General features: G+C 45.7%; 5 protein-coding genes and 1 long non-coding RNA gene across 12 annotated transcripts; 3 read left to right on the top strand and 3 right to left on the bottom strand.

The window, feature by feature from the left end:
- Positions 1–10235: 10235 nt before the first annotated feature.
- LOC136477457 (uncharacterized) lies at positions 10236–12984 on the bottom strand. The gene is made up of 3 exons (XR_010764018.1): positions 12373–12984; positions 11806–12293; positions 10236–11098 (listed from the first exon to the last, which is right to left on the bottom strand). It is a non-coding gene; the product is annotated as an uncharacterized lncRNA (long non-coding RNA).
- Positions 12985–32864: 19880 nt separating this feature from the next.
- On the top strand, positions 32865–36127 carry LOC136477454 (probable serine/threonine-protein kinase At1g54610). The gene is made up of 6 exons (XM_066475624.1): positions 32865–34284; positions 34375–34602; positions 34718–34818; positions 34902–35010; positions 35118–35510; positions 35613–36127. Exons 1-6 carry the CDS (start codon positions 33166–33168, stop codon positions 35766–35768), a joined length of 2106 nt encoding a protein of 701 aa, XP_066331721.1. The 5' UTR covers positions 32865–33165; the 3' UTR covers positions 35769–36127.
- A 1719-nt stretch (positions 36128–37846) lies between these two features.
- Positions 37847–39020, top strand: LOC136473883 (calcium-transporting ATPase 7, plasma membrane-type-like). Its single transcript, XM_066471520.1, has 2 exons — positions 37847–38199; positions 38290–39020. Exon 2 carries the CDS (start codon positions 38395–38397, stop codon positions 38839–38841), a length of 447 nt encoding a protein of 148 aa, XP_066327617.1. The 5' UTR covers positions 37847–38199; positions 38290–38394; the 3' UTR covers positions 38842–39020.
- A 661-nt stretch (positions 39021–39681) lies between these two features.
- On the top strand, positions 39682–41821 carry LOC136473882 (remorin-like). 4 transcript variants are annotated; one of them, XM_066471519.1, is made up of 5 exons: positions 39683–39851; positions 40170–40225; positions 40312–41032; positions 41168–41249; positions 41414–41821. In XM_066471519.1, exons 2-5 carry the CDS (start codon positions 40216–40218, stop codon positions 41627–41629), a joined length of 1029 nt encoding a protein of 342 aa, XP_066327616.1. In that variant the 5' UTR covers positions 39683–39851; positions 40170–40215; the 3' UTR covers positions 41630–41821. The 4 variants fall into 4 exon arrangements, with proteins under 4 accessions (XP_066327613.1, XP_066327616.1, XP_066327615.1 ...); XM_066471518.1 differs by having other exon boundaries at positions 40167–40225; XM_066471517.1 differs by having other exon boundaries at positions 40147–40225.
- A 330-nt stretch (positions 41822–42151) lies between these two features.
- Positions 42152–47097, bottom strand: LOC136477451 (putative 12-oxophytodienoate reductase 8). Of its 4 annotated transcripts, XM_066475622.1 has the most exons (6): positions 46963–47097; positions 46752–46819; positions 44701–46024; positions 44077–44348; positions 43120–43293; positions 42152–42937 (listed from the first exon to the last, which is right to left on the bottom strand). In XM_066475622.1, the coding sequence occupies exons 3-6, from the start codon at positions 44763–44765 to the stop codon at positions 42348–42350; spliced, it is 1101 nt and encodes a 366-aa protein (XP_066331719.1). In that variant the 5' UTR covers positions 44766–46024; positions 46752–46819; positions 46963–47097; the 3' UTR covers positions 42152–42347. The 4 variants fall into 4 exon arrangements, with proteins under 4 accessions (XP_066331719.1, XP_066331717.1, XP_066331716.1 ...); XM_066475620.1 differs by lacking the exon at positions 46752–46819; XM_066475619.1 differs by lacking the exons at positions 46752–46819; positions 46963–47097 and having other exon boundaries at positions 44701–44887; positions 45805–45943.
- Positions 46072–48697, bottom strand: LOC136477453 (uncharacterized). The gene is made up of 4 exons (XM_066475623.1): positions 48404–48697; positions 47656–47728; positions 47444–47548; positions 46072–47329 (listed from the first exon to the last, which is right to left on the bottom strand). Exons 2-4 carry the CDS (start codon positions 47698–47700, stop codon positions 47231–47233), a joined length of 249 nt encoding a protein of 82 aa, XP_066331720.1. The 5' UTR covers positions 47701–47728; positions 48404–48697; the 3' UTR covers positions 46072–47230.
- Between the last annotated feature and the right edge of the window lie 21367 nt (positions 48698–70064).

The following is a 70064-nucleotide window of genomic DNA, read 5'->3' as shown; positions in this document are numbered from 1 at the left end:
TATTTTCCTGTGTGTTTTTCAAAAACCATCAAGGTAATGTTAATTACCTTGACGGTTTATGCAATAACAATCAAAACAAATACGAAACCGTTAGGGAATTAGGAATTTCCCTGGCGATTATGTGCACTCACAGGTTAATTCGGAATTTCCCTGATGATTAGTTAATTTTCCTTTGTGTTTTTCAGGAACCATCAAGTTAATATTATTTTCCCTTAGTGTTTTTCAGAAATCGTCAAAATAATGTATTTCCCCTGACGGTTTATGTAATAACCGTCAAAAAAATTCGAAACCGTTGGGGAATTTCAAGTTTCCAGTAGTGATCATAATTACAGCCATTATTAGATCTATTTCATTTTCCAAAAAGTTAACCACATCTATCATTATGAATAAAACATGAAGCATTACTACAAGAACAATTTTTTGGGGTGTCTCCTTTTTTCAACAAGGGCTCCATAAAAAAACCGTCACTACAAATGGTTCCAAAAAAGCCTTGAATTTGATTACTATGAGCTATTGGTGTTTTCGATCATCCCTAAAAATGCCCCCTATTTTTAGGAGGTGGTCGGTGTTACCAAACACCTCTAGAAATGTCACGATATTTTTAGAGATGGTTAAAAACACCACCACTTTTAGAGATTGTTTCATTGAGCTGATTGGTGTTTCTAATTGATACAAGAAATTGGTGTTCCAAAAGAAATATTTTTTAAAAAATAAAGTTGGATGAAGATGTGTTTTATATAAAAGTTGTAGAGATCGATGAGGTATAAAATTTTGTAGTTGATGATTTTTTTTGAGATCGTTTAGGGGCTCAAATATAAGTTTTGAGTTCTCATATTTTGAAATTTAGATTTTTGAACTTTTCAGTGACATTGGAGACACGCCTTATACAAAACTATAGTGCTTAACAAGATCTAAAACTTTATAATTTTTTTTTTATATTTGAGACTATTTAGAGGCTAAAATATTCAACAATATAGCATCGTGTACTTGGTCACACCGGTGGAGGTACGTTGGGGCCAAACTAGGCTTTGCCCCCCCCCCCCCCCCCCCCCCCCCCCCCCCCCCCCCCGCCGTGGCTTAATTTTCAAAGGACCTGCAAGCATGTATGGCATGCATGCAGAGTGCACCAACAATTTTGCATGGCCACATGCACTGTCTCACCTCACCGTCATAGCTTCATTGTCTTTCTGTACTACCAAGCTGCTATATTCTTCTGCCTTTCCTTTTGGTAGGCTTCTTCGAGGACAATGAAATGCATTATGCACACAACGCACAATAGTAATAGCTAGCTAGCTAGGGCTCATGCAACTTCGTTTCTTGACCTACTAGACCACTCTTTGTATTGCAGTAGACAGTAGTTGCAGACTCTGGTCTGGTTACGGTTTCTTGGATCAAATACTATGCAAATGCATGGCATTCAGTTTAGCCTGAAATTGCCCCCCCCCCCCCCCCCCCCCCCTGATTTGTCCTCACGCTCCGCCAGTGCTTGGTCATACTGATAGTATGGTGTGGGTGGGTGGGGAGGGGGAGGGATCTCGTGAGGCAAGAGGTCGTGAGTTTGAATTCTAAGAAATGTACGCGCAAAAAAAATCATATGGCTAGGGATGCATGACCGTGGTGCTTCACTAGTGGTCTTATGTCCTAAGTAACATGCATACATTAGGATACTACTTATTTTAATACTTTATGAAGCTTGGAAAAATGTCCCCTTAACATACCACAAATCAATGAAACTGACACTTTATTATTATATTAAGAGTTAAATGCATCATATGTCTATTAACTTATGCGGGTTCAATTAGGCCCATTAACTCTAAAAGTTGATTTCCACGTCATAAACATTTTAATTGGTTCACAACTAGTCCATACCCCTTCGTGTGTCCTTTAGATTGAACTTATGGGTCCACTTCTTAAATGGTTCACCGCAGGTTTATACCCATCGTTTGGCCCTTAGATCTAACATAACATGAGGAGTCAACAGCCATCATGTCATGAAGTTTGCCGAGCTTATGCTTATCCTCTGACGGCGCTACCCTCTTTTCCACTCCCTCAATCTTGTGGCATATGTTCCTCTACTCTATCTCTGCTCCCGTGCTGGCCACCATCATTACAGGTCACCGAGCTCCTACTATATCACCATTGTTCCTCTCCTTATGCTTCACCTCTGCCTAGAAATGATCTCTGTGTCTACCTCTGCCTCTCTACCCTTTGTGCTCGTTGGACACATAGAAACCGTGTCGATGCTCCAAACCCATCGTGCTGCAGCTGTTGTGTGGTCGAGCTTTAAGAAAGCTTGTGCCACCATTCCCATTAGTGTAGGCCATTTTTGCTTCAATGAGCACGCAATTGAGTCCACTACATGCAGGCCTCTCATCCTCGTCCTCGTCCCCGTGCACATGCATCGAGGCTAGTCTATGTCGAACCCACCATTTTCGCCGTCGTCTTCTACCTTCCGTCCGTCGTCGACTACTGGATGAGCACACTAGTGGCTGAGATTGAAGTCACCTCGGGTGTGTGGGTGAGTAATGAAGCCCGCAGTCCCATCCATTGTAGCCGGCAAGTGCTCCCTTGGCTGAATCGGCCTCCCCCCGCCATACATGTGCCTCTGTTGATTTGGGGAAAAAAAAAGAGGAAGGAGATGACTCGTGGGGCATGCACGCCACCATGCCTCCATAGTGCGCCCCTACAACCCTATATGTGCCTTGCGCCACCAAGCCTTTGTTGCGCGCCACCATCACTTGTGCTCGTGCCTCTCACCGGTGCTCTCTCGCCATCTTGCGCACTCAGGGAACGAAGCTAGAATGAGAAGGGTGGAAGGAGGGGTTAATTGCGAATTTCATGTCATGCAGGCTGTTGACTCCACATACCACATCAGATCTAAAGACCAAAAGAAGGGATATGGACTTATGGTGAACCACTTAAAAAGTTTGTCGACCCGAAAGTTTAATCTAAAAGGGCCAAACAAAGGGGTATATTTGGACCCGCGGTGAACCACTTAAAAAGTTTATGGACCTTTAAATCAACTTTTAGAGTTGATGGACCTAACTGAAACCCCACGTAAGTTAATGGACCTTTGGTGCATTTAACTCTTATATTAATGTTCGATTTTACAAGCTGTTACTTTAAATAACTTTATATATTTTGACTTCATACTAGTAATTTAGTTTTGAGTGCTCTATGTTTTTATAAAATAATATTACTATAAATATATTTTTTCGGAATAGGAAAATCACCTCCTAAGTTCCACAGTGTAGGCTAAAACGATTTTTTCTTACCATTTTAATAGCTAAGAAGTGTAGTCTATGTTACAGAAATTTATTAATAAAATACAAAAAAGAATGAATAAAATATACAATAAGCACTAGACTTTCAGCATGGGTAAATTTTTTTTTTTGCAAAAGCTAAAATGTAGAATCATGATGCTACAAAAACGGATGCAACAAGAGCTCATATAACTTAACCTTATAACTAAACATGTATCGAAGCTGCACAATGGACAATATATCTTAATATTACTAAATGGAGGCCCCAAAGGAGCATTCATGTTAATCCTCATGCATGGGATGGAATAGACAAAAATATAAATCATAGAAATTATCACAAATAGAATGTCATGAGCAGCAATTTAGTAGAGTTCAATAACCAATTGATAATAATGGATATTGAATCTATTTTGTTATTTTAAACAATTACCACCTTTGTCATTATAAAAAACAACATAAACATAAGAGTTTCAACTTAAGTTGAGCATAAAAAATAGCAACTAATAAGTTCAAAATTTAGATTCATGGCGTCATGAGACATGGACTCCAACAACATCTATCATAACTTAAGCGATGACTTCAACTCAATTCGGAGGTGTGTTTTTTAGGCAAAATTCGTAATAGGATTGTAGATGCTATGGGTTTAATTTGATTCTCAGTTCAGTTGCCTTCAATTCGGAGGTGACTTAGGGGGTGTTTGGTTCCTACAGGAAAATTTTAGTCCCTGTCCCATCGAATGTTTGGACACATGCATGAAGTATTAAATATAGACGAAAAAATAACTAATTGCACAGATTATGGCTAATTTACGAGACGAATTTTTTAAGCCTAATTAGTCCATGATTTGACAATGTTGTGCTACAGTAAATATGTGCTAATGGCGGATTAATTAGGCTTAATAAATTCGTCTCGTAAATTAGTCTTCATCTGTGTAATTAGTTTTATAATTAACTCATATTTAGTTCTCCTAAATAGCATCCGAACGTCCGATGTGATATGGACTAAAATTTAGTCCAGGAAACCAAACACCCCCTTAATTTGTACCTCACTAGCTGACCAGAGCACGAACAGCAAGTAGGATTGTAGCATTGTCCTTGTGAGACTTATGGTGCTGATCACCTGACAAGGAGATATCATGTCAAAAAGGATCCGAGGTGATCGATCGCCTATATATACAGTAAAACATTATCAGAGGCAATCTCAGCAACAGCAACGATCGAGCAGCAGCAGCAAAGTGGTCGATCGATCTAGCTGTACCCGACGACCGAGCATGGATCGATCCGTCTCCCCTGCGGCGGCGGCCGGAGGTCCACTGCAACTGCAAGTGCATGGATCCGGAGCAAGGCAAGGCAAGGGCGAGAAGTGAGATCGATCGAGGTCGATGCACAGACGCCCGTACGCGCCCTGCCTGCAAAGATCCGATTCTAATCATTGGGTCAGGATGGCCGATGGCGTCGATGTGACCGGCCAGTGAGGACGACGACGACGACGACTGTCGACTGAGATCGCGAGATCCCCACCCCAGTGCGGGCCAATCCAATCATTGATGCATGATATGCTAGTCGCCTAGTCGGCACGGACGTACTTGGTACTTGTGGGTCCAGGTGATGAGCTGCTAGATGCTGTAGCTCTGAGACTGAAATCGAGATCTCAGTTGCATGCACAATGACCGGCCGGCGGCCGTGTGCATGTATGAGCCCCGAACCCGGGCAATGGCAACGCAATCATGGGAGATCCGATCTCATGATCGATCGATAGATGGATAGGCCAGGTATAGCTGCCATTTCTGTTGCTTATCACAAAGTGTCATTCTGCGTGATGGCAAGAGGCAGGAGGAGGATCATGTATGTTGCCGACACCTGACCTGATCCAATCCAAGGGATCGCCACTCTATAGTACTAGGTAGTACATACATAAATCTTTCAAGGTAGCCAGCCAAACAACAAGTGTCTACTGCATGCCATAAAATTTCTCCAAATCAGCAATGAAAATCAAACTCTCCAAAACTTAGATTTGCATGGGCAACCTCGTTGAGACTTCTTCGGAACAAGGATGGAATGCTAATTATCTGAAACTTGTGCTGATTGCTGTCCTGTTGAAATGGGATCGTCGTCCCGATCTATCATTCCCTAGCTAGCTAGTTCCTTTCTTGAAACAGATATCATCCCATCTAACAAAAGGATACATAGAGGGAGGGGCGGAGGGCTAGCTAGAGCTAGCTAGCTGTCTTCCTTCTCTCACACTGTCACACACTCAACATCAGCTTAATTACTGTCGCGTTTAACTGTGCCTCCTTTGGCTCATCTTTTTGACAACCACCGATTCTGTTCGCTGTTTCAGCATGGACTCTCAGTCACCAACACGTGTGACAAGACAGTCGCCACCAACAACGACACGTCCTCTCGATCCACTGCCCAATTATAAGGACAGCATTGTGCCACGGACGAATTCAATCGGTAAACAATCCAGAAGTTTCACCATTCATGCACGTAGCCATATATGCGCTGCATTGTCCTGGCTTTGGGTGCCTCAGCTAGCTAGCCCCTCTATCTACCGAGATGCTAGCTGTAATAGGCGGTAGGCCGGGATTTAAATAATTTCAAATAAAAAAATTGTCAACTACAAAGTTGTAAATCTGTTCGAGTTATACAATTTTGTTGTAAAGTTTGTCTTTATTGGACCTCATTTTAAAAAGTTATGAATTTTACCATGTTGAACCTATTTTTTTTTAGAGAACTTTAGATCCAACCGCCTATAAAAATTGATTTCCAGAGACGGTTGTAAATCCAACTGCCTCTGGAAATATATTTCTAGAGGTGGCTCTAGATCCAATTACCACCAAAGATAGGAACATTTTTAGAGATGGTTGTAAATCTCAAACACCTCTAAAATTGATTTCTAGAGATAGGCTTGAGAAACGTCATATTTGGAGGAGGATTGTTATATTTTATTGTTAGAACCACCTCTAAAATCAGGATAGGGCCTATTGCTTTTATTGTTATCTTTTCAAGTATGATCTAATGGATGACAAATCTGGATATGATGTTTTTACAATATTGGGATTTAACAATTGGAAGAATGCATATATGGCGCTTCCAAAACATGATGGAAAATCCATAACTAGTGTAGGACAGCATATGAAGATTTCAACAATCAAAGAATAAGTGTGAAACATAAGGCTAAAAATATACAGAAGATGCACTAATCAAGTATGAAACTCGGTTAGATATGTCATTGGGTATTGTGAGTTTACCCACATTGCAAGGTGAACCATTCAGCAGACATGACAAATCTCTTGCTTCTATATGAATAGGAGAAATTTTCTAGAGTTTCTTGATTGGTATAAGAAATAAATGAATAAGTAAAGCTTGCATTCGATGAGAATGTCCCAAAAATGCCAAGATGACTTCCCCAACAATTAAAAAAGAACTTGCAGAATGTTATGCAATAGAGGTCACCAAAGCAATAAGCAAGAGATGGTGTGGGTTGTCTTTTCTCTATTCTTATAGATGAATCTCATGATAGAACAAATGGTCATGGTTGTGAGGTAAGTGATTGATTATATATGTTTAATGGGTTATCACATATCAATTTTTTGTTTGTTCAAATTAGCTAATCATATTATAATAACATCTATGTTGTAGGTTTGTGAACAAGAAAGGAAAAGTAATTGATAGATTTTTAGCTATTACAAGCATGTGAAGGAGACAACCTTAGAAGCATTGAAGACAACAATTGTTGAAGCACTCGGTGAGCATGGGCTACACATTGCAAATTTATGAGGGCAAGGTATGATGGTGCTTCTAATATGAGAGGAGAATTTATTGGCCTTCAGAAGCTAATTCGTGATGAAAACTTATATGCTTTCTATGCCCATTGCTTTGTTCATCCATTGCAATTGGTAGTTGTTTCCATCTCAAGATGTTGTTTATCTATTGAGGATTTCTTTGAATTTGTGGCCTTGATTGTGAACACCACTACTTCATCTTGCAAGAGGAAGGCTTTGTTGCTAGATAAACAACACAAGAATATAAGATTCTTTTGGGTAAGTTGAGCAGTGTAGAGATTTCCTCGGGCAAAGGAAACATTAAGCAACAGGCTTGGCTAGACCTGGAGATACAAGATGGGGTTCTCATTACGACACATTACTTTGTATTTAATTAATGTGCGATGCAGTAATTGAAGTTCTAGAAATTGTGCATCAAAATGTGTGTAATCCATGTAGGGCACGAGGTTTAGTGGAAATCATGAGTCATTTAGCTTTGTGTTCGTTACGAATATGATGCTGTAAATCCTATGCATCACAAATTAAATGTGTTTTGTGTTATCTTGCAAAGGAAGGATCAAAATGTTGTTCAAGCCATGTATTTGGTTATTGATGTGCAAACACATTTGATGAATTTGAGGGATGATGATTGGGAGCCACTATTACACAAAGACACAAAAATTTGCAGTGAAAAGCGATATTCCAATACCAAATATGAATGAAGTAGTATCAAGATTTAGCAGATCAAGAAAAGGGGTAGGGACAACATCGCTCAAGACTATTTTTCATGTCGATACCTTCTATACTACTAAGATGCTATTACCATATAGTTTGATCATCAGTTTAATGAGATATCTTCAAAAGTGTTTCTTTCCTTTTCTTGTCTTGACCCGAGAGATTCATTCTCTAAATGTGATGTGGACATGTTTTCTCGGCTTACTGAGATATATTCTGATGAATTATCCTATTCCGACAAGAGGGGTATAAAAGATCAACTTGAACTATTCATTATTCATGTGAAAAGACTTGAGGAGTTTAGAAACTATCAAGATCTTGCAGCCTAGTTTCACAAATGGTTGAACTTGGCAGACATGTTGGTTTTCTACTGGTTTATTGCCTAACTGAGTTGGCATTGATACTACTAGTCACGACGACATCAGTTGAAAGGGTCTTTTCAACTATGAAGATTATCAAAACAGAATTGTGCAACAAGATGTCCTAGCTTAATGACTTAATGATGTGCTACATTGAGCGAGAATTTGCCCATCCAGTTTTAAGTCTTTGACTTGACGTGAGTATTCACATTTTTCTTGATTTATTTCATGATTCAATAACACTATTCTTTTAGTAGTACAGTGGTAGGCAATATGCACGTCGTCAACTTAGGGTAGCTTGATCTTGAATAAATTAAACACAGGCTCTTGGTAAATTATTACCGAAAACCACTCATTTGCTTCCTGCCTAGTTCTTCCGCACCACCTCCTCCTCCTCGTCGCTTGTGACCTCCTTTTCGTCATAGGCAAAGCCAAAAGCACGGAGCGATGAGGGCTTGCTGATATGCGTGGTTCTTAGCATTGATGACCTTGGCAATGGCATAGCTTTGGCGGTATTCCTCAAGACACTCGGCCATCTCCTCATCAGAGAGTTCTCTCATCATGTCGGGATTTTCGATAATGTCATCGATGTAAGCATTGGGCATAATTATCCTGACCACCTTCTTTTTCTTCTTCTTGTCGACCGTGGGCACCTATGTGATCTTCCATAGAAGCGCCGGGACAAGCTTGTCCTCCCACAGAAGTGCCGCCTCCCGGTACTCCTCCCTTAGCTTCAGCATCTCACCCTCCTTGAACAAGCTATCACCCTCCTTCTTGAGGGCACCGTCACCCGACTCTAACGCGACAGCCTCCTTCATCTTCTTCTCCGCCGTGGCCTCCTTCCTCTTCTTCCCGGCCCCGGCCGGCCGGGCCATCGCGAACGAACAGACCTCCGAAGCGGACGCCTCCTTCCTGTTGAGATCTCGGTCGTAATCCTCAGTAAACACGATCATCGTGCCCTAACCTGTCCGCTCCCTCGTGGAACAAACGGGGTTCTAGATCTGGATTGCGAGGAAGCGGCGACTGTCGGCTTTGGAGTTTGGACACGGAAGGGGATCGAGAGACGCAGATATATTGCCCCGCAGCGGCGCGGGCAGCCGGGCAATCCTAGGCGCTATCGGATGCCACCCAATGGGCCAGGCCTAACCATCGGCCCAACTCATTTTCCGGGTTTGGCCTTTAACTCTGACGCGTGGGTCCAACTGGAATCAGCATCTATCAGGACATCATCAGCGCAAGCGGGAGGATTGCTTGCTAATCTCACACGTGACAGTTCGTTGGGCACTTGGGCCGGACCAGCGGCCTTCGCACTTTGAGCCAACACAAATGTTTGATGACTTTTACCCAAGTGTCTTGAAGAATTATAATAAACATGTTATATATGGTGGTTATCTTTACTAAATATCTGAATGAATATTTGTGACTGGTATTATTTGAATTTGGATTGTCCTATATTTGATACGTGTTTACTTGTATGTGTACTCGAGACAAATCCGCGTTCGTATTTGTATATGACACTATCTATATCCGGCTTTATCTGTATATGACACTATCTATATCCGGCTTCGATTTTAAAGAAAAATACAAAAAACAAAATTGATGTCAGCAATATTTATCCATATCCAATACGGTTACACCACCATTTGATGTATTCCTCACAATAGCACGAGAAAGCATTTAAAAAAAGAATACCACAAGTTTTTTTTTAAAAAAAATGAAGCTGAAGTCGGATGCCCAGAGACAACCGGATGCAAACGAAGGTTGAGGCAGAGAGATTTCAGAATTAAATCTGTACTAGCAGGAACCCCGCGCAGTTGCGCGGGCTAGGGAGCTATAACATATACTAGAAATTTTTGCGTGCCTTGCGCGCCCTATCAAGCAGTCGTGGAGCATTCTGTAAGCAATCGATATCACAGGTCGCTCTTCTCGTGGAGGAAAATTTTACTTACACCGCCACCAAGGGGCACAAAGATCATGGCATCCACAGGACTACAGGAATCATTGGACACAAATACAAAAAGCAACGCCTTAAAAAATCGAGGGTTATCAATTTTCAAATAGTTAATCTCAATAGAAGTTGACTAGAATGTAAACTATACAAACCACAGGAGATGCTCGAGGAACATAATTTTCCATTCAAAGCAAACACATTGTTCAGGATCAGAAATCTGACAGTACATATCCATGGACCAGGAATACCTACAGCTAGAGATTATAGGACTGATGTTTATAGAGAGAGAAAAAGATAAGAGGGCTGACCAGAAACAATTTCCAGTACACTGATAAGTTTCCGGACTTTCACTTAGTTAAGATGTAGACAGGAAACAGGTATCATTGCGGACAAGGCACGTTAGACAAGTCAAACAGATCACTTCTAGGGGTCCTTGGTATGGTTGACACCATCTTGGCAATGTAAGTCTCCAGCGGTGCTTCCTTTTGCTGTTCAGCACAGTTCCAAGATCCTTGTAATAAGCTTACCTTGCTTTGTTCTTGTCACGAGTCACGACACCCAGTTCTAACAGAAGTACTCCCTCCATTCAAAAATTGGGGGCGTATTTGGGTGTGCCGCGATGACCAAGGAAAGCTGGCGCATGCAGGATTGCTCCTTAAATAGCTGTTTCCATTTACTCCGCCCGCGTCTGTTGGATTACCGAGCAAACAGTCCGCTAACCCCGCCCAAAATGCCGTGACTCTTATACTCCAGCGCGGCCAGGATCGCTAACGGGAGGGAACGGAGAGAGGCACTTGAAGCGACGGGAGACGGCGCTGCATGAATGCCGCGAAAGTTACGAGGAGGCCAAGTCTCGTACGATGAGCGCCGGCGCATGGGGAAGAGGTCCATACATTATACGCCCCCAATTTTTGAAAAAAAAAATTTGGTAATACGCCCCCAATTTTTGAATGGAGGGAGTATTCTCTGCCTTGTTTTCACCAAATGGCGGCACACCGTGTGGTCCAAGATAGATGTTCTGTGTCTTTGGTGGGCCGTAACAAAAGAAACATCAATACAAAGTTAGAACGGTAAAGATAGATGCATGGATAATAATCATCAATCACATGAAACAACCCATCCAAGTTAGTTGTCCAGTGAAATGCAGATCTCCTCCCCTATTTCAGTGCAAGCATGTTTCATAGACACATAGTCACAGTGTGTCAGCATTTTACAGTTAGTTACCCAGATTCTTAAAAGTAGAGGAAAAACTCAAACCTTAAGTTGACAATACTTAGCTAGTAATGTCAGAATTCTGTTTCAGTACATGGACTGTTGAACATTTAAACAAAAATCTTAAACTATATGTACCATGCTACCTGCTTTGTTCTTTTTTCTTTCGACTGACAAACCAAGTGATTGCTTTCAGGAACTAATGGAAGGTCAGATTCGGCTCCGGGTACTATTTACAACAGTGCTAATGTCTTTTGCTTATATAGTATAAAGACAAAGGGTGGAATGTACATTTAGTGCAAATCAGTGAAGGATAAATCTCAAACTGCATCTAAGTTACATCATTTGATGGTACGCAGACAAGATGCAAGTCAGGACTTTCAGAACAAGTGGTTGGAATTCAGTTCATGTGTAGACTGGTAAAACAATGCAATTTCTAGCGCAAATCGCAGCAGTAAATTTTGGACATGTGTAAAATCTTCTAGCAGGCTGCTAGCCTGAGATAGTCACTACACATACCTTCCCCAAAAGCCGAACACCTTGCCGTATCAGTAAAACTTGGCCAAAGCCTGGACTGCGGGCAAAGGCACCCCTACAGCAGCACGAGCATGGACTCCACCATAGCTAGTTTCCTACAGACTTCTTGCTCCACATGACCAGCTCACCACCGCTCATTCCCCATGGTACCCTCTGCTCCAGATTGCCAATTCCAGTGGTGGTGAACTGAAGAGCCTTCTTGTAACAAATGTTTTGTTGTCGTAGGGGGCTCAGGAGCGGATTGTACAAGTTAAACGGACAACATACAATGGAAACAAGCCTTTAAGCAAACCCCTTAGATCCTAAGAGCAAACAATCGAATTGATTGAATTTTCATGTTAACGGTGTTGCTTACACTTTGATTTGCAGCGCTGGTCTGTCGTGATGATGTTGGGTCTTTGGATCTGACCTTGGTGACCAAGCTGCAGATGACAAAGGATGCACTCCAGATCCGCAAAAGCATAGCATAGCTGAATGCCCAAATCGCCAACCATGAGTGAGCAAATAAAACGTTTGAATTGGCAGAGAGAGGAAGAAAAGGGAAGGTGCCTGTGTAATGGACGCAAGACCGGGAGGTGAGGAGCAAGTCGGTGGCCATGTCGAGCCAGCGCCCCGCGAGGATGTGCTCTCGCGCTTCAAGGCAGAGGTCTGTGGTCTCGGGTTGGCGACCTCCGAGCACCGCGTACCTAGGCAGGTGATCCGCAGCACCGTGGCTCACGCTCTTGGATCAAGAGGCCGGATGGGGAGACGGAGAATCAACGAACACACTGGGCCTCACGCTCTCCACAGCCAGGTTGGACTTCGCCTGGGTCCCCCTCCGACCTCCGGGCAGTGCGAGGCGGAGCAAAAGTCCTTGAGGAACGGCGAGGCCCGATGTTGTCTTCAAAAACCACGAGGGGGAGAAGAGGGCCCGCGACGCAACGACCACGGATGGAGGCGGCGACTGCTCCATTTTAGGTCGTGGCTAGAGGCCTAGAGCTCGGGGACGAGGCCGGGGACGTCGGTGTAAATTGGGGGTGGAGGGTAGCAGATCTCACACTTGTGCCGGCGCAGGAGGCCAACAACGTCGGCATGCCGCATGGGCCGTTTGCGCTGAGATGCGGAGATCGGCGATAGCGGCGGCGGGGACAAGAGAGAGAAAGGAATGATGGGTCGAGGGGAGCTAGGGGGAGGGCTGGAAGGGGAGGAGGGGTTCTACGCAAAACTGCTTGGGGTTCTCTGCAAGAATGATGAGGGTATTGATTTTTCTCTAGTACGTTGAAATAAACATTACAACAAGGATCTTTACATGAAAACTTTGAACGCAGGTAATGTATACATAGGCCTTGTTTAGATTGTAAGTTTTTTCATCCTCTTCATCACATCAAATCTTTGGACACATGCATGGAGTATTAAATGTAGATAAAAAAATAACTAATTACACAGTTTGATTGTAAATTACGAGACGAATCTTTTGAGCCTAGTTAGGCGATGATTGGACAATAATTATCAAATACAAACGAAAATGCTACAGTGCCAAATACTGATTCTCAACCACAATCTAAACAAGGCCATAGGTTGGATTGGACCGCGGATTGATTACGGAAAATTATGAGGATGTTTTTGCAAAACAACCGCGACACCGAGCTCTAGGCCTCGTGCGACCAATCCCAAGCAGTCTTTAAGGAACCTGATAAGTGTGGTCATGGAAACAATAAAATGCAGTAGATATATTAAACTTCGTAAACCCTGGTACTTGGGGTTTAATCACGCTGTGCAATCTTTTAGAATGGATGCAAAGAGACACTTACTGAACAAAATTTCAGAGCAGTCCATTCCTGTTACCTGCATGAATAAGTGATTGAGAAGATATCGAAGCCTTTTTACCAATTAATTCAGCTATCTTCCTATGAAAATCTATTGTTATGCTACATGGATCAGGATATTTTCCTTGGAAATTTTGGAAGTGAGCTTGGAATCGTTGGATGCACAGTTTCAGATTATATAATGCACGTACACCAATTTGTGCAGCCTGTCATAGCCTAAATGATTTCTTATTTTTGTATGGACCAAAGCAAATGCGCTCCAGTTTCTGTGACACCCACTTGATGGTGTGCATTGCGAGACAATGCATCTTTCAATCCTTTGTAATTCAAGACACTGCCCTGCATAAGAACAGCACCAGTCATCTGCAATTATTTTTTAAAAAGTTAACCTGCAGCAGCTTACAGAGGACATGATCACTATCAGGCAATTTATTTCAGAGATATTAGTTGCACACTGACAGGAGTAACAGCAGATCAATACGTGGGCTGGTTTTGCCATACAGTGCTGATCACCGAGCTTCTGGTGTTAGTTGATCTCTACCAATAGGCCCAACGGCCTATTGGACTCTTATCTCTGCTCCCTGATCGGGGGAGCCCAACCCTAATCCGGTTGGTGGGCCCCTGTCGCACAGCACACATAAAAGGAAGGTGGGGGGTGAGAGCTCGGACTATGAGGTTCAACGGAGCCACCATCCACCTACAGACAAACCCTAAAATCGATCTAAAGTCGTGCTGGAAGCGACGGGATGTGCCCCACCATCGCCGTCGCCCCTGCAGGTCTACACCGGCCCCTCTGGACCACCACTGTACCTCGCCACCGAGCCGGAGCTGCCTCGACATCGGTGTCCGCGAGGTCACGAAGCTATTGTCCAGGCGGATCTACGGGTTAAACACAGATGTACCAATCCTACGATCCTAACAATGGTACCAGAGCTAGGTTCACTCTGTGTAACCCTAACCCTAGATCGGGTACGGGAAAAGTGGACACGGTTTCAACAAAGAACCCTAGCATAGGGTGTAGATCTAGGGTTTCAGATTGAAAAACAAAGAAAATGCCCGATCCAGATCGGATCGGGACGGAACTCGAACCCTAAATGGAGAAAGAGGACGGTCATGAGGCTACCTACCTGGAGCCTGGTCGTCCTGTCACTGCCGTCGACCAAATCCATGGCCGACGAGAGAGAGACAGAGCCGCCGGGCTGGGTAGCCTGGCGCGCGCGAACAACAGGGCACCGTCGCGTGACTACTCGACGGCGGCGTGCTCCGCAACTGGGCGAGCACGCACGTCGGCGAGGAGCTCCACGGCGGCGCCATCTCGTCTTCCTCCTTCGGTCACCGTAAGGTGGCCGCCGCTCGTTCGCCGCAGCGCATGAGAGTAGGAAGAGGAGAAAGAGAAAGAGAGAGGCCAGGGGAGCCGCGGGCTCGAACTCCGGTAGATCAGTCCAAATCGGAGAAAGAAAAGGAAAGAGATTCGGATGAACTCCGAAAAGGAAAAGAAATCAAAAGAGAAAAGAAACCCTAACCCTAACTATCCCCAATCGGTCGAATCGAAGAACAGGAAAAGGGAATCAAAACCGCAGGGGAAAGAAGGGGAAGGGGGTGGCTTACCTCGCCGCCGTGCAGCGTTGCTGTCACACCGGCGCGCGGGAGAAGAAAGGCCGAACCGGGGCAGCTGCTCGCTGGGCTCGAAAAAGGGGGCGCCGCGGCCAGGCCGCTCGACGGCGGCGTGCTCACCCGTTGGGGAGCACGCGCGCCGGCGAGGGGGCCGGCGACGGCGCCAAGGCTCGCTCCACCGCCTAGCTCGCCATGGTCGCTGCTCTCGCTCTCGCTCGGTTGTGCTCGGCTGCGAAGAGAGAGAGAGGACCGGAGCAAATGACCTAGGGTTTCCATCCGTCGCAGCCCGAGCGTGGTTTTGACCCCGCGAAGCCTGCGGGTGACCGTCGGATGCGATCCGACGGCGGTGCTTGATCGGGCCAACCCGCGGCCCAGGCGGGCGAGCGCACGGGCGCGGCTTTGCCGGCCCAGGCCCAGGTTACGGCCTGGGTGCGGCAGCGCGCGTGGAGAATAGATGGGCTGGGCCGATTTGCCGGCTGGACCGAAGGAATAGTAAAGAAATGAATCAGTTTTCATTTTTTCTTTTTTCAGTAAATTTTATTTCCTAAAAATTAGAAAAATGCAAATTGGATGAAAAGGAAAATAGAAAAATGTATTTTACCTGTGGGTAAAATTTAAGAAATTAAGTGAAAGTTTTTTCCGCTGCTAAAGAAAAGATATTCTCCAGTGATTTTGAACCGACATGATATTTAACCGGAGAAAAAGAAAGTTTTTCCAGTAAATATTTATTTCCTGGAAAATGATTAATGGATTAAAGAAAATAGAAAAGAGATTTGTCCTGTGGGCAAAATTCATTAAATTGAATTATTTTCCGCTGCTAAAGAGAAAATGTTTATTCTCCAGTTAATTTGTACCAACGTGGTATTTAATTGGAGAAAAAGAGAGTTTTTCCACAGCCAAAGAAAAGTTATTGATTCTCCAGTTATTTTGAACCAATGTGGTATTTAATTGGAGAAAAAGAGAGTTTTTTCGCTGCTAAAGAAATTTTTTGATTCTCCAGTTATTTTGAACCAAAGTGGTATTTAATTGGAGAAAAAGAGTTTTGATATGATTATGATGTTGTTATTTTCTGACCAACGTTGTTAATAACAATATCATAATTGTAATAATTTATGCATTATTTCTACTTCTGCCCAACGGTGATGTAGAATTAGTGCATGAGAACAGTTATAAAAGTTAATGATTTATGCATTAATTCTACTTCTGCCCAACGGTGATGTAGAATTAGTGTATAAGAAAAGTTGATAACAGTTAATGATTTATGCATTAATTCTATTTCTGCCCAACGGTGATGTAGAATTAGTGTGTAAAAACAATTGTCAAAGTTAAAGATTTATTCATTAATTCTATTTCTGCCCAACGGTGATGTAGAATTAGTGTATAAGAATAATTGTATGTTTTGATTTTGACCAACGTTGGAATCAATGCATGCAAATGATGTGTTATTTTATGTTAAGAAAAGTTTTAACCTGGTTTTTCATCTTGTTTGAGGTGGACTGGGTAGTCACCTCACCGTGTTCCACTGAGTTTGTGGCACCGGTGAGGGAGACAAAAGTGAATGATGCCATTTGGGCAACTAAAGAGAGGAATTTTGAATTCCAAAAGATAGTCCTATGGCTTTTGAGCATAGAAAGTGGGTCACTGCCAACAAGAAATGTTTGGCTGTGATAAAGAATATGATTGAACCTACAATTGTAGGCTAAATCCCAGAGTGTGACACGGTCACCGAATACCTTGATAGAATAAAGAGTCAGTTCATTGGCTCTTCAAAGACATATGCTACTCAGCTGAAGTGGTGGCATAAGAGAGCTCACGATGCGTTGTCGAAATTATGGCAATGTTGTTTAGGCCATATTTCGAGGGGGAGAATAGAAAGACAAGTTAAGAACGATATTCTTCCTCCATTAGAGCTCTCAGATTTAGAACAATGCAGAGAATGCATAAAAGAAAAGTACGTAAAGAAGCACAGGAATTTTATAGATTATTCACACCGACATCTGTGATCAGCTTTCCTGTAAAAAGTGTGGATGGTTATGATTCGTTCATAACATTCATAGATGATTGCTCCCATTATGGCTATATTTATCCAATCAAAGAAAGAAAAGATGTATTGGATAAATTTAAGATATTAAAGATTAAGATAGTCAGGTCTGACTATGGGAGAATACTACGGTCGGCATACCCTAAAAGAATAGCATAGTAGCCCAGTATTCTATACCGGGTGAACCTCAGCAGAATAGAATAGCTAAAAGAATCAATCGTACCTTGATGGATATGGTGGGCAGTATAATAATTTACTCCACCTTATAGTTGAGCCTGTGGATGGAGGCGTTAAAACCTCCATTCATATTCTCAATAGAGTATCAAGAAAGTCGGTGCTCAAAACACCGTATGAGTTGTGGACAGAAAGAACACCCTCACTTAACCACTTGCGTGTGTGGGGGAGCCCTGCTGAGGCTAAAGTGTTTAACCCAAATATTGAGAAGTTATATCCCAAAACAGTAAGTTGTCATTTATTTGGCTACACAGAAAAGTCAAAAGGTTTTCGTTTCTACTGTCCAGAGAGATATACAAAGTTTGTGGAAACGAGACATGCTGTCTTCCTAGAGGACGAATTGATGAGGGGGAGCATGGTAGCTCGAGAAATTGACCTTGAAGTGAAGCGGGTGTAAGCGCCCACTCCAATGATTCATGAGCCAATTTTCTCACTACCTGTTGTAGCTGCACCGACAGTGCTAAATACTGTGGTGCCAGCACCAGTTGTTATCCCACCTGTGGCAACAATGAATGAAAATGAGGAACCTGTTCTTCAAGATCCAATAGAACCAATTGCCACACATGAGGGGGAGCAACAACAGCCTCAAACAGAAGATGTGCCAAATGTGGAGGCCCCTAGAAGGTCTCAAAGAGTTAGAAAATCAGCTATTCCTGCTGATTATGAAGTGTACAACACTAAAGAATTTCAAATGGAGAATTATCAAAGCCTCGTTTGAAGAAGCCATGAGTAGTGATCAGTCATCAAAGTGGCTTGAGGCCATGGAAGATGAAATGAAATCATTGAATGATAATAAAGTTTGGGACTTAGAAATAATTCCTAAAAGAGTCAAAACAGTAGGCTATAAATGGGTCTACAAGACTAAACATGACTCTCAAGGGAATATAGAGACATATAAAGTGTGACTTGTGGCAAAAGGCTTTATGCAAAGAGAAGGGATTGATTACAATGAGACATTTTCTCCAGTCTCATGTAAAGTTTTCTTCAGAATCATAATGGCATTAGTGGCACATTACGATTAAGAATTATATCATATGGATGTAAAGACGGCATATCTCAACAGAGACTTGGAGGAAAATGTTTACATGGCACAACCGAAAGGTTTTGTCATGAAAGGAAAAGAACGAATGGGATACCACCTAAAGAAATCCATTTATGGATTAAAACAAGCTTCAAGACAGTGGTACTTGAAGTTTGATTAGACAATAAAGAATTTTGGGTTTTTAAAGAGAATGTAGAGGACAATTGTGTCAATACAAAGTTTAAGAATGGGAAGTTTAACTTCCTTGTCCTGTATGTAGATGATATCTTACTTGCTAGTAGTGATGTCAGTCTACTACTGGAGACAAAGAAATTTGATATGAAAAATCTTGGCGAAGTCTCGTTCGTTCTAGGGATCGAGATTCACCGAGATAGAAGAAAAAGGGTATAAGGACTGTCACAAAAGGCATACATGAAAAAGATCTTAAAGAAATTCAGTATGCACAAAAGTAGTCCCTCACCTGCTCCTATAGTCAAGGGCGACAGATATGGGGATTTTCAATGCCCCAGGAACCAATATGAGCTCAATCGACAAAGTGAGTGGTTCCATATGCTTCAGCTGTCGGAAGCTTACAACATGCTCAAGTATGTACGCGCCCTGACTTTGCATTTGTTACCGGGTTTTACTTGGCAGATTCCAGAGCAATTCTAGAATAGAACACTGAAATTAGTAAAGAAAGTCTTGCATTATTTGCAAGGAATAAAAGGCCTCATGATGACATATAGAAGATCTGATTCACTCCATATGGTGGGATATTCAGATTCTGATTATGCGAGAGTGAATGCATATCCAGACGTGGATTTTCTATCATCTCGCAAAGGGGAGTTATTTCATGGAAAAACTCAAAGCAAACCGTCACTACATCGTCCACAATGTATGACAGTTTGTAGCGTGATATGAGGCAACGGGCAGGTGAACTAACTAACGAAGTTCATACCCGGTTTAAAGGTGGTTGACGACATCTATAGACCACTTAAAGTAATGCTGCGATGATAATCTAGCAGTACAGTATGCTCACAACATAAGTCAAGTGGTGCTGCCAAACACATTGACATAGAGTATTATGTTGTGAAAGATAAAGTCCGGGATCAAGTCATAAGTCTTGAGCATATAAGAACAGAAAGGATGCTCGCGGATCCGCTTACAAAAGGCTTACCACCCAACATGTTCAGAGGACATGGTGTTCAAAGAACATGTAGCTAGCTTGGGTTTAAGGGAAAGCCTAAAATATTCCTGGACAAAAGAAGGCCCAAAGATAAGTATCTATTTCAGAACAGAGTAGTGAGTTGTAGCTGTTAAGTCTATCGGCAATGGACCGTGACGATGAGACATGCTCTATGAGCTAATCTGTAATGGAATGAACAAAAGTAAATGATATGAAAGTAAAAGATGGAATGAGATCAAGGGGGAGAATGTTAGTTGATCTCTACCAATAGGCCCAACGGCCTATTGGACTCTTATCTCTGCTCCCTGATCGGGGGAGCCCAACCCTAATCCGGTTGGTGGGCCCCTGTCGCACAGCACACATAAAAGGAAGGTGGGGGGTGAGAGCTCGGACTATGAGGTTCAACGGAGCCGCCATCCAACTACAGACAAACCCTAAAACCGATCTAAAGTCGTGCTGGAAGCGACGGGATGTGCCCCACCATCGCCGTCGCCCCTGCAGGTCTACACCGGCCCCTCTGGACCACCACTGTACCTCGCCACCGAGCCGGAGCTGCCTCGACATCGGTGTCCGCGAGGTCACGAAGCTATTGTCCAAGCGGATCTACGAGTTAAACACAGAGGTACCAATCCTACGATCCTAACATCTGGATCTCCAAATAACCCTCTCAGAGCTAGGCAGCGGACAACATGTAACTATTGGAGGTTAACACATTCATTAATCTTCCTTATAAGTAGTGTTAAAAGTCCCTCCTCACATGAGGAAAAAAAGACAGTAGCAGCAAAGCAGGTGACATGAAGAAAAAAGAGACCAGCAGCAAAGCAACGAGGGCAAAGAGCACGTCATTGCTATTTCAAAATTGTTTTCACTCTAATATTATATCATGTGCAAATAGCATCATCAGTGGCAATGAGACATCAGACATGAAAATCAGTTACTGTTGCTTTTAAAACTCCATGTATAAAGGAGAACCATAGGTGCGGAAATCATGTATACTAGATTAATTACATGGTAGGATCTTTGGTTTCAGTAACTGAATCTCAGTTCAGTTGTTGACACCACAGGTCGATCGGTACTGTACAGAGCATGGAGCTGAATTTACTTGGAAAACATGCCATCGTAGCACTGTGCAATAATTGTGCATCGGTATTTCGCAGTATATCATGCAGAGAGCCTGCACAATTCATGCCATTTTTTAATGTATGGACATTGACTTTTGTTGTAACTTGTAGCAGTAATCTCTAAGCTGAGAAGCCCTGGTCTTTGACTCTTTGGCACAACTCACCTCAAAACTCTGCTCTATGAACGGGGAAAAATTATATATTTCACAACATATCAGACTAAATATGTGGAATCATTTTTCCCTACTTGTATAAGTGGTCTCCCTGTATTGAATTCAGAAATGTATTCTTATTTTGTATTACAAATTTAAACTCAAACAAATGTTAGTAATATAAAGCTGTTAATCTATTCTAATCACATAGTTATAGATCTAACCGGGTACATCTTGTAAATGGATAACATGTCATAGTACATCTACTAGACAGAGATTAGAGGAAGGAATAGTGCTAGGTTACTGACCATCGTAGGCCTTTGATCGAGAGGCGTCGGCCATGGTTGTTGTGCCGATGTCTGCGCGAGGGCAGCGACGGTCAGTGAAGAGGGCGATGAAGTCGTCGACGTCGGTGGAGCGGGGCGGCGCGGCTGGTGGCTTCCCGTCACTGGCTGTGCCCCTCTCTGATCGGGATTAGGGTTTAGGTTTCGGTGGGGAGCTCGGCTCAGGCGAACCTCGTGCTCCGAGCCGCCGACCCCCACCTCTATTTATTGCGCAGTGTGACAGGGGGCCTCCAGCCATAGTGGGCTAGGCGCCCCCGATCAGGGCGCGGATCAAAGGCCCAACTGGGCCGTTGGGCCCAGTTTAGGATTAGAGATCAATCTAACAGTCTCTCCCTTGATCTCCTACTATCTTTCAATTTCATACCATTTACTTTTGTTCATTCCATTACAGATTAGCGCATAGAGCATGTTTCATCGTCATGGTCAATTGCCGATAGATTTAACAACTACAACATACCATTCTATTCTAAAATAGATACTTAACTTTGTGCCTTCTTTTGTCCAGGAATTATAGGCTTTCCCTTAAACCCATGCCGGCTACATGTTCTCTGAACACGTTGGGTGGTAAGCCTTTTGTAAGCGAATCCGCGAGCATCTTTTCGGTACTTATATGCTTAAGACTTATGACATGATCCCGGACTTTATCTTTCACAACATAATACTTTATGTCAATAAGTTTGGCAGCACCACTTGATTTATTGTTGTGAGCATACTGTACTGCCGGATTATTGTCATAGTATAACTTAAGTGGTCTATAGATGTCGTCAATCGCCTTCAAACCGGGTATGAACTTCTTTAGCCATTTCACCTGCCCCGTTGCCTCATAACATGCTACAAACTCGGCATACATTATGGACGATGTAGTGATGGTTTGCTTTGAGTTTTTCCATGAAATAGCTCCCCCTACGATAGTGAATACATATTCAGACGTGGATTTTCTATCATCTCCCGCATAATCAGAATCTGAATATTCCACTATATGGAGTTAATCTGATCTTCTATACGTCATCATGAGGTTTTTCGTTCCTTGCAAATAACGCAAGATTTTCTTTACTAATTTCCAGTGTTGGAATCTGCCAAGTAACCCAGTAACAAATGCCAAGTCAGGGCGCGTACATACTTGAGCATATTGCAAGCTTCCGACAGTTGAAGCATATAAAACCGTTTTTATTTTATCGATCTCATACTGATTCCTAGGGCATTGAAAATCCCCATATCTATCGCCCTTGACTATAGGAGCAGGTGGGGGACTATATTTGTGCATACTAAATTTCTTTAAGATCTTTTCTATGTATGTCTTTTCTGACAGTCCTAATACCCCTTTACTTCTGTCTCGGTGAATCTTAATCCCTAGAACGAACGAAGCTTCACCAAGATCTTTCATATCAAATTTTGAGGATAAAAACTTCTTTGTCTCCAGCAGTAGACTGACATCACTACTAGTAAGTAAGATATCATCCACATACAGGACAAGGAAGATAAACTTTCAATTCTTAAACTTTGCATAGACATAATTGTCCTCTACATTCTCTTTAAACCCAAAATTCCTTATTGTCTAATCAAACTTCAAGTACCACTGTCTTGAAGCTTGTTTTAATCCATAAATGGATTTCTTTAGGCGACATCCCATTCGTTCTTTTTCTTCCATGATAAAACCTTTCAGTTGTGCCATGTAAACATTTTTCTCCAAGTCCTCGTTGAGAAATGTCGTCTTTACATCCATCTGATGTAATTCTAAATCATAATGTGCCACTAATGCCATTATAATTCTGAGAGAATTCTTACATGAGACTGGAGAAAAGATCTCATTGTAATCAATTCCATCTCTTTGCGTAAAGTCTTTTGCCACAAGTCGCGCTTTATATCTCTCTATATTCCCTTGAGAGTCAAGTTTTGTTTTGTAGACCCATTTACAGCCTATTGTTTTGGCTTTTTTAGGAATTATTTCCAAGTCCCAAATTTTATTGGCATTCATAGATTTCATTTCATCTTCCATGGACTCAAGTCACTTTGATGAATGATCACTTCTCATGGCTTCTTCAAATGAGGTGGGATCATCCTCTATTTGAAATTCCTCAGTGTTGTATACTTCATAGTCAGTAGGAATAACTGATTTTCTAACTCTTTGAGACCTTCTAGGGGCCTCCACATTTGGCACATCTTCTGTTTGAGGCTGTTGTTGCTCCCCCTCATGTGTGGCAACTGGCAATAGGTTCTAAAGGATCCTGAAGAACAGGTTCCTCATCGTCATTCATTGTTGCCACAGGCGGAATAACAATACGTGTTGGCACCACAGTATCTTGCACTATCGGTGCAGCGACAGTAGGTAGTGAGAAAAATGGCTCATGAATCATCGGAGTGGGCGCATACACTCGCTTCTATTCAAGGTCAATTTCTCGAGCTACCATGCTCTCCCTCATTATTTCATCCTCCAGGAAGACAGCGTGTCTCGTTTCCACAAACTTTGTATGTCTGTCTAGACAGTAGAAATAAAAACCTTTTGACTTTTCTGGGTAGCCAATGAAATAGCAACTTACTGTTTTGGGATCTAGTTTCTCAATGTTTGGGTTAAATATTTTAGCCTCAGCAGGACTCCCCCACACATGTAAGTGGTTTAGTGAGGGTACTCTTTCTGTCCATAACTCATACGGTGTTTTGGGCACAGACTTACTTGGTACTCTATTGAGAATATGAATGGCGGGTTTTAACGCCTCCATCCACAGGCTCAATGATAAGGTGGAGTAACTTATCATACTGCGCACCATATCCATCAGGGTACGATTGCGTCTTTCAGCTACTCCATTCTGCTGATGTTCACCCAGTGTAGAATACTGGGCTACTACACCATTCTCTTGTAAGAACCTTGCAAAAGGTCCAGGAACTTGGCTATATGGGGTATGCCGACCGTAGTACTCCCCCTATGGTCGGACCTGACTATCTTAATCTTTAAATTGTGTTGGTTTTCAACTTCTACCTTAAATATCTTAAATTTATCCAATGCTTCTGTTCTTTCTTTAATTAGATAAATGTAGCCATAACGGGAGTAATCATCTGTGAATGTTATGAACGAATCGTAACCATCCACGCTCTTTACAGGAAATGGACCACAGATGTCTGTGTGAATAATTTATAAAATTCTTGTGCTTTCTTTGGCATCTTTTTTAATTTTCTTTACCTACTTTCCTTTTATGTATTTTCTGCATTGTTCTAAATCTGAGAACTCTAATGGAGAAAGAATATCATTCTTAACTAGTCTTTCTATTCTCCTCGAAATATGGCCTAAACGACAGTGTCATAATTTCGACGACGCATCGTGAGCTCTCTTTCGTTTTCTGTTTACATCCGCAGACGAGGATACATTCTCATTGTCGTACGCAATGTTCCCATCATTGCATACAACATTCACATCATCACATAGTGATAACAAATAAAGCTCATTTTGTAAGATAGCAAGACCAACACATGTATTATTAAATGTTATCTTACATTTGCCATTTCCAAAATGGCAAACATATCCATCATTGTCCAAGCATGAAACAATAATCAAGTTTCTCTGTAAAGAGGGAACATAAAGTACATCTCTAAGTAAAAGTGTGAAGCCATCAACAAGCTCTAGAGAAAGATCGTCAACGGCTTCAACATTTGCTCGGACTCCATTTGTAACTTTAACGTGTCTTTCTCTTCTTTGTGTAGTCCTCGTCGAACGAAATCCCTATAAGGAATTAGCAACATGAACAGTTGCACCTGAGTCAATCCACCAAGTAGATTTCGAATACTGTACATACAGGGATTCATTTATGAACGTAATAATGTTCTCACATTTCTTTGTCATGATCATCTTTAAGTAATCGGGACAATCTTTCTTATAATGTCTTGTCTTCTTGCAATAGAGACACTGGTCTTTCTCTACTGTGAACTTATTCTGCTGAGGCTGATGTAGCATGGGACCTTTTCTCTTTGACTTTGAGGAGTTAGCATTATTATTCTTTTTCTAGATGTCTTTCACATAATTGATAGTGTCACCATTGGTAGCTTCCATTCTCTCCTCTTGCACACACATAGCCATGAGCCTCTCTAAGTCTCACTTTTTTGGGCTGTATGTTGTAGTTGACAACAAAAGTGTTAAATTCCTTTGGCAAGGAAGCAAAAATTAGATAGATAAGGAACTCTTCCTTGAGAGCCAGATCCATTGGTTTTACCTTGGATGCCAAATTACTCATCCTTAGTATATGCTCTCTTATGCCACCATTTCCAAAATACCTCTCTGTCATCAACTGCTTTATCAGCTGGGTAGCATGTCTTTGAAGAGCCAGTGAACTGACTCTTTATTCTATTGAGGTACTCGGTGACCGTGTCACACTCTGGGATTGAGCCCATAATTGCAGGCTCAATTGTGTTCTTTATCACAGCCAAATATTTCTTGTTGATAGTGACCCATTTCCTATGCTCAAGATCATAGAACATCTTTTGGGATTCAAAATCCCTCTCTCTGGTTGCCCAAGCGGCATCAGCCTAATTTGTCTCTCTCACCGGTGCCACAAGCTCAGTGAGATACGGTGAGGTGACAACACAGTCCACCTCAGCCAAGATGAAGGCCAGATCAATCTTTTTCTTTCACTCCGTGTAGTTGTCACCTTTGAGAGTGGGGATCTCTTTGATACAACCCATCAAGTTATATCCGCCTGAAAACACAATTCATATAGAGTGAGAACATAAATAATAACAATAATTGTATGCCTTGATTCCAACGTTGATCAAAATTAAAACATGCAACTGTTTATACATTAAATCTACATAACTGTTGGGCAGAAATAAAATAATTCATAAAATCATTAAAATTACGATATTGTTATTAACAACGTTGGTCAAAAAATAACATCATAATCATGTCAAAATATCTTTTTCTCCAATTAAATATCACATTGATTCAAAATAACTAGAGAATAAACTATTTCTTTAGCAGCGAAAAACGTAAAAAAATATCTATTTTTCAGAAGCATTTTTCGGTAATTTCTCTATTCTCTGAAAATTTATCCTGATGGTTCAAAATTTAACAGAGAATTAAAAAAATTCATCAAATTCATTCAAATCTGCTTCTAAAAATAAAAAAAATCAAACTTCATTCGTTGTTCATTCTGGCCCGGCCTGCAGCAGCAGTAAAGCGGCCCAGCAGCAAAAGTGCGTGGCCTGGCAGCAGCAGTGGCCCATGCACATGCGCTCACGGCGCTCCCCTGTGCCCAAGCCGCAACTTGGGCCTAGCCCGGGAAAGTGCCTCCCCGCCTAGGCCGATTCTGGTTCGACGCGCTCTCAGTCGTCCATCCAGATCCGACGGCCAGGCATCGTCTTTGGGAGATCAAAACCCCCGGTCAGCCCGCGCCCCCAAACCCTAACTCATTCTCACTCCATCCCTTTCCTCTCTGACCACCGCGACGGGGAGCAGAGCGCAGGCAGCAGCCATGGCGGCCGGAGGAAGTGGCAGCGCCGCCGCGTGCCCCTTCATCGGTGTGTGCATCCACCCGAGGGTGAGCGCACCACCGTCGAAGGGCTACACTACGGTGCCCTTGACACCCGAGCCTGAGGTGGAGCCACGCGGTGGCGTGACCTGCCCGGTCAGCGCCTCTGGTTCTTCCCACGCGCCGATCATGGAGATGATCGGCGGCGAAGATGGGACAGTCAGGCCCTAGGTAGGAAGCCCCTTCTCTACCGTTGAAAGCTCTAGTTTGGTTTTGGTGAATTGATGAAACCCTAAGTGCTAACCTAGTTTATCAAGTGATCATGAGATAGATAGCACACTCCAAGTGATGAAGCAAATGAAGATCATAGCATGATGGTGATGATACCATGATGATGATCAAGTACTTGGACTTGGAAAAAAGAAAGAGAAAAACAAAAAGCTCAAGGCAAAGGTATAAACCATAGGAGCTATTTTGTTTTGGTGATCAAGACACTTAGAGAGTGTGATCACATTTAGGGTTGATAGCCGTACTAGTAAGAGGGATGAAACTCGTATCGGAATACGATTATCAAAGTACCACTAGATGCTCTAACTCATTGCATATGCATTTGGGATCTAGTGGAGAACTAACACCCTTGAAAATGTTTGTGAAAAATATGCTAACACATGTGCATTAGGTGATACACTTGGTGGTTGGCACATTTGAGCAAGGGTGAAGAAGTTAGAGGTGAAATGGAGTTGGTCGCAATGATGCTGGCGTCGATCAAAGGACCGGACGCTGGGTCGCTCAGCGACCGAACGCTGAAGGGCTGCGTCCGGTCATGTTGTCGGTCGGCACAGTGATTAGGGTTAAGCACCGGACGCTGGGCTGTGTCCGGTCAAGCATGACCGGCCGCGTCCGGTCGGCAAAAACTCGTTTTGGACCCTTACTGTAAACAACCGGACGCTGAGGGTTCAGCGTCCAGTCAACTCTATCGGAGCGTTTGGTCAACATGTCAACCATTGAGATCAAACGTTCCTTGTTGAACGCAAGAGACACGTGGCCGCCATCGGGCGACCGGACGCTGAGGTGTAGCGTCTGGTCAGTTGGACCGGAGCGTCTGGTCAGTTGGACCGACCAGTACCCAGTGAAGGGGTACAACGGCTCTATTTCGTGGGGGCTTCTATTTAAGCCCCATGGCCGGTTCAAGCTCACTCTCTTGGCAATTTGCATTGACATAGCAACCTTGTGAGCTTAGCCAAAGCCCTCTCACTCATCTCCATCATTGATTCATCATCATAGTGAGATTGGGAGTGATCCAAGTGCATTGCTTGAGTGTTTGCATCTAGAGGCACTTGGTGTTCGTGTTTCGCTGCCGATTTCGCTTGTTACTCTTGGTGGTTGCCGCCACCTAGACGGCTTGGAGCAGCGAGGATCGTTGAGCGGAGGGTGGTGATTGTCTCCGGCTCCGATCGTGCTGATTGTGAGGGGTTCTTGACCTTTCCCCGGCGGAGCGCCAAAAGGTACTCTAGTGGATTGCTCGTGGCTTGTGTGATTCTCATCTTGTGTTGGTTGTACGGCACCCTATTGGGGGTTTGGCGTGTGAAGCCAATTAGCGCGTGAACCTCCAAATGAGTGAATCACCACAACGAGGACTAGCTTGCCGGTAAGCAAGTGAACCTCGGTAAAAATCATTGTGTTTATCATTGATTTCGAGGTGATTGGTCTTCATTGTTATTCATCCTTGTGATTGATTGGTTCTTTCATCTACACGGCGGTATAACCTTCTTGATCACTCTCTTTACTTTACCGCAAACTAGTTGACAAGCTCTTTGGTGTAGCTAGTTGTGAGAGCTTGCTTGCTTAGTTGGTGTGGCTCTTTAGTTAGCCTTTGAGAGCACACTAACATAGAATAGTGTCATAACTTTTATGTGAATAGACACTATCTAAACTAGAATTGTGGTAGGTGGCTTGCATTTTGAATAGGCTAGCGCAACACTTGCTTCGCCTCATAATTGTCTAACCTTTTTGTTAAGTGTTGTTGTAGAAATTTTTATTAGGCTATTCACCCCCCTCTAGCCATTAGGACCTTTCAACCGTCCCATTTCTCTTTCTAGGGTTAGGGTTTCGTTAGGGTCCGAATTAACCCGATTCGATTTTTCTCTCGGTTTTGATTCGAGATCAGCAAGATAAGCCTCTTCCTCTCTTCCCCTTCTCTTTTGGATCTTCTTTCTTTTCTTTTCGGAGTTGAACCGATTTGGGGTTGGGGTTAGGGTTAGGGTTACTGTTCTTCTTCTCCGATGGGTTTGGGTTCAGTTGAACCCTCTGCACCTCGATTTCTTTCCCGGTTAGGGTTAGGGTTTCAATCCGAAACAGATTGAACCTTCTGTTCCTCTTCGATTTCTTTTCAATTCTCTACCCCATACTAGATCTACACACTGTTAATCTGGCTCTGGTACCATTGTTAATCTATTCTAATCATATAGTCATAGATCTAGCCGGGTACATCTTGTAAATGGATAACATGTCCTAGTACATCTACTAGACAAATATTAGAGGGAGGAATAGTGCTAGGTTATCGACCATCGTAGGCCTTCGATCCAGAGGCGCCGGCCATGGTTGTTGTGCCGGTGTCTGCGCGAGGGCAGCAACAGTCGGTGAAGAGGGCGATGAAGTCGTCGACGTCGGTGGAGCGGGGCGGTGCGGCTGGTGGCTTCCTGTCACTGGCTGTGCCACTCTCTAATCGGGATTAGGGTTTAGGTTTCGGTGGGGAGCTCGGCTCAGGCGAACCTCTTGCTCAGAGCCGCCGGTCCCCATCTCTATTTATTGCGCAGTGTGACAGGGGTCCTCCAGCCATAGTGGGTTGGACGCCCCCGATCAGGGCACGGATCAAAGGCCCAACTGAGCCGTTGGGCCCAGTTTGTGAATAGAGATCAATCTAGCAAAAGCGTCATAAAACTCTAACAGAATATATGACTGGTTTACTCTACACATAACATGGGCAGCAGATTTTTCTGGCTCAATGGTACTCTGGAGTGTGTTACTGTGGTATGGCCTAAACATTGTCAACATGGAATCAACCATATGTCAATTTTATTAATAAGACCACATAAGGGGCCTTGTGAGGCCCTTAAAAATGATAAGTTGATTTGACATAGAACTGTTATCTGTAGGACAGCATAGTACAAGAGTGAATGCAGAAAAATAGCCAAATAGCCATCGTTAATTTACAGCAAAAAGGTAGAATGAAGATCTTTCCAAGGCGAGCAAGAAATAGGTAAAAGAGCTATACCCAGAAAAAATGTATGTGTTGTAGCTCCAGAGCAGCAGCTTTTCAACGCAATAGCTCCTGTCTGGCTGTAGTGAGCATAATAATGTCAGTGGCATGTGCAACCAATGGAAGAGCAGTAAATTACCACCAAGATGATGCAGCTGCCTAAGAAAATACACACAGGTGAGATCGAAATATGGGGGTACCAAATCGACGAAGCAAGTATCAGATCTTACCAATCAGAATCTCTTAGTCATAGAATCCGTCGCGGTCGCGGCGCGTGCGAGAGCGGCCAGCCACAGGGTATGTCACGCCGGTGCAGGCGAGGGCAGCCAGCCCTAGGACACGTCGCGGCGGTGTGGGTGATGGCGCCCAACCATAGGGCACGGCGAGGAGGCGGCGCGGATGAGGCCGGGCAACCCTAGGACGCAGGTAAGGCCCGCCGGCAACCATAGGGCACGCGCTGCGGCAGTGCAGGCTGGGGCACTGCGCCGGGAAGCGGTATGAGCTGGGTCGGACAGGACACCGAGCGAAGGCGGCGCGTCCATGTGGAGGCGACTGAGGACGGAGAGAGACGACGAAGGGGGCGCTGGAGGAGGGAGGCGCGACGGAGAGAGATAGGGAGAAGCGGAGGGGGTCGGGGCAGCCTACGACGTCGTGCTCGTCGGGGATGCAGCGGCAGAGGCAGCAGCTCGGGACGGCGCCGTGGCCTGCGTAAGCCGGGAGTGTTTTTTTCTCCTCCCCGTACCCATATTGGTGTAGATGGCTTGGACGGGATGTCCCGGAAGTTTCCTGGGTGCGGTCAGCTGGTGACCGTCGATGCCAAATCGGAAGGCAGGAAAAGAAGGCGACGTGGCGCGATGTGGGAACCGTAAATGGTGCTGAGAAATAAGGCCAGTCTCAATGGGGATTTCATAGAGTTTTATGTGCATTAAATATGCTGACATGGCACTGTCTTGATGAAGAGAGAGAAGATAAAAGTTTCATGGGAGTAGAGAGAGTTTCATGGGGATGAAACTCTTCTGCACTGTTTCCAAAATATGGGTGTGTTGGAAACTGGGAGATGAAACCCCCACTGAGACTGGCCTAAGGGCAATGGTAGATTACTCATCTTTACATGGGCTATTTTGCCTCTTGCGCTGAATAGGTTTTACAAAAATTCCTAAATATATTGGGCAGAATGGTCATTACACAAATTAAATTAAAACATAGGCCGGCCAAATCCTTTGGTCGGTGCAGGCCTTCGGCCTTGACTCAAAATCAAGCGATCGCTCAACTAGCAAATTTGAGAGGGTTGTTTTTGCTTTGTGAGTACAAAGGTTTTTACTGTATGGATACATATATGATGAACATTGATTATAACCATTGTTTTTTCGTTTTTTTTTCTGATCCGGTTACACCCCCTATTGTCCATATAGATCCACCATGTATTTTTTTAACCCAATACAAAGAAAGCTGCGCTAAGAAGGGTCCCGCCAAAGGTCCCCCGAAAATTCACACAAAATACCTATTTTTTAAGGAAATGTTGTGGTGCGGGCGTCCGTTCGCCTGGACACCGCCTTCCCCAAAAACAGCTATCTTCTGACTCCGCGTTGCGCCATTGTGGCTTCACCACACCGTGCGGCCCGGTGACCTTCACGTGCTGTCCACCTGCCCTCTGTGGCACCGCCACCCGTGCTACCCCTACACCCGCCCTCTGTGCACCGCCGTCCAGCTCCACGTTGCCGGTGAGCACACCAGTGATCTCCACGCGCCGACGAGCCTCCATTCATCGAAGTGGCAAGGAGATGTTGCGTTGAAAGTGCATGTCGCAAATGTATGTTTCATGTATTTCTAAGGTATGTTGCGAGCGTTTTATATCGATGTTGCAAAAGTAGATTGGGATATTGCAAAATTAAATCAGGATATTGTCTATACACGTATGTTTCGAGTGTATGTTCCAAATGTTTCATCTGTATTAGACGTATATTGCAAGTGTTTCATTTATATATTACAAAAGTAGACCTGGATGTTACATATACATGCATATTGCAAGTGTATGTTTTAAGTGTTTTAGGTGTTTCATACGCATGTTGCAAATGTTTTCATCTGGATGTTGCATATGTTTGAAATGACTACACACGTGTTTTCAAGTTTTTCGTGGTGTTTTGTAAGTGTTTCAGACGTATGTTGCCATTGTTTCAGCTGTTTCGGACGTACGTTGTAAGTGTTTCATCTTGGAGTTGCAAAAGTAGATCTAGTGTTACACATGTTGTAATGGGGCCCACCTATCGCAGCCACCTGTTGCAGCTGATGAGTGACGTCCGGGCGATGCGGGTCCACTGTTGGGGCGCATGAGAAGCCAAGCGCAGGCGTGGGGGTCCAAGTGGTGGGGCTCCATTTCTCTTACGCGCACGGCACTGTTCGACGCTAGCGCTTGGGATTGGACGTTCAGATGCTAGTAAGTCCGTAGTTTTTACACAGCTCAGACAAAAATACATGGGTTAATAAAAAAATGTGTTTTTGTTGCTTAGATTGATTGATTTCTTCCAAGTGGTGGTCATCAAAACCCAACCACCGCCAGCGCTACGCCACATCCGGGCAAATCATGGGAGGCTTCGCGTGGCTAGCGCTCGGGACGTCCCCTCCCCTGTCGTGCGCGCCACTCCCCGCGCCCTGGCCACCTCAGCTCCACCACTCCACCTCCATCTCAGTGACGCTCTGGCCCCACCGGCCCGCCGCGAATCGCGCCAACAGCCGCTTCCCTCCACGTCGTTTCTTCGTAACGGCTCGTCGTCCCCGAGCCTCCCTTTTGTCTCCCGCCCCCTTTGCTCTCCGTCGCTCCCGCGCGCGCGCAGCGGTCCGGCCCCGGCGCCGGATACGCGCGTGCCCGTTCTGTTCAGGCGGTTTGCAACCGCGTCTCGCCGCAACCGCCATGCCTCCACCGCCATCTCCTCCCTCCTCGCTCCAGGACCAACGACACCGCCTCTTGTCGGGCCCGCTGGCCTCCTAGCTGACCTTCCTTCCCTGCATTCTGACTGATCCTCCTGCGGAGTTTCTAACCTAGCGCGTCCGTACCTCCGCGCGTCGCCGGCCTCGATTTGGCGGGAACGCCCGCGGCGGCCGCCGTCCGTCGGCGATGGGCGGCCTCTGCTCCAAGGAGGGCGTCGTGGAGGCGCCGCCCGCCGCGCCGCACCCCGTGGCGCAGCTGCAGAAGGCGTCGAGCCAGTCCCTGAAGCAGCTCATCACGCTCACCGCCAAGGAGGAGGACGCCGCCGTCGTGCACGCCGTCATCGCCCGAACGGAGTCCAACGCCAAGGACAACGGCGGCATCGACGCACTCGCGTTGGCCAAGGAGGCCGTGGAGAAGACCGCGCCTCCCGTGGTCTTCATCACGTCCCTCAGCAAGTCCTACAGCACCGCCGGGGCGCCCACGCACCACCGGTGCGCCGCGCTGGATATCGGCGGGAACAACAACAACGCGGCCGCGGACTGCGGCGCGCACGCGCAGGCGCAGGTGATCTCCAGCGTGCCGCAGGGGTTCTCCGGCGAGCACGTCATCGCCGGATGGCCCTCCTGGCTGACGTCCGTCGCTGGAGAGATCGTCGAGGGGTGGCTGCCCCGGCGTGCCGACACGTTCGAGCGGCTGGACAAGATCGGGCAGGGCACGTACAGCAACGTGTACAAGGCGCGGGACCTGCAGAGCGGCAAGATCGTGGCGCTGAAGCGGGTGCGCTTCGTCAACATGGACCCGGAGAGCGTGCGGTTCATGGCGCGGGAGATCCACATCCTCCGGCGGCTGGACCACCCCAACGTGATCAAGCTGGAGGGCATCGTCACCTCGCGCCTCTCGCACAGCCTCTACCTCGTCTTCGAGTACATGGAGCACGACCTCGCCGGCCTCGCCGCGCTGTCGGGGCAGCGCTTCACGGAGCCGCAGGTCAAGTGCTTCATGCGCCAGATCCTCGAGGGCCTGCGCCACTGCCACGCGCGCGGCGTCCTGCACCGGGACATCAAGGGCTCCAACCTCCTCATCGGCGACAACGGCGTGCTCCGGATCGCCGACTTCGGGCTCGCCACCTTCTTCGACCCCGGAAAGACGCAGCCCATGACCAGCCGCGTCGTCACGCTCTGGTACCGCCCGCCGGAGCTCCTGCTCGGCGCCACCGAGTACGGCGTCGCCGTGGACCTGTGGAGCACCGGCTGCATCCTCGCCGAGCTGCTCGCGGGCAAACCCATCATGCCCGGCCAGACCGAGGTTCGTCCGTCGTGCCATTCTTTTGGTTTCCTTCGTTCTCAGCCTGCCTGAATGATGGATGAACAAAAACAATGCCGTCCACATGCACAGATCGAGCAGCTGCACAAGATCTTCAAGCTCTGCGGCTCGCCGTCCGAGGACTACTGGGCCAAGGCGAAGCTGCCCGACGTGACGCTCTTCAAGCCGCAGCGGCCGTACCGGCGCAAGATCGCCGAGACGTTCAAGGACTTCCCTCCCACGGCCCTGGCGCTCCTGGACACGCTGCTCGCCATCGAGCCGTCGGCACGGGGCACGGTGGCCTCTGCTCTGGACAGCGAGGTAATTAAGCAGCTCTCTCATCATTTTTTTTCATTAGAACAACAAACACGCCAAGGAAACTGACAGCACTGATACACTGCTGCATTGCACGGCATTGCATCTCTGTCATCATCAGTTCTTCAGGACCAAGCCGCTGGCATGTGATCCGGCGAGCCTGCCCAAGTACCCGCCCTGCAAGGAGTACGACGCCAAGCTCCGAGGTCAGGAGGCCAGCAGGTACGAACCTTGGAGCACCTGCAACCTGATGGCAATGGCAAAACACAGCGGCCAACACCTTGTTGCATGCGCATCTTTTGTAGGCAAAACACAGCGGGCATCGGAGGCAAGGGCTCTGTATCCGTCAAACCGGGGAGAGACGACGCCAAGGGCGCCGCGCCAGCTCAGGACGTCGCCATTGCTGACTACCAGGTACGTGACTGGTCGCCCATGCCATGCTCCTCATCAGTGACAGATTGCAGTTCAAACTGTTGTCTGAACTCTGCAAATTGCTCTCTCTCTCTCGTGTCTCGTTGCAGAGGAGGCAGGCGCGCGCCAACCAGAAGAGCACCAGCCACCACTACAGCTCGCTGGAAGACAGCGTGCCGGGCTTCCGCATCGAGCCACCGGCCGTGGCCGTGCGCGGGCCGGCGACGCTGCAGAGCGGCGGCGGCTTCGGGTCGACGTGGTACAACAGGAGCGACCAGCGTGCGGTCTCGCGCGCGTCCAGCTCCGTCAGGGCGTCGGCGTCGCACCTCACCTCGCAGCGGTCCTACGCGCAGTCCCGGGGCACCGACCTGCACCCGAGCTCGTCGGCCGCCACCAACGCCAACTCCAGGTACAACCGGCTGGACGTCGCGGAGCCGGCCAACGCTGTCGGCCGCCCCGGCTCCTCCCACCAGAAGAACCTCGGCATGCGGGACGCATCAGTCGTGAGTCCCAACCAGAGCCATTCGATCTTGACAATCTTAATAACAGCTGAGGCTACAGCTCAGGCAGCGCTAATCGCATTTGCAAACATTTTTTTCCCCCAGGGTTTTGGAGGGAGGAACAAGAGGATCCATTACTCGGGGCCGCTGATGCCGCCCGGCGGGAACATGGAGGACATGCTCAAGGAGCACGAGAAGCAGATCCAGCAGGCCGTGCGCAAGGCGCGAGTCGAGAAGAAGACCAACAGGCACTATTACTGAACAATGAGAAAAAAAAGATTGGCATCAAGTTGGCAGCCATGGCGAATTCCATGGTCCCAGCCAGACCAGAGCATTCGTTGCCTCTCCATGGAACGGAACAGAGATCATTGGTGGAAGGTGAACACACGAATGCGCAGCGCTCGGGGCTGCTACGAACGAGTCGGGCTTTTCTTGATCCATGTGTATAATAGCAGTGGTAGAGAGGCATGAAAAGCCTGAAACTGACAGGGAGGAGACTGTAAAGACACCCCCAAAGAAAATGTGTGCGCATCTGGTCGACTTGTTGCAATTAGAGACTTTAACAGCGTAGTTATTATAGCTCCAGGCTTACAAGGTTTGCAAATTAACTTCAGAACAAACTCTATATGCGCCAAACGTGTAGTAGAATAGTTGAAATGTAAGAAATGGTGAAACACTGCGCGTAGTCAGAGAACACAATGCGATGTCGGTGGCAGCCAAAGTTCAGAACAGAACTTTTTTTTTTAACTTACAGAACAGAACCCTATATGTTAATTGAGCAATGAACTCCATTACAAAGTGCTTTCAAAATCTCAACAAAAGAAGAACCGCTAATGTTTTAACGAAGTTTAGTAGCCGCACCTGAGGAGTGTAAGCTATCCCGCCAGTTCAACAATTACATTTCACTGAAATTCCACGTCAAGAGCAATTATTCAGTATTATAGATGATCAATCCATTTATTTGGTGTTACAGATGATTTGGCGTCGCTCCAACTGCAAAAATCGATGGTTCGCGCTCTTGGCCAGCCCTGGCTACATCTCTTCTTCGGAACCAAATCTTGAAATTGTTAGGTGTTTTTTTTTCTCCTCCTAGCAGTTTCTGGCCGGTAAGGACAGCAACGTTTTTGGGACTCATCCTTTTAGTGTTAGAGTAACAGGTTTATCGTAAACCAATAGTGATTTAATTCACATACACTAAAGAGGAGTACATACAAAAAAAAACTCAGAAACCGCTTTGTCAAGAGCACGCTTTAACTTGCCAGAATAGACTTTGAACGCCTAATGGGGTTATGATGGATATTAAAAAATGGAAGTATATGAATGTCAAGAGAACTCCTCAGGACGCCTGAGTACAAAAGAATTGGAAGAAAGACTACGAAAGAACGGGAAGAAAAAATAATCCAGAGGAACAAAAGAGTTGGTAGGAGGGGATAGTTTGCGAGTCCACGAAGCAGGCTGCGCCCTTGCTGCCTCGATTCCAACAGGTGGTCACACCTTAGATGGTCCGGTCCATAGTGGCGTCACGCTCCCACCCACAATACTTTTCCTCTCCCTCCTCCGCATCTCATGCCAGCCGCAGGAGCTCATACCAGGCCGTCCAAGTCAGTCGATGGCGGCGTCCGCGTGGGTCCCTTCGTCGTAGCGCACGCGGGGCCCAGGCTGCGCGCGGCCCCGTCGAATGGCCTCACGTCGGCGCCCGCGAAGACGACGATGCACCCGCGCGAGAGGGTGCTTCCGACCTCCTCGGCGTCTCTATGGCTCGATGGTCGGCGAGCCTGGTAGCGATCTTGTTGCCCTCTAAGGCTCAGTCGTGGTGAGTCTTGCAGCGGGCGCAAACACGGCGGGTGAGGTAAAGCCGGCCAATGCGGCAGATTAAGGGGTACGTCCGCAATGGCTCGCCGTGCAGCGTGAGTAGTGAGCGCGAAAACAACGCCAAGTCCCAATCAGGTACCATATCCACCGCTCCTGAGTCTTAATTTGGAGATGGGAAAAGTCTACGTCACGTCATGAGGTTTGGAGTGGTGTCTATTTAACCTCTAAAATATAAAACAAGATATTGAACATATTAAAATTTGCAAAAACGATCAATTTACCCCATTGGGTGGTTTTGTTGGACGGTTTTGCCACGCTGAGTTGGACTTTGATGCTGACGATTGACGAGTGGGCCCTGCTTGTAAGTGACATGTCCTTCTCTCACCGACAGGTGGTCCCCACCCGTCATCCCCTACCTCCAACCACTCGCCGTTGGTCTGCGCCATCAGCTTCTTGCCACGGAACAGCACCGACTCCGCGTACGCCCCGCTCCGCCAGTGCCGTCTCTCGCTGTGGCAGGCCGCGCCGGCAGCGAAGGGGAACTCGTGCTTGTTGTGGAGCACGTGCATGAGCACCACGAACGCGTCGCCAGCCCCCGCCCCCGCCACTGCTCGGCTTCGTCGGGCTGAAGGATCCCTGCCGGCCAGAGGTCAGGACTGCCATTGAGGACTGCACCAAAAACAGAGCAAAAAACAGAACTCCATTCGCCTATCAAATTCGGCCAGCTCGAAGCCTTCTAGTTCAATTCCTTGCACCAGTGGGTAGCTATGGAAATTGCCTAGCTAATGAACCCACAGCGAGAGCCAGCCGCACCCTGTCGTCAACGAATTTTGGAAATTTGTCGCCCTCACTACTTCCACGGCCACCGGGACGCCGTCATGTAAAGTTTTACATTTAGTCATGTAAAATTTTAGTTTGAGTAATGTAAAGTTTTTCTTTTGAGTCATGCAAAGTTTTCAACAACATCCAGAAGTTCATCCAGTTCCAGCTCACCGTCAACGTCGCCGCACTCATCATCAACTTCGTGGTGACCTCTGGCAAGACAACCGTGCAGCTGCTCTGGGTGAACCTCATCATGGACACCATGGGCGTGCAGGCAGCGTTCCAGGTCGTCGTCCTCCTGGTGCTGCAGTACCGCGGCCGCGAGATCTTCGGCGTCAGCGAGAAGGCCAACGGCACCATGATCTTCAACGCCTTCGTGCTCTGTCAGGTGTTCAACGAGTTCAACGCGCAGGAGATCGAGCGGAGGAAAGTCTTGGCCGGCGTGCTCGGCAACAAGATGTTCCAGGGCATCATCGCCGTCAAGTTCATCCCCGTGCCTGACCGGCCGCTACGTGAGATCTTGGCAACCAGGAGGACCAGCACGGCCGCGGAGAGCTCCTACAGCCGGCGCTCCAGGCGGACCAGCGCGGCCGTGGCAAGCGCGCCGCCGTCGGCGCCCCCGTCGATGGAGAGCACGCAGACACGGCCCGTGGAGCACGCGACGCCGCCCTCCAGCTGCAGCGGGAGGAGCTGGAGGTAGGGGATAACGGGTGGGGACCACCTGTCAGTGAGGAGAAGGACCTGCCACTTACAAGCAGGTCCCATTCGTCAATCGTCCACGTCAACATTAGAGTCCAACTCAGCACGCTCATGTGGCAAAACCGCCCAGCAAAACCATCGGGGGGTACATTGACCGGTTTTGCAAACTTTAATATGTTCAGTACCTGGTTTTATACTTTGAAAGATTAAGTAAACACCTCCCCAAACCTCAAAAGGTGATGTAGACTTTTTCCTTTGAAGATTAGGGTTTCTGATTTGGTTGATATTATGGGATTTCGTGAACTGGGTTTCTGAATTTTTTTTTGAGGAAAAACTCGAACTAGGGTTTAAGGAATTTGGAGGAAAAACTTGTTGGTGGTGATTTACTAATTCCCTTCCTTTATGTGGTGATCTGAATCCCTAGCCCTTAGTGCGCATGATCTTGTCCATGTTTGACATGAGCTGACGAGCCGAACCTCAATAGGCTTAACTTAACAGAGGTTTTATTGGGTTTAAACTAATTAGCCCGAAGCAATTGAGCCTAATTCGGCAGAAATTTTAGCACAATTATATATAGCATTAAAACGTGCTATAGCCAGGCTCGATGACAGCCATCACAGCTGTATTACTTACTCAATAATACTAGCCTGTAAACAGTTGCAGTTGGTGGGTCAATTTGGGAATTTCGCATAATTGAAATGCAGCAAGACGCAGTGGAGGTCGACGCGCAGACACAGAGCCGGCCGGTGTTTATTATACTCTCCCGTCACGTGAACCCTGCCATCCTCTCCGCTGTAGACCATGTGCACACCAGTACCGCAGTGCGTGCTGCTCCTGCGCCCAACGCCAAAAGGAGTACGGTGAGCGCACGGAAAATGCTACACTAGTCTACTACTAGTAGTAGAGTAGTAGTCCTCCAGTCACTTTGCACTTTGCAGTCGATCTCAGCCATCCTCCATTCCTCCTGCAGTCCTGCCATCGTCACCCTGCAGGCTCTTTCTTGATTCCAAGGTCAGCAGCAACTTTTCTTGTCCGCTGTATGTTGTCTCTCTTTTCCAATCGCTTTCAGTGAAAAGGATTTGACAGTTCCAGGTAAACTAAGTAGAGCGAAATGCCGAGGTTAATTATAGCTTTATACTGATTTTGTGCCATTAAGCTATGTGCAAGAAAGAAAAGTGGGGGAATGGTGAGAAGGGGATTCGTATTTTTGTTTGGTTCGAATACAGAATTACGGTTTACGGTGTTCTATAATGTCCTGCTTTCTGAAAGTTTCTCAGATCACGAAATTCAGAAAAATCTGATGCAGCTCGATCTGGTCTGGTCCAGTAGCTTTCAGGTCTGGAAAATCTTGGATCTGGAGCCCAAACCTGTTCTTATGAACTCAGGTAATAATAGTACTTAAATCTGCAATGCACAATCTTCTTATGAACTCACCTGATGATAGTACTTAAATCTGCAATGCGGCCGTTAGACTACACCACCAATGAGGGCGCCAACGGGCGTCCGCACCGCAAGAATCAAGCCTTGTCTCGGCCCAAGGCGATCCCGTCCAAGTGGGACGACGCGCAGAAATGGCTCGTGGGCATGTCGAACGGCGGCCGCGCGGACGGAACCCACGGCGGCGCCAGGGTCAAGCCCAGGAACTCCAACGCCGACGATCGGCGCCTCCTCGGCTCGTCCTCGCAGAACGGCCGTGTGTCCTGCAGCAGCGTGGACGGCGCCTTGGAGTACAGCATGGTGGTGGCCGCCGCGCCCTCGACGCCGCCGCGGACCGGCGAGGGGGGCGACGACGTGGAGGAAACCAAGAAGATCGACTGCATGGTGCAGCAGCAGCATGGCTCGCCGCCCAAGGCGGTGATGCGGTCCGTGTGCCTGCGGGACATGGGGACAGAGATGACCCCCATCGCCAGCAAGGAGCCGTCCAGGACGGCCACGCCGCTGCGTGCCTCCACGCCCGTTGCGCGGAGCCCAATATCCTCGAGGTCGTCCACCCCAGCGAGGAGACGCCAGGAAGGGCCTGTGGGCGTGACCACCGCCGCCGTTGTAGGGACGACCGAGCAGGCAGCGGCAGCAGGCAAGGTCGGTTGTGTCGGCGAGGAGCGCCCCGTGGTTGGTCATGTGCCCAGCGCGAACTCGCTGGAGTCGCGCGCGGCAGCCTGGGATGAGGCTGAACGAGCCAAGTTCATGGCGAGGTGAGAATGCTACTCTTAAATATGCTTTGTTTATGTAAGTATTTTCTTTGTTTTGTATCAGTAGCTCTGACTTCATTGTTTTCTTCACATCTGCCACTTTTACTAAGTGCAATTCTTGCCTTGGCCTTGTTTCAGGTATAAGCGTGAAGAGGTAAAGATACAGGCCTGGGAGAACCATGAGAAGAGAAAAGCTGAGACGAAGATGAAGAAAATGCAGGTAAGCTTCTAAGATGCAATCGCTTCGCTTAGTTGTCTGATTGATATGGAACTATTGGTGCATCTGCAATTGGTGGCGCCACCTTATTCATGGTCTTTAAGACTCTTTTAGCCGCTTACTTACATCTACTTTCCTGACATTTCGAACAAAAACTCTGTCTGCAGATGAAGGCCGATCAGATGAAATTACGGGCTCAAGAGAAGCTGTCCAACCGGCTGGCCACGACGCATCGGATGGCCGAGGAGCAGCGGGCGACCGCTGAGGCGAAGCTCAATGAGCGTGCGGTAAGGACATCAGAGAAGGCCAACTACATCAGGAGGACAGGGCACCTGCCGTCCTCCTTCAAGATTTCTTGCTTGTGCGGCTCAAGCTTTGAGTAAAGCTAGCTAGCATCAGTTGTGACACTCAGCCTCGCGGTAGCCTCGTCATTTGTTCCTCTCACTGTTAAGAACATCGAGCTGACGGCTGGTCATAGCCCAACGTCTAATTCAGTCCATGGCCATACATTTTCAGAAAAGAAAAAAAAAATCCGTTGCCATGGTGGTCCGCGCAATTGTGCAACAGTTTTAATTGACCTGATCAGAATTGTTGCTAGAAGCATTCCATTATTAGCAATCTGTGGGCTATGTTTAATTATATTGGATAATGTTCTGTGCATGCTAAAACATAACCAAAATAATATTATGAGGAAACACCACCTCTCTTCCAAGTTGAAATGTTGAATCCGAGCCTGCATGGGTCTGCAGGGCTACAAGCCACGCAGGTGCGTTGAGCTGCTCTTAGGGCCTCTCCAGTGGGCGGCATATCTAAAGCCACTAAGCCAGTTCTATGCAAAAAGTGCTACTGGGTCCCAAACAAACATGTTCGGCCCGTCAAAATTCCTTGAGAACACAATGCGAGGCACTGAAAACTATCACAAAGTTCTATTCAAAATCTCAAAAAAGAAGAACCACTAATGTTTTACCAAAGTTCAGTAGCAGCACCTGAGGAGTATAAGCTGTCCTGCCAGTTCAACAATTTCATTTCATTGAAATTCAAATTCTATGTCAAGAGCAAGTTAGATATAGCACCAAATTTAAATTTTCTTTTCTCAAGAAATCACACAGGACTGATAAAAGGGTAATCAGTGTACCCAACAACGGGGTCAGGAGAGTAGAACGTGGATCTGTCGTACTTGTTCAAAGGTGCATTCAGCTCAAATCGCTTTGGCAAGTCTGGGTTCGCCAGAAACCATTTGCCGTATGCCACCAGGTCAGTGTAACCTTCAGACACAGCTCTGTTGCCTTCTTCCCTGTTGTATCCTCCACCAACAATGAAAGTGCCAGAAAACGCATTCCTGAAATGCAGCAGCTTGTAGGGGATCTGCACCTTACCATCCACTTTGACCGCCTCCGGCTCAACCATGCTGCAGTAGAGGACGCCGAGCTTGTTCATGGCGTGGATCATGTACAGGCCAAGTGCGTCTGGGTCTGAGTCCCAGCAATCCAGGTAGTTGGAATATGGTGAGAGACGGACACCAACCCTGTCTGCTCCGACCTCATCGATGGCAGCTTGGATTACCTCTAGCGCAAAGCAGCATCGGTTTTCCATGCTTCCACCGTACTTGTCAGTTCTGTCGTTGACACTGTCTTTCATGAACTGCTCGATGAGATAGCCAAATGCACAGTGGATTTCGACTCCGTCAAAGCCTAGGATCCATTGATGTAACCAAATCAGTAACGAATGCGCTGAATGATTTACTTGATTTGATCAAAACGGTAAATGTTGGGTAGCTGAATGCACAGTGGATTTGAACTCTGATAGATCCTCACAATCGGAAAGCCGTGGGGTTAACTATGCAGATGAAAGGTAAAGGAAAAAATGGAAGTACCTGCTTCAATGCAGTTCCTAGCAGCAAGCCTAAAATCATTGACAATCTGGTGGATTTCATCTTCTCTAAGCCTCCTTGGGGCTGAGAATTCCTCCACAGTCCCATCATCGAGAACCTCAGGGGTGATCTGCTTGTCCGTACAAGAAATTGGTGCTTGTCCATTGGGTTGATAATCTGCAATGTATATTGTAAAATAGTTGTCAGGGGAACCTCACAACTACATGAAATGCATCATTCAAGCAGGTAGCAGTATGTGTGAATAATACGCACAAGCACAAGATAAGCTTGAGACAAGAACATCACAAATGTGTAGTGTTCATTCAATAATTTATGTGGCTTCAGAAAGAAGCTCAAGTTCTTACAGTTCAACAAGACGTGCTACTCTTACTCAAAAACCATCAACTGCATTGGGACTTTGACTCAGTAGTCATCAAAAATTACTTTTGAGACGCCTAACGAAATGAATCAGCATAATCCATATCAAGTATCCTAGATACAAAGTACTATAATATGATGACGTGCTCTGTATAAATTCACAGTGAGTGCAATAATTTCTGTGGGTCCATTACAAGCTTAAGTTGTTACAGTTCAACAAGACACGGTACACATACTAAAAACATTGCTTCTGAACTCTGTAGCCAGGATAGTCAGATGGTTGAATCAACATGAGCTAGCAGCCTATCTTACAACTGCTCTGTAAACAACTATACAAGTTTTGGCCTAGATATGATATGACTACCATTCTGCCCTATTATAGAAACATATAAAAGATTAAATTTCTTAGAGAACAACTACTCCTATAGTCCTATATGGCATATGCATAATTCATTAGCAAACACATATTAACTTGCAAGGTCATAGTAAATATCCAATACTCCTATTTGCATATTTCATTAGTAAACACAAATTAATTTACAAGGTCATCGTAAATATCCAGAACTTGAGAAGCGGCAGTACCATAAGTAGAAGCCCTCCCTACGTGCCAAATCTGGCAGAAGAAAACTCCACCCTTCTGATGCACACCTTCGACGACCGGCTTCCAGGCTTCCACCTGGTCCTTGGTCCATATACCTGGAGTACTGGGGTACCCCTGGGCAGTCTCGGAGACCCCAGTGGACTCACTGATCAGGAGGCCGCCTTCCGAGGCCCTCTGGGAGTAGTAGAGGGCGACGTGCTCGCCCGAAAGGTTGTTGTAGCACCTTGACCTTGTGAGTGGTGCATGGACAACCCTGGCATGAACAGGAGGAACAGCAGATGTCTCATCAGGCCGATTGTATACGCAGAATCTAATACCCCGACGTCAGGAGCTCCCTAAGCAACAGTTGTGCAGACTTTGGGGGCAATTCATCGAACCTTGCGGGTGCTCGCCCTAGACGCTGGGACAAGAAATGCCTGGTACGAATTCTCGTCTCGAGAACCAAGTGCTCAGCCTAGATGATCCATGGGAGCAATGAACTCTTTTGCAAGCAATGGTATGGACAGCCAGTGAAGGAATGAGGTGAAGCAATAGGATGAATCGCATGAACTCTTGCTACAAAACCGAACCCAGGTGATACATGGATGGGCGGTGGACAAACCGACCTGTGGGAGAGGTGGAACCTCCCCATGGTGTATGGTGTGAGGAGCGGGATTGCTTTTGCTTCCATGCACGATCGAGGTACGCCTGCCTTGTTCCTTAGCTCTGTTGTAGCCTTGTAGGTGATGGTGTTGATGCCTGATTATTGTGCGTCAGGCGGTCAGGGGAGCAGACTAGGTACGGTAAAGCCAGCTGCGATGTAAGGTAAGTTTCCAGGAAATTGGCACGTTAGCAATGAACTAAAAGCTGTGTAAGCTTTTACTCCTATAATTAATGGATTAACACTGGGCACTGGACGCTGTTGCAGTGTTAACTAGTCAAACATCCGTTTTGCTCAGGCTTAACCAGCAGCTATCGGTGCCCAAAGCAGGACGTGCTGGGACGAGCAGCAACAGGCAATCATTCTCAAGCTCATGAGGTTTTGCTACTTTGTGCAGTAGAGTAACCGCTAACCAGAACGTAGTAATTCAAATCTTCATTGCAGAAAACACAGATTACACTGAGGAGTTCAGAACAATCAAATTAAGCTTTTAGCCTCTTATAGAAAAGTTCCAATTAAACATAGGGGAAATCAAATTAAGTTATCTATTTTCAAATCAAAAACAAGAATTGACTTCTTAGTTCTCAAAACTGAACATTAATCATACCCGATTTTCCCAATCATAATTAAAACGAAGGAAATAATTGAATATATATTTCAAGCCCGCAATACATTGCTACTTCGCTATTTTTCTTTTAAAAGCATGCCATAGTCATTCCAACTGTTGCTGACTTGCTGCTATGACCAACTTGTAGGGATCTACGATCAATTCATACTAGAGTATGACTGAGCCTAAAAAATTTGCTAGCATGAATCCCTTCAATTTATGATGAAACCACATTGACTGATAGCCTCCTTGTTTGTTTCATGTGATTCAAGAAGGGGAAGAAAGAAACTCTTCCACAGATACTGCAAAATTTTTGACTTAGCAGTTATGAGATGATAAAAAAAAACAAATAGAATGTTTCAGCACATTCAGAACCACGCCAAACTTCTTGCGTCTAGTACTCAGGAGGATTAAGCAAAAGAAACCCGCTTGACAAAGATATATAGCCACACATAAGCTAACCTGCATCATGAACAAGAATAATGGGGCATCTGTAAGGGTTGCAAAAATCCCCCAACCCAGTTATAGATGCCTGAAGCCCTGAACAAATTGTTTGCCAAGGAAAGAGATCTTCATGCTAATCCAATCGATGGCCTGATACTGCAGTAGCTAGTAAGATCCTAGCAGCAGGTTGTGGATGGGCAAACATTTTATTTCTACCTCAAAATTTAACTCTTCAAATCTGCAGCCAGATAATAGCAAGGATCAACATCACCTCAGACGCAATACTCTGAACCCCAGCCAACTCATGAATGGAAAATACTCTGGTGGAAAGGCAACAATCTGGTCTATATTAGAGAGAGAAATGATCTTAGGTGTTAACTTTTTGGAGGGCTGGGTTCTGGGTTTCAAGCAATTGTTCATGACATGGTCTTTTGCAAGAGCAAGGATTTCGCTAGGATTGATACTAGCGATATCAAAATATGTATCAAAGAATGAGGCCATCATAACACAAGGTAATCCCATATATCAACTAATTGATTCAGACTCTGAAAGCATCAGAATTATGCATGATGTTTATTAGCTGTTAGCATGACTATGACTTCGGCATGGGAACAGCACCAGTTACATACTACAGTAAGAGGTTCACAAGATCGATGGACATGAAAAACAGGGTGTAGGTACAAAAATAACCACCCAGGATGCAACAAATTGAAACTTCATCACTGACCACCTTAACAACCTCACATGCTTTCATGTGATGACTCATTTACCCAGTTACACTGGTCAAAGTGATCTGTTAATCTACATCTACTCTTCTTGTGTGAGTAAAACAGAAAATTTAAAGGGCTTTGCTGTCAAACAAGGAAATTGTGGTCACTATTACTGGACTCTGGGATATTTACAAAGTGGTGCTGAGTAGCCTCCACAATTTTATTCAGATTTCAATGACCTGAAAAAGATAATACCTTATATTCGTGATTCCATAGGAATAATTCTCTCACAGGATAAATTCGTATCGAAAAGAGGATGATTCCTACAATAACTAAAACACATCTGAGTGTGGTACATAACATCTAACAACTAACACACGAAGCAGGTCTATAGAATAATTTATTTGGATTTACATGCCCACATTACATCAACATAGAATAAATGGCACAAATAAAAGGAACTCACCAATAAACTTCTTATAGTAGGCAATAAGAGTGAGTTGTCCATATCTGACACAAAGCACTGTTGCACAAGCATGCATGAACAAATTGGAAGCATATTCCGTAACAAGGAAGAAACTTTGAACCTGTTGAAGTTTAGCTGCTACTTGGAAAAGTGTATAATATTTTTTAGAAACATGCAGTTCAAAAACACTCGTCAAATCCTTCACAAAATTGAGGGCAGGCCATCACAGATTAAGAGCCTCTAGGGCCTTGTCCTCCGTTCCAAGTTCTTATTCCTCGCTTTTCTCTGCAATTTCCGTTTTGTAAGCCTGCAACTGTTCTTTAAATTTCTTGCTCTCTTCAAAGTTTGCCTTTCTCTTCAAAGCTTTCTGGTTTTAAGTACAGTAATGTGACATTTAGAAGAAGGCGGTTTATTTAAAAAAGAATACCTTGTTGTGGTTTAGAAGATTACATAATAGAAACAAGGGATGATAAGCACTCACCTCCTGTCGGAAGCAGCGGTCTAGCTTGATTTTCAGGTCTGTGCACTCTCCAAAGAACTTCTTAACAGGGTGATCCAGATGGCACTTATGGAATTCTTCAATAATCTGGACAAATACATTATAATTGTAAGTTTTACTAAAGTAATGCAACAGAATATAGATGAAAAAATATTCAAAGCAAGGATAAAATCAAAAGAAAAACAGTAAATTACCTCGGCACACATAGGATGCCTATGTAAAGTCAGAGGGGGATGCATTTCTAAAGAGAGATATGGGAACCTCAAACTGCACAATTGCAGACCATTTTAGAACCATAGAGGCACAACTGTCCCAATGTTATACTGTTATACTGCACATACTGAGATACAATTGGAGTATTAAAGCCAAAAAAAAAACCCCACATAATTTCTATACACTCATTGATACATCACTATTGCACAACCATGGACTCCTATCATGTAAAAGGTCCCATGGTCATGATGAACCCAGGAAGAATCATAAAGGTGGTGAGTTCTCTATTCCTTTTTTGGTCCCAGGTAGAGTTAATTGATGCCTATGAAGTTCACTTATCATCTACAAGAGCAAAACAGATCGCTCTGAATAATCAGATAACCAGCTAAGATTAATCAACCAGGCTGCAAACAATTCCTTCCTCTACTGAAGGCAGGGGCCGACTTGATTTAGGGCATTGGACCCCCAAATTGTTCTGGACCATAAACCACACGTGCACTACAGTGCCAATTAAAGGTCGATCTTGAGCGCTGGAGATAAAGAATAACGTCCTAATCAAATCACAGATGGGTGGATTCAGATTGGACAGTAGGGCATTTCGCAGCACACAAAAATCAGCGACAAGCTGAGCAGGGAAAGAGAAATATTCGGACTTGATCGAGAACAAAAATCAAGTGTTGTCTTAGAATAAGGGAATCATCCAAGCATGGTATGGGACGGATTGCTCACCAACGAAAGAAGAAATAACTCGACGCCTGGACTGGTGGGTCTCCGCTTCAGCAGGCGGAGGAGGGAGGAGCGGCGCTGTGGCGGCGGAAGTCTGGCAGAGGGCGGTAGGGCGGCGGCGGACTGAGCAGCGGCGGCGCGACGCGCTAGGATCCTGCGTGGAGAGGAATTGCCCACGAAACACATCTTGAAATGAGAAAATTGACTATTTGATAAATTTGAAGGGGTGGCAATATTTACTACTTTGATTTGAAGATTGAATTTCGAAAAATTAGCACAAATTTAATATAGTGCCAATTTGATTTCGGATGTTCACTTTTCATTCATTTTCTTTATATTATATTATTATATATATATCTTTCTAATTAACATACCTTGGAAATTACTACATTGCCACTAGTAGCTATGTACCTGGTTGTGGCGTTGTGCCTTGTGCGGTTGACGTGGCCGCGGCTGGCTCGTGCTGTCGTGCACGCCCCTGGTCTCTGGCTGGCTTGGCTTGCCGCCGGCCGATAGTCGGCCTTTTCTCTAGCAAAAAATGGCAAGAGAAAAAGTAAAAGAGGAAAATTGACAAGAAAAATAAATGTGTTTAACATAGGTGCCGATTTTACGGATTTCATCTTGAGAGTGGCAAATCTAAGAAGCTACTTGAAAATGTCAAATAGCCATTTTCCCATTTTGAAATTATGCACACCTTTGCCATGTGTTTCATCACCGATCTGTTTTCGAGAAAGGTTAGCGTTGTATTTGTAAGTAAAAAAAAGGTAGCAAAATATTAAATTACTATCAAAATTCATGAACTGAGGTTCATATTTTTTTTCAAAGGGAAGGGGATTATGTTAAAACCTGGCATAATACATCACAAAATTATATATAAAAAAAATTGAAATAGATTCTTCTATGGCCTTCTTTTCTAGCGGCTTTCATCGTTGCAGAACAGAGTATTGCTGAATAGAAAACACCAAAACCAAAGTTCAATTCTTATCCTGAATTCAACGACCATCATAAAAACATTGGATATTAAGATCCAACATTTTGATAAAAAAAATAATAGGCAAAGTACTATATTTCAACTTAACGTGTGAATAAGAAAGTGTAACAACTAATAAGGTCATAATAAGAAATCTAAAATCTTGGTTCATGAAGCCACAACATATGGGATGTAACAAGTGCTAACATAAATCAAGCTAGAATTCCAACTAAATGCATATTGGAGACAAATAGAGGTCCTATCCAAAAGGTAGAAACTATGAATACATATTAAAATATATAAAGTAACTAGAACGATACTCCACGGGGTACACGTAAGAGTTAGAGGCTTTGAAAAAGGTTTTAAGAAAGGTGTCGAGTGCTCTGTTTACAGAGGCACCGGAGCCCTCCCGTGGGCACCAGAGTGATGCTGCTAGAGGGTTGGAATAGTGCCAGGATCTCGATCGATCCAATCATCTTGAGTGCAACTGTGTCCTCCGGTGGTGCACCGAAGTTGTCCTCTGGAGCTTCGTTGCATGAGCTATTTGTCAAGGTATTTTTCAAGCGAGCACCTTATCTCCCAGTGACACTGGAGAGATGGGCACTGGAGATTAGGTATTTTGGCGACCGACGACTCGAGAGTTTTCAAAAGGGTCAGCGGAAGGTTCCGATGCTAGGCACCGGAGAGTTCTGACGTCCGAAAATCAGCACTGAGTAGTTAGGAGGTTAAAAATCTTTTATTTATTTGGTGGGGAGTGAGAGTTGTGGTGCAAAGGAGAACGAAAATCAACACTGAGTAGTTAGGCGGTTCCCTTGCCTCGGTCCGTCCCGCTCCCGCGTACGCCCGTGTCGCTGCGCTTCACCTGGCTACCGCCGACGAGTTCCCCACCCCCTCCGCATCCGCCCTCGCTGCCTCACCCCTTCCGCCATGTCCGCACTTAGGCCGCCCGTGTGAGGACCCATGACTGGCATTGATAAGGGTGGCTTGGGAGTTCGCTGGTGTGCTTAGTGGCGATGTCGCTTGCTCGGATCGGTGTCGAGATGTAGCGAGATGGTCTCGACATGACCTTGCGGTTCCAAAGGAACAAACGGGAAGGCAAATGGTGATGGGTGCACATAGATCGGCATGCACGAGCCAGGGTCGGCAATGGTAGCGGCGGCTATTGGAGGCGCTAGAGAGGGGGAGGGAGCACGGGGAGGGGTGTGGCAGCTGCGGCGCGGTGAGAGGAGCTTGAGGGTGGCTTTTACAGGGTGGAGAGGAGGAGGAACGGGCGGTGGTGGAGCTTGCTTGCATGTCGGCCATGGCGGCCTTGACTCGACGCGCGCGGCCATGGCGGAACTCACCGGGAAGTCTCTGGCCGCATGGCCCATACACCTCCATAAACGCAGCGCCCGCGCTGCCGCGCTTACCCAATCCTTCTGTAGACGTGCTCGTGTGGGGAGCCATGTCCGCTTGCCGGCGTTGAAGATGCGGGAGAATAATGAAGGAGATGAACTCAAGGAATGGACTACTTATTAGTCAGTGAATGGACTGGGCTAATCACTAGTTCTAGCTAATCACTGGTTCTAGTTCATCCAAACAGGGCCTAAATCTTTATTTCCATCCACGAACCCAACACAAAATGTGAATAAAAAGTCAACTTTTGAGCTTAATTCTTTGGGCCATGCTAGCACCCGGACGTCCGGACGCCCGCGCACCCGCGTGCTGCTGCGCCTGCCCGCGTGCTTCGTACCCCATGCCTGCTGCTGTTGGGCCTACGTGCTGCTGCTGCTACGCTTGCTGGCTTGCCAGTTGCCGCACCTCGAGCGTGCTGCTATTGTTGTGCCTACCCACGTGCTTCATGCCCTGTGCCTGCTGCTGCTGGGTCCACGGGTGTTGCTGCTACGCCTGCACGAGAGAGCATGTGCATGGGCCCACCCGGCTGCATGCGATAGAGAGGGTGGGAGCACAGCATGCGTGCCCGTGTTGACCTTAGTTGCATGCTCCACTGTGGGGGACCAAGCCTGGTGGTGCAGGGGCGCCTAGTTCTACGTCCGTTGGGTGCTGGCTCGCTCTGGCGCTCTGTATGCACGCATGCAGTTTGACCAAGAAGGCTCGGCCATTTAGGCACTGACCGCCCGTTGCGTGCACGTCTGACTTTTCAAGATGGCCCGCATGACAGAGATAGGCAGGGCTAGATGGGTGCGTGCAGCGCACGCGTGTCCGCGAGTCAAAGCGCGTGGGGAGCAGCACCTGATGCAACGTACTAAAAAACAGGTAAAACAATTGAAACATATGTTTACAACAAATATGTATAATCACTGCAACATATGCAACATTCAGATAAAATGCTTGCAACATACGTCTAAAATAGGTAAAACATTTGGAACATACAATTGCAACATACATGTATAGCCATTGCAATATATGCAACATCCAGATAAAAACATGCAACATCTAGATGAAATAGCTGAAATATTTGGAAAACACACGTGCAACATATATGTATAGCCACAGCAACATATGCAACATCCAGATAAAACACTTGCAACATACATTTGAAACAACTAAAATATTTAAAATATACACTTGCAACACACGTGTATAGACATTGCAACATATGCAACATTAGATCTACTTTTACAACATCCAGATGATACATATGCAACATACATCTGAGACACATGAAATATACGGTTGCAACATGTGCTCATCTACTTGCTGTCGCCCAATGAAGGTTGACGTGATCGTTGGGGAGCGCAACGCGAGGTGTGGGTGACGTGCGACATGAGGCACGAGGCATGGATGGCGCGCGGCGCGAGGTATGGGTGGTGTGCATGGCACGAGCCGGTTCCGGCGCGAGGCATAGGGGCACGTGGCGCGAAGCGGGTCTGGCATGAGGCGCGATGCGTAGGGGCACACAACACGAGGCAGTTCCATCGTGGTGGAAGCATCTAGATTTTTTTTAATAATGGCCGGTCAAGGCCCAGCGAAACATGCGTCTTTTCATCTACTCCACTGTTACTTTTTTCTTTGAGAATTGTTCAGGTACTTTGTCGGTGTTTCGAGTAAACACTAACTAGTAAATTTGTATTTGTTGCGTGTTAGTCGTGGATGGTGTGCTAAAAGACATGAGGTTTATACTGGTTCGGGCAGAATGTCCATACGTCTAGTCTACTGCTCCTGCTCGTGTTATCAACACTGAAAGGTTCGTAATAGGGGGTACAAATGGTCGAGAAAGGGACAGGTCCCAAGTCTCTGATGGAAAGGTCGAACGAGTACTAAGAGCTCGATTGCTGCTCAGCTGTGTGTAATGTGGTGCGTGGTGTGTTGAATTGATCCTTCCTCTTAGTGGGGTGCCCTGCCCTCCCTTTTATAGATCAAGGGGGAGCAGGGATTACAGATAGGAGAAAGAGGAAAAACTAGAGGCAGAGAAGGTCCTTTGAAGGTGTCAGGTCTTACTTTTCCTTTGAGCCTACCCCGCTGACATGGTAGACGGTGCCAGGGATAGCATGTTCATTGATCCTGATAGGGCCGTACTCTGGCTTCGTTCAGCAAGTGGTCACATCCCGTCCCATCCCGGTGGACGACGCGGCACACCAGGGTGTTGAGCCATGACCCTATGGGGAGTAGATGGCGTAGAGGCCCCACATTCGTTACTGTAGATGACATGAGTTTCGTTCTTGGACCGTAGTGGTTGTCGTATGTTGCCGTCAGGATTCGTGTTCGAGGGTAAATGTCGGTGCCCATAACATTGTAGCATAAATGTCGGCGCCCACAATACTGTTTGGGCCCTGACATGCCTAGAAGGGCTTAAAGCGCCTATCTGGTCATGTCTTGACGGTACTTCCCTATAGGCGTGCAGGGTATGGTCCTCGGTATTGCGGTTGACTTGAGTGCCCCACCTTATCTGCACGCATAGTTATGTAGGAGTAGCGTATAGACGTCGGGCGAGGCAGAGTCTACCCCCGAACATCGGGCGAGGCGAAGCCTCGCCCCTGGACGTCGAGCGAGGTGGAGCCTACCCCCAGATGTCGGGCGAGGTGAAGCCCAACCTCGAACGTCGAGCGAGGCGGAGCCTGCCCTTGGACGTCGGGTGAGGTGGAGCCCACCCTCGGACGTCGGGCGAGGTGAAGCCTATCCCCAGACGTCGAGCGAGGCGGAACCTGCCCTCAGACGTCGAGCAAGGTGGAGCCAGCCCTCGGTCATTGGGCGAGGCGGAGTCTACCCCAAACATCGGGCGAGGCAGAGTTTAGCCCTCGGGGGCCAGGCGAGGCGGAGCCAGCCCTCAGGGGGCGGGCGAGGCGAAGCCAATCTTCAGTTGTTCAGGTAAGAAGTGTAGTTGTGTTCTTGTCTTGTTCAGAAGCATCAATGTTTGATGGTTATTAGCTCCACCTCTTTGGGTACCCTGGTATTTGGTCCTCGACAGTAGCCCCTGAGCCCCTAGGTGATTCAGATAGAATCGCCTGGGGGTGTTTGTGACTTGCCAGAGGGTGCAGGCGAGCGCACCCGACGGGTGTAGCCCCTGAGCCCCCGGGTAATTCAGATAGAATCACCCTAGGGGTATTTCGATTCGCCAAAGGGTGCGTGCGAGCGCACCCATCCGGTGTAGCCCCTGAGCCCCTAGGTGATTCGGATAGAATCATCCGGGGGGTAATTCAGACCCTATGTGGGTATGGTTGTGAGATTTGGTGTTTTGATCAACTAGATAGTTTAAAGGGAACCCTGGTATTCCGTTCGTGGGGATTCATCCAGGGTCAGCCCGGTTGAGACTCGATCATGAATCGAGACTCCCTTAAGGTTTGTGTGCCTAAGTTTTGGCCGCTCGTGGGCCCATCCTTCATTGGGATGGTCACCGAGACCATTGGGCCAGCCCTCGAACTCCTAGGCCCAGGCGGGCCAAAGCAATGCTTTTTTGACCCGTATCCCTTCTGTGGGAAAAGAGTCTTGTTCTGCCTGGGAAGGCGAAACGTCCAGCGTGACTTTGGTGGGAAAGGATAAGGATTGCAGGCACATATCTTGCGATGTGACATGGTGGCGTATCATGGTAGGCACGGAGATCTAGGTAGATGATTGCCTTCCTCGCATCCATCGCCCCTATAAAACCAAGGGGTTCGCCCCTAGGGTTTCGTACTTTGCCTCCTTGCCTTTGCATCTACAACCTCCACCACCAATCGCCTGAGCCTCCCGCACCCGCATCGTAGCCATCATCAAGCTCGCATCCAACCACCCCAATTGTCTAATGGAGCCATGGTGTAGATCCAATGTCACCCTCCGGTGCCTGGAGGGCCTCATTTGCCGTGACCTTCTTTGCGCGCGGACCGCCGCCAAGGAGTGGCGGCTGCCCGGCAATGAGGACGCACCATCATTGCCCAATGGCTACGTTGTGTCCTTTGCTCACTTTCATGGGCAGGGATTCGCCACCCCCGCCCATAAGTTCCTTCGGGGGTTGCTGAATTACTACAATGTGGAGATGCAGCACCTCACTCCCAATGGGATCCAGCACATTGCGGCATTCGTTGCCCTGTATGAGGGGTTCTTGGGGATTAGTCCCCACTTTGACCTATGGCGGCATTTCTTCACCGTCACCCTCCTAAAGAAGCAGGAGAAGAGGTAGGAGCTGAGCATGCCAATAGGATGTGCCGGCATTCAGCTCCCCAACAACCAGGTCAATGAATACCCGTCGATGCATCTGTCAACCTCCAACAAGGGGTGACATTCGCACTGGTTCTACGTCAAGAACGACGTAGCTGCCCCCTTGCCAGCGTTCACCGGGCACCTCATCGAAGAGGCCCCAGAATCATGGAGGAAGTGGGGGGGTCCTGGATAAAGATAATAAGAAAATCTAGGACCACCTCACCACCATCTGAATTCTAAAGGAGAGGGGCATGAAGGGGTTGGGGATCATTGTCACCTATCATACGCGGAGGGTGGTGCCGCTGATGAGTCACGCGCTTCCCCTGTAACTGATGGTGCCCGGAGCATCACTCGATGGGACAGTGCTTGCCGATGGAGCGCTCTCCCCCTCTGAAGTGGCGCAACGCATCAAGGAGGTGATGGAGCCTTCGAGGGACGATGCCAGCGTCGCACTTGATTTTGTGTATCCAGTGTCGGGCACCCCCCAATGCGGCCAGAACCGGTGTACATCGACTTCGTAAGTTCTCTTTCCCCATGCCTCCTTTTTAATTGAACTCCCGTCCCCTTGATGTTGATATTGAGATAGCGGGACCAGCTGAAGAGGCTCATCTTCATGGATCGCTCGGCCCCGCTGCCGAAGGACCCGCTCATGGCGGCGATGAATTGCACCGTGGCCGAGTGGCAGAGGAACACGAAGGAGGTTGAGAGGAAGAAGAAACAGCAAAAGATGTTGGCACGGGAGCGAGGAGAGGAGACAGACAGTGACGATGATGACAATGACGATGAGGAAGATGATGAGGTAGTCATAGACACCGAGTGGGGTGACCTGGGAAGCAAGGACGCGCTGATAGGTACCCATTCGTCAATGTAGGGACCCTTCCTATTCCACGCAAGGGATGGTGCGGCCGTGAGGTTAGAGGAGGCAGGCTAGACCATCGGCCCGCCCTTAGAACCATCAGGGGTGGCCAGATCTACCGCCGCACCCGAGGTGCTAGCAGGGGGGGAGCGGCCCTACCGCCGTGCCTCAAGAATTAGCGGGGACAGGCACATCTGCCGCTGCTCCTGAGGTGCTAGCGGGAGCGGGCAGACCCATCACCACACCCCAAGAGCCGGCGAGGGCCGGCGGATCTACCGCCGCACCTAAGGTGTCGAGAGAGGGGAGTGGCTCCGCCGCCATGCCCCCAGATACAAGGGAGGTGAGCCCCTCGGCCCGGGTGTAGGGGATGGGCTAAAAATGGTCCCGCCCCGATGAGGTGGAGCAGGGAACTAGGGGTTCATCCCCCAAACTTCTCCACCGCCCAACAACGCCAATGTAAGTTGCTGACTCCTCTGTTATCTCTGTTTTTTATAGCGACTCACGCCTTTTATTTCTTTTGCAGCGTTGGGAGATGGGTCAGACGGGGCACTTCTTTAGCGCTGGCGCCCAAGAAGACCATCGCCCTTCAGGCAAGGTGGGGGCCACCGCCTGATGTCGCTCCCGTGTCGGGCGAGAGCGGAGCCGACGTCATAGCCTCATCGGCCGGTCTAGCACCGCTGAAAGCTCTAGTTTGGTTTTGGTTAATTGATGAAACCCTAAATGCTAACCTAGTTTATCAAAGTGATTATGAGATAGGTAGCACTACTCCAAGTGATGAAGCAATGGTGAAGATCATGACGATGGTGATGGCATGGTGATGATCAAATGCTTAAACTTGGAAAAGAAGAAAGAGAAAAACAAAAAGCTCAAGGCAAAGGTATAAACCAGAGGAGCTATTTTGTTTTCGTGATCAAGACACTTAGAGAGTGTGATCACATTTAGGATTGATAGCCGTACTATTAAGAGGGGTGAAACTCGTATCGGAATGCGGTTATCAAAGTGCCACTAGATGCTCTAACTCATTGCATGTGCATTTAGGATCTAGTGGAGTCCTAACACCCTTGAAAATGTTTGTGAAAATATACTAACACATGTGCACAAGGTGATACACTTGGTGGTTGGCACATTTGATCAAGGGTGGACAGAAAAGATAGAGGTCACTAGGTGTGACCGGACGCTGGCCACGGTTGGACTGGCGCGTCCGGTCAGATGTATCAGCAAAGATGCTGGCGTCGGTCAAACGACCAGACGCTGGGTCGCTCTACGACCGGACGCTAGTAGGGTGCGTTCGGTCAATGCTAACGTACGCTGACGTGTGGTGCACAGTGGAGACATTGAGTGACCGGACGCTGGGTGAGTCCGGTCGAGCATGGCCGGACGCGTCCGGTCGTGAAAATTCGTGTTTGGAACCTTACTGGAAACGACCGAACGCTGAGATCCAGCGTCCGGTCACTTTCTAACTGACGTGTCTGGTCATCCCTTGACCATTGAAATCGGGCGATCGGCGTTTGAAGCCGATGACACGTGGCGCACATCACATGACCGGACGCTGAGGTCCAGCGTCCGGTCAATCTGACTGGAGCGTCCGGTCGGCCCGTGTTCAGTGCAGTGAGGAGCCCAACAGATCTATTTCGTGGGGGCTTCTATTTAAGCCCCATAGCCGGCTCAAGCTCACTCTCTTGCACATTTTCATTGACATAGCAACCTTGTGAGCTTAGCCAAAGCCCTCCCACTCATCTCCATCATTGATCCATCATCATTGTGAGATTGGGAGAGAATCCAAGTGCATTGCTTGAGTGATTGCATTTAGAGGCACTTGGTATTCGTGTTGCGTTGCGGATTTCACTTGTTACTCTTGGTGGTTGCCACCACCTAGATGGCTTGGTGCAGTGGTGGAGGATCGGCATGAGTTGGTGATTGCTCGTGGCTGTCTCTGGTGATTGTGAGGGGAGTTGTACCTTCCCCGGCGGAGTGCCGAAAGGTAACTCTAGTAAATTGCTCGTGTCATTGAGTTACCTCACTTGTGGGTAGGTTCTTGCGGTGTCCAATCGTGTGGACGAGGTTTGTGAAACACCTCTTAGCCGCCGAACCACCAAGTGTTGGTCGACACAACGGGGACTAGCGTGTTGGCAAGCACGTGAACCTTGGGAGAAAAATCGGTTGTCTCTTGCCATTTGATATTCTCACGATGATTGGTTTCATATTCATCTTGTGATTGGTTCATTCCTCTATACGGCGGTATAACCATCCCACTCACTCGTTTATATTCTTGCAAACTAGTTGTAGCAAGCTCTTTAGTGTAATTAGATTTGAGAGCTTGCTTTGCTATTTAAGTTTGCTTAGTGGAGCTCTTTAGAGTAGAAAATTTGAGAGCTCTTAGTGAGTAGTGTAACACCCCTGGTGTTTAGCTTCCACATTTGCACTGCATTTCATGAACATGAGCATCATGCATCCCTTCGTGAACTTATAGCACATGAAACATAATTTCGAAACACTGCAACATTTTGTATATTTCAGGTGTGTTGTTCTTTTATGAAATGTAAAGTGTGCAACACTTAAGTGCAACATGTGCCACTCACTTAGTGAAACAAGATTAGTTAATACTATGCAACAAGATCATGAAACATGTGAAACATGACCATGAAACATTTGCAACATTTCTTGTGTTTTTCATTGTTTCAGTATATATCTTGCTTGACTCTTGTGTGACCAATGCATGGTGTGGCTAGAAATGCTTGTAAGTAACTTAGTTACACATAGAATGTCTTTTGGAACATTGTTCATGTTGGTCACTTTGACTAATTAGGTTTCCAAGTCATGGTTTGACCAAATTTGACCCCTGAACCCTTTTGTTTGACTGTTTAAAAAGTGTGGCTTAGGATGTTTGCATGTCTGAGCAACCTAAAGCAAAGATGTAGAGAATTATGTAAGGAACAAAAGTTATTTTGTGACCAACTCGTGAAAATGTGCATAACATGCCCAAAAAGGTCCCACAAGTCAGCTTTGAAGGTGGATTCAACACTTGGAATTATTTCTAAGTCCTAAGTGCAATTTCAGTTTCATGTACCCTAGTTTAGAGCTCTGTAGTTCGCAAACAAAGCCAAATCAGCTCGAGCTCCAATTGTAAGAATTATAGTTCACATGTAGACATTCAACTTTGTTAATTACCTCTTGAGCTAGATCATCATGGTTTAGGAGATAATCATCGTTGAAATTCGCCTGTCAGTCGGGACTGTCGAAACTGAAATGAAATTTCAGAAGCTACAGTGACCGACCGTCTTCAGACTGTCATCGCCGCGTGTACGCCGCGCATCGCCGGCCGTCTGATCGCGCAGGCCACGCGTTGCGGCCGTCCTGGCGCCGCTGCCGCTGTCCATTGCTAAAGCCGCGCCTCTCTGCCCTTCCATTCACTCCTCCCTTGCCTCCTCTGTTCGTCCGAAGTGCAACAGCAGAGCCACCGCTCCACCATTGCCACCGAGAGCAAGCGCCGTCGCCCAGCTCACTCGCCGCCGCGAAAACGCTGCCACCAATGAGCCCAAAGCTCCACCATCATCTCACCTAGCTCGTCCAGCACGCCGTTGGGCCGGTGAACCGAGGTAGGGGTCGCATTTAGCCTTCCGCCGCCGTCCGGACTTCGCCAGAGTTGGAGCTCCCCATGGCCATCGCTGCACCGCTTCTCTCTTCCTTCCCTAGCTCCCGTATCGCCTTTCCCATCATGCGCTGATGCTCGGGTGATGATGTCACCACCCACGCCGGTCCAGCCAAGCCGGAACACGGCCGCGCGCCGCCGTGCGCCACGGCCGAGCCGCCAAGCTCCGTGGCCGGGGTACCTAGAGGTCGGTAGGGTTTGCGGTTAGGGTACCAATCGACGCAGTAGGTCTAGGCGGTCACGTTGGTGCCGTTTTCGTCGCCGGTGAGGTCACCGTCGGCGAGCTGCGCCGTCTTCCGCGCCGTCGCAGCCGTGTCCTCTGTTTCGTCTCGCTGACCGGTGGGGTCGGCTGACAGCCGGGTCCCACACGTCAGTGGCTGTTGTTCTTAAGGATAGTTCAAATTTTCAGTTTTGAATGCTGATTTGTGATTTTTGTAACTCCTAATTGGTACATCCAAATTGAGTAATTCCAATTTTGTTAGACTCACAGTTAGGTCTAGTATTTAAGAAAAATATGTCTTGAGCACTTTATGTAGAAATTTTTGATGAATTAAATAGGAACTTGAAAAGTGTTTTTGAATGCATGCAAACTTGTTTAAATCATATCTTGAGTTTCCTTGATCCAAAAATTGTGAAATTTTGTGGGTAAGCTAGTATTGCTTAGTAGAAGCTCTGGTTAAAATTTGAGAGACATTGCATGTGTAGTTTTTGAGTTATAGAATTTCCTTTTATCATTGGTAGATACTTGTGTGAATTTTTGTAAATTATCTATGAATCCTATGGCCATGAAACTTGGTAGGTAGTATCTTGGTACCCTAAGGATGCTAGGAAAAATATGAAATCTGTTGCTTGACACTTTTCACTAAGGTTTCCTAATTATGCCATTTTAAGCCATTCTGCCTTACCATTTTTGTGTAGGCTGTTGTACTTACTAAAATGGTGTGAAATTTTTATGGTAGTCTACTTAGGGCGTGTAGGGTCTACTGTAATTTTTGTGGATTTAATGGTGTAGCTTTCATATATGTTTACTATTTCCTCTAATTAATTAAATAAATTAAGAAAGGTATTAAAAGAAATGTTTTGGTGATGAACACCCTACTTTCTGGTGTTCTTGTGAGATGTGTGACATGTGAGTAGATTTAGTTTTGTCCAATTAAGTGTTTATATCATAAGTTAATAATTATTTGTTTGCATCATGTCCCTCTGGACAGATCTGGGGACTTTAGAAAGCTCCCCATGATAATTTGGTTTTCTGTGATTGTGATGAATACAAAAGTTGTATATAATTTATGTGTCTAGCTCCTGTCAAAATTTGAGGGCATTTGGCCCAGTAGTTTAGAAACTACAGCTGTTTAAAGTTAGGTTCCAGTCTTTGCTTATTCTCTGCCTTGTGAGGACAGAGTTCTGTTGATTTATGAGTTCGACCTGGTAAAGGTTTGAATCATGCTTTGAGGTCTGAAAATGTTTTGTAGACAATTTTATAAGCTTTCCATATTGTCTTGTTGCATATCAATTGGATTTATAAATCTCCAGTTATAGCTAGTTTACTGCACCGCTACATAGTATTCATTTTGCTGAAATACAATTGCTTGAGTGTATGTGGTTGCAATGTTCTCGTTGATTGTTAGGGGTTAGCCTAACTTGAGAATATACTTAGGTGCAGGTGCTAGGTCGTTAACTGAAGATGAGCAATTATACATTAGGTTGTATAAACTTGGTAAGTAAAGTGATTTGAATAGGGCTTAAGTTGGAATATGCAAACTACAGCGAACATGTGCATTCCCCGAGCATCCCCGACATTCGTTCATGTGCATCCATGATATTTATCTTGCGCATTCATGCAATAGGTGTGCCGGAGGGAGTGACGTTGCTGGAGTTCGAGGGAGCCAACCAGGAGGAGGAACCCGAGGTGCAGGAAACCGACGAAGCAGTCGCTGTGGAGGAATTGCCCGAGTGCCCTGACCACCAGCCTTCCTCGTTCCTGAAAGGCAAGCCCCGGAGCATATTAAGCCTCCCATGTTTTTACAAATACATTGAGTATCTTTTATTGTTGATGATGCATTAAGTATAGGAATTGGTTGGAACCAATTGCTGCATTATATATCCTTCCTTGTCCAGATATCGCACTGGAATCCTATTTAAGTTCAGGAATGGGTTAAATGCTTAGCCATGCTTAGTGCGGTAGAAGTCAGGTGATTTCCTGTCACCTGCGAGCTTTAGGATGAGGTGGATCATGGTTGGCTATATTTGCTATCGTGGAAAAGAACCATGTGAATAATGAATTAAGACCGGGCGGGGTCTTGTGTAGGTTTGAACATAGTGACTCCGTCTGAGTCGTTTAAGGACCGATACGCTGTACGTCCTCATGTCATGTTGAACGCAGCCTAACACTTAGCTGGCCGGATAAGTCGTTCCGACCGCGAAGCCTAGTAGCTCGACTCAGGCCGGGGACGCGAGCAGTGGCGACATTCTGGAGGTAGTAAGGATGTGCGGAGAGCCATTGGCATAAGTCCAAGGCGGGTTAGAGTCCCGAACAACCTTGGCAGAGTGGGTCTCTGAGAATGTCGATCTGTTCGGACTCGCGACTCCTGAATCGTACCAAAGGTGACTTGTTGCGACCCTGACGGGGGAAGCAGGGTTTGTGTTTAGGAATACCCCTCTAGCTGGATAGGAATCGATTCGAATCGCCGTCTCTCCCGGATAGTGAGAACTTGACTGAGCAGCGGCAACGTAGATTCAATTAATTTAACGATATGGTTAAATGGATGTTGATAAGGTTGCCACAAGGAATACCTGCTATGGTTATTAATGTTTGCACCCTAATAAAATGATTGCTTAGTACAGGTTGTAATATAGATGATAGGTTAATGGCTAAAAAGTCACTGCTAGTTTAGGTTAAGAGTTGATCATTATTACTTCTGCTTTTCTGCAAAAAGAAAGGGTCAGCCAGCTCCACTACATTAAGCTATGCATAATCCTTGGTGTCATTTGTTTGGTTTTCGACGGGTAAGTCTAGCTGAGTACATTCCCGTACTCAGGGTTTATTCCCTCTTGTTGCAGATGACCTCCTATATCAGGGCTTCTGCAAGTATTGTCTCCACCCGGCGGGTGATGAGGACTAGATCATGGGCATGATCTCCTTTCTCTTATCTGAATGCTTTTGCGGTCTGTGATCAACAAACCAGTATGTGTATTTGAACTCGGTGTGAGTTAAACTATTTGCTTCCGCATGTTTACAAGACTTGTTTTGTAATAACAATGACTCTGTGATGATGTAACCTATTTGCGAACGTATGCGAAATGTTGTAACGTACGATATGTTATGTTGAATTACTGTGATCTTGGTTGTATGCAAGTTGGTTTGAAATCCTTCGAGATTTCGGTTGACTACCGGGTTTATATGGGCTCAAGTTCGAGAATTTGATCGTTTCGGCGATTGTTTTTTGTACTTGTGCTCTTATAAATTGGTCGGTTCTATGACAAGTAGTATCATAGCAAGTTGTGTGTCTAGCTATCATTGCAACTAGATTTGTTGGATAGGTGGCTTGCAACCTTTGTAGAGCTAGAGCAAGTTTGCATTTTGCTATTTGTCATACTAATCAAATTGCTCTAGTTGATTTGTAGATTTTTAAATAGGCTATTCACCCCCCCTCTAGCCATATTAGGACCTTTCAAGTGGTATCAAAGCTGTGGTCACCATTTGATTGAAGGCTTAACAACCTTGGTGTCAAATTATGGCTCAAGTTGTGTTCAACCATGTGGGGGGCAGACCACCGTTCTTTGATGGCACATGCTATGATTATTGGAAGAGAAATATGAGGATGTATCTTGGTTCAATCAATGATCAAGTATGGGAAGTGATCGAGAATGACTATGCTATCATTGATCCCGATGATCCCACCAACCAAGATAAGATCAACAAGTAATGCAATACAATGGCTCTCAACACCATATACAATGCCATTGATTCCAAGGTGTTTGAGCAAATCAAGGATTGTGAAAGAGCAAATGAGGTGTGGAAGAGATTGGAGGAAACATATGAGGGCACACCGGCGGTGAAGAGTACCAAGTTATATATCCTCAAGGATAAATTGACAAGCTTCAAGATGAAGGAAGATGAGAGCATTCCGGAGATGTTCCATCGATTGCAAGTGATTGTCAATGATTTGAAGGCATTGGGAGAGAAGATCAAGGATGATGATGTCTCTCATCGGTTCTTAATGTGCTTACCTCCAAGATTTGAGATGTTGAGATTGCTCATCATAAGAGGAGGATTGAAGGAGATTACCCCCAACCAAGTACTAGGTGATGTCATGACCCAAGAGACATACCATGTGGAAAGGGAGAGGGATGACAAGAAGGAAGAAGAAGACAAGAAGAAGAAGAGTATAGCATTCAAGGCTAGCTCATCATCATCCAAGAACAAGGGCAAGTCCAAGAAAGAATCAAGTGATGATGATGATCTTAGTGATATTGATGATGAAGCTATGGCACTCTTTGTCCGCAAGATGGGAAAATTCATGAAGAAGAAGGGCTACGGTGCAAGAAAGAGAAGAGATCACACCAAGAGCAAAGAGTATGTGAGAAGATGCTACAATTGCAAGAGCCCCGATCATGTTGTAGCAAATTGTCCTTACAATAGTGATAATGATGAAGATGAGAAGAAGAAGCACAAGAAAGATAAGAATGAAAAGAAGGAGAAGAAGAAGAGAATGACCTTCCAAAAGAAGAAGAAGGGTGGAGGCTATGTAGTCACTTGGGATAGTGATGGTTCCTCGGATGGTGATAGCTCTAGTGACGATGACAAGAAATCTATCAAGAGAGCACTATCAAGCATCGCCATCAACAAGAAGCTCTCCATCTTCGACACTCCATCGACATGTCTCATGGCAAAGCCTACCAAGGTAAAATATGATGAGAGTGATGATGATGAATGTGAAAGTGACTCTTGTAGGAATGATAATGATGATGATGATGAGGATGAGGAGTACACCAAGGAGGAGCTCTTGGACATGTGCGAGCAAGTGCACGCTTGCAATGAGATGAAGAGAAAGGAGTGCAAAGAATTGCGCAAGAAAGTAAAATTTCTTGAGCAATCCTTTGATGAGCTCAATGCTACTCATGAGAGGCTAATGGAAGCCCATGAGAAGCTTGGCAAAGCTCACTCTAAGCTTGAAAAGGCTCACTCCTCTCTCATTGAGCAAGTCAAAGTGGAGGAAGCCAAGAAGGAGCAAGTGATCATATCATGTGATGTGGGACTAACATGTGATCTTATTGATGAATCTATTTTTGTTGCTCCCACTAACACTTCTTGTAGCACTACCACTTCCACTTCACCCTTGAGTGATGATCTTACTTGTGAAAACTCACTAAAAGTGGAAAATGAGACCCTCAAGAAGGAGGTGAGTGAGCTCACTCGTGCCTTAGGCAATGCCTATGGTGGAGATGCCCGCTTGCTAAAGTGCTTGGGTAGCCAACGGTTTTCTCTCAAAAAGGAGGGATTAGGCTATACCCCCAAGAAAGGCAAGGCGGCCTTTGTTACTCCCAAAGCTAGCTTTGTGAAGGGCAATGGCCGGTTTTGCAATAGATGCAAGCAAGTTGGGCATATAGAGCAATATTACAAATTTAACACGAACAATCTACCTAATGTATCCTCAATCAAATTTGATTCTTGTTACATGCTTTTTAAGGGTGCCAATGGTGTGAAGGCTAAGTTCATTGGTACACCAATTGTGGGCCCAAAGAAGAAGGCCATTTGGGTACCAAAGACCTTGGTAACTAACCTTCAAGGACCCAAGCAAGTTTGGGTACCTAAAAGGAATTGATCCTCTTTTGTAGGTCAATTATAAAGCCGGAGGAAGGCATTGGGTGCTTGATAGTGGGTGCACACAACACATGATCGGTGATCCAAGAATGTTCAATTCAATCAATGAAAATAAGAGCAATGGGATTGATAGTATCACATTTGGTGACAATGGCAAAGGCAAGGTCTAAGGGCTTGGTAAGATTGCAATATCCAATGATTTGAGCATTTCCAATGTGCTACTAGTAGAGAGCTTGAACTTCAACCTATTATCGGTAGCTCAATTGTGTGATCTTGGTTTCAAGTACATATTTGGTGTGGATGATGTAGAGATTATAAGTGTAGATGGCTCTAACTTGATATTCAAAGGATTTAGATATGAGAATCTATACTTGGTTGATTTCAATGCTAGAGAAGCTTAATTGTCAACATGTTTAATCACTAAGTCTAGCATGGGTTGGTTATGGCATAGAAGGCTTGGTCATGTTGGAATGAAATAATTGAACAAGTTGATTAAGCATGACTTAGTTAGAGGCTTGAAAGATGTCACATTTGAGAAGGATAAGCTATGTAGTGCATGTCAAGCCAGAAAGCAAGTTGGTAACACACATCCTAAGAAGAGCATGATGAGCACATCTAAGGCATTTGAGTTAATGAACATGGACTTGTTTGGACCAACCACATACACTAGCATTGGAGGAAATAAATATGGATTTGTGATTGTGGATGATTTCACTAGATACACATGGGTATTCTTTCTTGTTGACAAGAGTGATGTGTTTGCAACATTCAAATCATTTGTCAAAGGCATTCACAATGAGTTTGAAACAACCATCAAGAAAGTTAGAAGTGACAATGGTAGTGAATTCAAGAACACTAGAATTGATGAGTTGTGTGATGAATTTGGAATTAGACATCAATTCTCAGCCAAGTACACTCCTCAATCAAATGGCTTAGTTGAAAGGAAGAATAGAACTTTGATTGACATGGCAAGATCAATGTTGAGTGAGTACAATGTGAGTCATTCATTTTGGGCCAAAGCAATCAACACGGCTTGCTATTATAGCAACCGTCTCTATTGTCACCCCATGATGGAGAAGACACCTTATGAGCTTTTGAATGGAAGAAAGCCAAACATAGCATACTTTCGGGTATTTGGTTGTAAATGCTATATATTGAAGAAAGGCACTAGATTAAGCAAGTTTGAAAAGAAATGTGATGAAGGTTTCTTGCTTGGTTACTCCACTACTAGCAAGGCTTATAGAGTTTGGAATTTGGCTAGTGGTACTCTTGAAGAGGTTTATGATGTGGAGTTTGATGAAACAAATGGTTCCCAAGAGGAAGATGAGAATCTAGATGATGTGAAAGGCACTCAATTGGTCAAGGCAATGAGAAACATGGACATTGGTGAGTTAAGGCCTAGAGTGGTGATTGATGTTGAAGATGACAAGAATCAAGTACTCTCTAACTCAAATGTGCAAGCTAGTGGTTCTCATGATCAAATCCAAGCAAGCTCTAGTGATGGCAATGTGCAAGATCAACAAATGGCTAGTTCATAATCTCAACCAAGTGATCAATCAAATGTTAGCAATCAAGTGCAAGTGCTTCAACCAACCAATGTTGCAAGGGATCATCCATTGGACATTATCATTGGTGATATTTTAAGAGGTGTGCAAACAAGATCAAGATTGGCTTTATTTTGTGAGCATTTCTCATTTGTGTCATCTATTGAACCTAAGAAGATAGATGAAGCTTTGAGGGATGTTGATTGGGTCAATGCTATGCATGAAGAGCTAAACAACTTCACAAGAAACCAAGTATGAGATTTAGTTGAGAGGCCTAAGGATCATAATGTGATTGGAACCAAGTGGGTCTTTCGGAACAAGCAAGATCAAGATGTGATAGTAATAAGGAACAAAGCAAGATTAGTGGCTCAAGGTTACACCCAAGTTGAAGGTCTTGACTTTGGAGAAGTATATGCCCCGGTTGCAGGATTGGAAGCAATTAGGATCTTGCTAGCTTATGCTTGTGCCCACAACATCAAGTTGTACCAAATGGATATAAAAAGTGCATTTCTAAATGGGTACATCAATGAGCTTGTGTATGTTGAGCAACCTTCTGGTTTTGAGGATGAAAAGTAACCCAACCATGTGTACAAGTTGAGAAAGGCTTTGTATGGATTGAAGTAAGCACCTAGAGCATGGTATGAGAGATTGAGGGACTTCCTACTCTCTAAGGGATTCAAGATGGGAAAGGTTGACACCACTCTCTTCACTAAGAAGCTTGGAAAGGACTAGTTTGTGATGCAAATCTATGTTGATGATATCATTTTTGGGTCAACAAATCAAGAATTTTATGAGGAGTTTGGTAAAATGATGGCTAATGAGTTTGATATGTCCATGATTGGAGAGCTTAGTTACTTCCTTGGTCTTCAAATCAAGCAAATGAAGAATGGCACATTTGTGAGTCAAGGCAAGTATATCAAGGACATGCTCAAGAAGTTTAGAATGGATGATGCTAAAGCTATTAGTATACCAATGGGGACAAGTGGAAGCTTGGATAGTGATGCTAGTGGCAACATGGTGGATTAAAAGATGTATCGGTCCATGATTGGAAGTCTACTCTATGTGACCGCATCAAGGCTGGATGTGATGTTTAGTGTATGCATGTGTGCTAGATTTCAAGCCTCACCAAGGGAAAGTCATTTAAAGGCAACTAAGAGAATATTGAGGTACCTAAAGCATACACAACATGTTGGATTATGGTATCCCAAAGGAGCAAGATTTGAGTTAATTGGATATTCGGACTCCGATTATGCGGGATGCAAAGTTGAGAGAAAGAGCACATCAGGCACATGTCAACTATTGGGAAGATCACTTGTGTCTTGGTCATCAAAGAAACAAAATAGTGTAGCACTTTCAACTGCCGAAGCGAAGTACATTTTGGCTGGTAGTTGTTGTGCTCAATTACTTTGGATGAAGGCTACCTTGAGTGACTTTGGGATCAAATTCAAGCAAGTGCCATTGCTATGTGATACTGAAAGTGCCGTAAAGCTCACCAACAACCCAGTTCAACACTCAAGAACAAAGCATATAGATGTCTGTCATCACTTTATAAGAGATCACCAACAAAAATGGGACATTTGCATAGAGAGTGTGGGCACCGAAGATCAACTTGCTGACATATTCACCAAGCCACTTGATGAGAAGAGGTTTTGCAAGCTAAGGAATGAATTGAACATACTTGACTTCTCCAATATGTGTTGATGCACCCCCACTATATGACATGCCTCTCCTTTGAGCAAAGCAAGATAAAATTGATTGACATGTCATCCATCCATCCATTGCTAAGGACTTGTTTAGTGCATCTAGTCATTCCTATCATGTCCTAGGCTCATTCATGAAAATCAAATGAATTTAATGCTTGTATGGTACAACTATTGCTTGTATGCTTGAAATGATCTAGTGGTACCATATGACATGTTTGTGGGCTTGTAAACCTAGTGTTTGATCTATAAAATGAGCTATAAGTGTTTAACTCAACATGGTACAAGATAATCCTTATTTGGAGGTGTGAAGAAGCTTGTCCTTGGATCAAACCGAGTTAAATAACTTTTGCAAGTAATCTAGATTGAACCAATTTGGGAAAATGATCCTCACTTCACATGGTTTCACCCTACTTTTGTGCTAATTGTTGACAAAGGGGGAGAGAAATGCACAAAGATAGTAAAATAAATATGGGGAGCAAACAAATGAAATGACATTGTAAGGGGATCAATCATCAAAATTGCACACAAGTAGGGGGAGCAAGCTCATAAACTTGTATGATGCATTTGAATGTGCATTTCATATATTTGCTTGCATGGTACAAGTTCTCAATTTCAATATCCATGCTTGTGTGGTGTATGCTAGTTGTAGGTTTGAATGTTGAAAGGAAAAACTAGCATGCATAGGCTAAAGTAACTAGACCTATGTTCATTCTATGGAAACTAGACCCTTGCTTGTAATATTGATCTCATGGGGTATTCTAGTTTTTGTGTATGTCTAGTTACTAATGGTGCTAAGGATGGTATATTGGTGCACTCCGATTGGTATCACGCTTCAAAGGTCCATCTCTTATACCTTAGCATCATTTGGTAGACATTGTCTCCTATATTTCCCATCTAAGCATATGTGTAAACTACAATCCAAACTCTTGGTACATATGTAGGGGGAGCAATTGCTACCATTTGGGATTCATGAAACTTGTCCATATCCTTTACACATGGTAAATATGCTTGGGCAAGCAACATGGATTCAATTAAATTTCAACTCATATCTTTGTGAAAGGGTTGTCAAATATTACCAAAAAGGGGGAGATTGAAAGCTCTAGTTTGGTTTTGGTTAATTGATGAAACCCTAAGTGCTAACCTAGTTTATCAAAGTGATTATGAGATAGGTAGCACTACTCCAAGTGATGAAGCAATGGTGAAGATCATGACGATGGTGATGGCATGGTGATGATCAAATGCTTAAACTTGGAAAAGAAGAAAGAGAAAAACAAAAAGCTCAAGGCAAAGGTATAAACCAGAGGAGCTACTTTGTTTTGGTGATCAAGACACTTAGAGAGTGTGATCACATTTAGGATTGATAGCCATACTATTAAGAGGGGTGAAACTCGTATCGGAATGTGGTTATCAAAGTGCCACTAGATGCTCTAACTCATCGCATGTGCATTTAGGATCTAGTGGAGTGCTAACACCCTTGAAAATGTTTGTGAAAATATGCTAAC

This window comes from Miscanthus floridulus, chromosome 8 (assembly GCF_019320115.1).
Source record: "Miscanthus floridulus cultivar M001 chromosome 8, ASM1932011v1, whole genome shotgun sequence".
NCBI classification, from domain to species: domain Eukaryota; kingdom Viridiplantae; phylum Streptophyta; class Magnoliopsida; order Poales; family Poaceae; genus Miscanthus; species Miscanthus floridulus.
The sequence above is the reverse complement of the archived record's forward strand: the minus strand, read 5'-3'. Positions and strand labels throughout refer to the sequence as shown.

Coding starts and splice junctions, on each gene's coding strand:
- LOC136473882 (XM_066471516.1), top strand. CDS start 40,024: ATGGTGAGAAGGGGATTCGTATTTTTGTTTGGTTCGAATACAGAATTA. Junction 40,226..40,311: donor ACCTGTTCTTATGAACTCAG/GTAATAATAGTA, acceptor TGCGGCCGTTAG/ACTACACCACCAATGAGGGC. Junction 41,033..41,167: donor CGAGCCAAGTTCATGGCGAG/GTGAGAATGCTA, acceptor GCCTTGTTTCAG/GTATAAGCGTGAAGAGGTAA.
- LOC136477454 (XM_066475624.1), top strand. CDS start 33,166: ATGGGCGGCCTCTGCTCCAAGGAGGGCGTCGTGGAGGCGCCGCCCGCC. Junction 34,819..34,901: donor CGAGGTCAGGAGGCCAGCAG/GTACGAACCTTG, acceptor CATCTTTTGTAG/GCAAAACACAGCGGGCATCG. Junction 35,011..35,117: donor TCGCCATTGCTGACTACCAG/GTACGTGACTGG, acceptor GTCTCGTTGCAG/AGGAGGCAGGCGCGCGCCAA.
- LOC136477451 (XM_066475622.1), bottom strand. CDS start 44,765: ATGGAAGCAAAAGCAATCCCGCTCCTCACACCATACACCATGGGGAGG. Junction 44,349..44,700: donor AGGTTCCACCTCTCCCACAG/GTCGGTTTGTCC, acceptor TGTTCATGCCAG/GGTTGTCCATGCACCACTCA. Junction 43,294..44,076: donor AGGGAGGGCTTCTACTTATG/GTACTGCCGCTT, acceptor TATACATTGCAG/ATTATCAACCCAATGGACAA.
- LOC136477453 (XM_066475623.1), bottom strand. CDS start 47,700: ATGCATCCCCCTCTGACTTTACATAGGCATCCTATGTGTGCCGAG. Junction 47,549..47,655: donor GGCATCCTATGTGTGCCGAG/GTAATTTACTGT, acceptor GTATTTGTCCAG/ATTATTGAAGAATTCCATAA. Junction 47,330..47,443: donor ACCGCTGCTTCCGACAGGAG/GTGAGTGCTTAT, acceptor ACTTAAAACCAG/AAAGCTTTGAAGAGAAAGGC.
- LOC136473883 (XM_066471520.1), top strand. CDS start 38,395: ATGGACACCATGGGCGTGCAGGCAGCGTTCCAGGTCGTCGTCCTCCTG.